This window comes from Prionailurus bengalensis, chromosome A1, assembly GCF_016509475.1.
Source record: "Prionailurus bengalensis isolate Pbe53 chromosome A1, Fcat_Pben_1.1_paternal_pri, whole genome shotgun sequence".
In the NCBI taxonomy this organism is placed as follows: Eukaryota; Metazoa; Chordata; class Mammalia; order Carnivora; family Felidae; genus Prionailurus; species Prionailurus bengalensis.
In genome coordinates, this window is record NC_057343.1 from 85,616,280 (window position 1) to 85,688,368 (window position 72,089).

The following is a 72,089-nucleotide window of genomic DNA, read 5'->3' on the forward strand; positions in this document are numbered from 1 at the left end:
CTCAAAAAAAATAATCCAGTGAAGAAATGGGCAGAAAACATGAATAGACACTTCTCTAAAGAAGACATCCAGATGGCCAACAGGCACATGAAAAGATGCTCAACATCGCTCCGTGTCAGGGAAATACAAATCAAAACCACACTGAGATACCACTTCACACCAGTCAGAGTGGCTAAAGTGAACAAATCAGGAGACTATAGATACTGGAGAGGATGTGGAGAATTGGGAACCCTCTTGCATTGTTGGTGGGAATGCAAACTGGTGCAGCCACTCTGGAAAACATTGTGTAGGTTCCTCAAAACATTAAAAATAGATCTACCCTATGACCCAACAGTAGCACTGCTAGGAATTTACCCAAGGGATACAGAAGTGCTGATGCATAGGGGTTCTTGGACCCCAATGTTTATAGCAGCATTTTCAACAATAGCCAAATTATGGAAAGAGCCTAAATGTCCATCAACTGATGAATGGATAAAGAAATTGTGGTTTATATACACAATAAAATACTACTTGGCAATGAGAAATGATGAAATATGGCCGTTTGTAGCAACGTGGATGTAACTGGATATTGTTATGCTGAGTGAAATAAGTCATACAGAGAAAGACAGATACCATATTTTTTTTTTTTTTACTCTTATGTGGATCCTGAGAAACTTAACAGAAGACGATGAGGGAGGGGAAGGAAAAAAAAAGTTAGAGAAGGGGGGAGCCAAACCATAAGAGACTCTTAAAAAGTGAGAATAAACTGACGGTGATGGGAGTGGGAGGGAGGCGAGGGTGGGTCATAGGCATTGAGGAGGGCACCTGCTGGGATGAGCACTGGATGTTGTATGGAACCGAATTTGACAATAAATTTCATTAAAAAAAGACTACCGTGAGATATCACCTTATACCTTTTAGAATGAATCAAATCAAAAAGAAAAGAAATAAGAGTTGGCAAGGCTGTGGAGGAAAAGCAGCCCTTGTGCACTATTGTGGGAATGTAAACTGGGGCAGCCACTGGTGGATTCGGTACAGAGGTTCTTCAAAAAATTCAAAATAGGAATACCATATGTTCCATTAATCCCACTTCTGTGTATTTACACAAAGAAAAGTCCTAATTCAAAAAGACAGAGTCACCCTATGTTTGTACAAGCATTATTTATAATACTCAAGAAGTAGAGGTGCTGGGTGGCATAGCTGGTTGAGCATCTGACTCTTGATTTCAGCCCAGGTCATGATCCCAGGGTTGTGGGACTGAGTCCCACATCAGGCTCTTCACTGAGCATGGAGCTTGCTTAAGATCCTCTCTCTCTCTCTCTCTCTCTCACTCTCTTTCTCTCTCTCTCCCACCTTTTCCTCTCACTAATACACACTGTCTCTATAAAATAAAAAAAAATAGTCAAGATATAGAAGCAACCCAAGTGTCGACTGATAGATAAATGATAAAGCAGATGTGTGTACATACAGTAGAATATCAGTTAGCCATAAAAAAGAATGAGAGCTTCCCATTTGAAAAACACGGATGGATCTAGTATGTATCCTACTAAGTGACTTAACTCAGAAGAGAGAGAGCAAATATCATATGATTTCATTTATATGTGAAATCTAACAAACAAAATAAATGAACAAAGAAACCAAGAAACAAAAGCCAGACTGCTAAAAATAGAGAACTGGTGGTTGCCACTGGGAAGGTGGGGGTGAGGAATGGATAAAATAGATAAAAAGGATTAAGATGTGCAAACTTCCAATCCAGAAGTACTGTACTTAACACAAGTAGGTCAGGGGGATGAAAAGTACGGCATAGGAAATGTAGTCAATGATACTGTATGAACACTGTATGGTGACAGACTATGACTACACGTATTGTGGTGAGCATTGTGTGATGTGGGAATCGTTGCATCAACGTGTTGTATTCTTGAAATTCATACAACATTGTATGTTAATTATACTTCATTTAGATTAAATAAAATAATATTAAAAGATAAAAAATAAAAAAAAATCAACCTGGGACTAATTTAGGTCGAATTGCTTAGTATCTCTCTCCCATTGTATTTCAAGGCCAGTGTGTGGACATGCTATACTTCTTGTTCTTTTTTTTTTAAGTTTATTTATTTATTTTGAGAGTGAAAGGGACAACATGAGTGGGTAAGGGCAGAGAGAGGGAGACAGAGAGACAATCCCAAGCAGGCTCCGCACTGCCAGCAGAGTCTGACACAGGGTTAGAAACCACAAAATCGTAAGATCATGACCTGAACTGAAATCAAGAGTCAGACGCTTAACTGACTGAGCCATCCAGGTGCCCCACTCCTTGTTCTTAATGCTGCTGAGAATATTTTTCTCCCACTCCATTTTGGAAACATCTTTTAAGTTTTATATTAGGGAAGTACAAACTAAATCATCCCTCACTGAGACTATTCACTTAACTACCTAGTCTCCCTTATAGATAACACCTGTGTTTTTGTTTGTTTGTTTGTTTTATATCTGAGTCTGCCATTTGGTCTCACCAATTTGACAACACATCAGGTCTTTGACTCTTTCCTGTAATGTATTTTTTTAAATCTCACTTGTCCCTAACCATATTTTGCACTTTGTTGTCATCTATAATGGAACCATATGAAATTACAAATTTGGTTAGCCATACTATTAAGTATGACATTGTATCAGTCCCTATAGCTCAAAAAGCTATGACAACAGCAATTTTTAAATTTTAACTTGTATCTCATTGTTTTCTCTTTGCCATCTGAGACTCTAATATCTGTCACTCTTTTGCCCTTATCTCCAACTACCTGGACAGATCTAACCTGCCTTTCAACATATGTGTCAGATTCCAAACTACAGGCTTAGTGATCTTAAACCAAAGACAAACAGGTAGGACAAGGTCATAATAAGTTGATCATATCCTACTCCCTAGATACTAAATCTGATGCCAAATCCACCTATGACTTTAGTCAGTTGTCAATTCCAATTTGCAAAAGGACTATGAAATGCCTTTGACATATTCTTCAAAACCTATCCTCACTTTTTATAGTAAAAAAATCTGATGGCATTATCCTGGACTTAAAAACTGAAATGTAATCAAGATAAGTTCCCATGTGAGATCTTGCACATTGTCTGGCCTCTATTTTTTAAATGCTTATCAGATTGCAATGATCCTGTCTCTTTCCCTCCTACAGTAAATGCTTTTCTTATTGAATCTTGATATGTCCAGTTTCCCTAGTTCCCTTCCATTTTAGTCTCAGACTATCAATGATACAGATTTTTGTCCACTAGTGGATGGACACTTCCCACAAGTGTTCAAAGTTACTCAGACAATAAATTTTACCATCTAACAAAAATACACATACCCCATTAACATCCCACCTTTTCTCACCTCTTCACAAATGCTTTTTTCAGGGTAATTTTGCTTTCATGCACAAATGCTCATCTTTCTTTATAAAACCATTCCCTCCACCGTCATTGTATGGTGTGCACCCTCCTCAGGCCAAAAACTCCACCCTTTCCAGGAAAACACTAACTCTGTGTTGAGAACTTTTACGAAAAATTCTCAGTCCTCACTTTCCATACACAATGCCTCTTCCTTTTGAGACCTCTCTCATCCCTTAGAAGAGTATGCTTAACTACCTTATAAATGTCCTACTTCTGTGACTGTTCTTTCTTATTCCTCCCATCTTTTTTTTGTTCCTCTCCCATAACTTAAAATTCATATTTTGAATTCCCTCTGTTCTTGCTCATTTATTTGTGTTATACTCTTTTGCTGAGAAATTTTCTTTATCCCCATATTTTCAAATACCATCTATATGTTAAAATCTTCCACATTTTTAATTTATTTTGGGGAAGAGAGAGAGAAAAAGAGAGAGGTCATGATTAGTGGAAGGAGGGAGGAAGAGGGGGAGGGAGAGAGAGATTGAGGGAGAGAGAGAGAGAGAGAGAGAGAGAATCCTAAGCAGGCTCTGCACTGTCAGGGCAGAGCCCAATGTGGGGTTTGATCCCATGAACCATGAGATCATTATCTGAACTGAAATCAAGAGTCAGCCACCCAGACTGAGACACCCAGGCACCCACAATCTTCTAAAAATTTAACTGTAGATCAAGCCACAACTTTAAGCTCCAGATACAAGTATCCAATTGTATTTGATATCATTTTTTGAAGTCTCTCATATGTGTATAAATACTCTTTTTATCTCAATATGCAGAGCCCAGGACTTTCATTACCATAGATGTGCCCAACAATTAACGCTAAAGGGAGTATTCTGGTTGAAATGAAAAGATGATAGACAGTAACTGTAGGTCATATGAAGCTATAAAGATCTCCAATAACATAGAACATAGAACACAGTATTATAATTTTGGTTTTTAACTCTATTTCTTATTTATTCTGACTTAAAGTTTAAGCACATTAAAACAATGTTAAATCTATTTTATTTTTATTTATTTTTTTTTTTCTGAAATTTATTGACAAATTGGTTTCCATACAACACCCAGTGCTCATCCCAAAAGGTGCCCTCCTCAATACCCATCACCCACCCTCTCCTCCCTCCCACCCCCCATCAACCCTCAGTTTGTTCTCATTTTTAACAGTCTCTTATGCTTTGGCTCTCTCCCATTCTAACCTCTTTTTTTTTTTTTTTCCTTCCCCTCCCCCATGGGTTCCTGTTAAGTTTCTCAGGATCCACATAAGAGTGAGACCATATGGTATCTGTCTTTCTCTGTATGGCTTATTTCACTTAGCATCACACTCTCCAGTTCCATCCACGTTGCTACAAAAGGCCATATTTCATTTTTTCTCATTGCCACGTAATATTCCATTGTGTATATAAACCACAATTTCTTTATCCATTCATCAGTTGATGGACATTTAGGCTCTTTCCATAATTTGGCTATTGTTGAGAGTGCTGCTATGAACATTGGGGTACAAGTGGCCCTATGCATCAGTGCTCCTGTATCCCTTGGATAAATTCCTAGCAGTGCTATTGCTGGGTCATAGGGTAGGTCTATTTTTAATTTTCTGAGGAACCTCCACACTGCTTTCCAGAGCGGCTGCACCAATTTGCATTCCCACCAACAGTGCAAGAGGGTTCCCGTTTCTCCACATCCTCTCCAGCATCTATAGTCTCCTGATTTGTTCATTTTGGCCACTCTGACTGGCGTGAGATGATACCTGAGTGTGGTTTTGATTTGTATTTCCCTGATAAGGAGCGACGCTGAACATCTTTTCATGTGCCTGTTGGCCATCCGGATGTCTTCTTTAGAGAAGTGTCTATTCATGTTTTCTGCCCATTTCTTCACTGGGCTATTTGTTTTTCGGGTGTGGAGTTTGGTGAGCTCTTTATAGATTTTGGATACTAGCCCTTTGTCCGATATGTCATTTGCGAATATCTTTTCCCATTCCGTTGGTTGCCTTTTAGTTTTGTTGGTTGTTTCCTTTGCTGTGCAGAAGCTTTTTATCTTCATAAGGTCCCAGTAATTCACTTTTGCTTTTAATTCCCTTGCCTTTGGGGATGTGTCGAGTAAGAGATTGCTACGGCTGAGGTCAGAGAGGTCTTTTCCTGCTTTCTCCTCTAAGGTTTTGATGGTTTCCTGTCTCACATTTAGGTCCTTTATCCATTTTGAGTTTATTTTTGTGAATGGTGTGAGAAAGTGGTCTAGTTTCAACCTTCTGCATGTTGCTGTCCAGTTCTCCCAGCACCATTTGTTAAAGAGGCTGTCTTTTTTCCATTGGATGTTCTTTCCTGCTTTGTCAAAGATGAGTTGGCCATACGTTTGTGGGTCTAGTTCTGGGGTTTCTATTCTATTCCATTGGTCTATGTGTCTGTTTTGGTGCCAATACCATGCTGTCTTGATGATGACAGCTTTGTAGTAGAGGCTAAAGTCTGGGATTGTGATGCCTCCTGCTTTGGTCTTCTTCTTCAAAATTCCTTTGGCTATTCGGGGCCTTTTGTGGTTCCATATGAATTTTAGGATTGCTTGTTCTAGTTTCGAGAAGAATGCTGGTGCAATTTTGATTGGGATTGCATTGAATGTGTAGATAGCTTTGGGTAGTATTGACATTTTGACAATATTTATTTTTCCAATCCATGAGCAGGGAATGTCTTTCCATTTCTTTAAATCTTCTTCAATTTCCTTCAGAAGCTTTCTATAGTTTTCAGCATACAGATCCTTTACATCTTTGGTTAGATTTATTCCTAGGTATTTTATGCTTCTTGGTGCAATTGTGAATGGGATCAGTTTCTTTATTTGTCTTTCTGTTGCTTCATTGTTAGTGTATAAGAATGCAACTGATTTCTGTACATTGATTTTGTATCCTGCAACTTTGCTGAATTCCTGTATCAGTTCTAGCAGACTTTTGGTGGAGTCTATCGGATTTTCCATGTATAATATCATGTCATCTGCAAAAAGCGAAAGCTTGACTTCATCTTTGCCAATTTTGATGCCTTTGATTTCCTTTTGTTGTCTGATTGCTGATGCTAGAACTTCCAGCACTATGTTAAACAGCAGCGGTGAGAGTGGGCATCCTTGTCGTGTTCCTGATCTCAGGGAAAAAGCTTTCAGTTTTTCCCCGTTGAGGATGATGTTAGCTGTGGGCTTTTCATAAATGGCTTTTATGATCTTTAAGTATGTTCCTTCTATCCCGACTTTCTCAAGGGTTTTTATTAAGAAAGGGTGCTGGATTTTGTCGAAGGCCTTTTCTGCATCGATTGACAGGATCATATGGTTCTTCTCTCTTTTTTTGTTAATGTGATGTATCACGTTGATTGATTTGCGAATGTTGAACCAGCCCTGCATCCCAGGAATGAATCCCACTTGATCATGGTGAATAATTCTTTTTATATGCCGTTGAATTCGATTTGCTAGTATCTTATTGAGAATTTTTGCATCCATATTCATCAGGGATATTGGCCTGTAGTTCTCTTTTTCTACTGGGTCTCTGTCTGGTTTAGGAATCAAAGTAATACTGGCTTCATAGAATGAGTCTGGAAGTTTTCCTTCCCTTTCTATTTCTTGGAATAGCTTGAGAAGGATAGGTATTATCTCTGCTTTAAACGTCTGGTAGAACTCCCCTGGGAAGCCATCTGGTCCTGGACTCTTATTTGTTGGGAGATTTTTGATAACCGATTCAATTTCTTCGCTGGTTATGGGTCTGTTCAAGCTTTCTATTTCCTCCTGATTGAGTTTTGGAAGCGTGTGGGTGTTCAGGAATTTGTCCATTTCTTCCAGGTTGTCCAATTTGTTGGCATATAAGTTTTCATAGTATTCCCTGATAATTGTTTGTATCTCTGAGGGATTGGTTGTAATAATTCCATTTTCATTCATGATTTTATCTATTTGGGTCATCTCCCTTTTCTTTTTGAGAAGCCTGGCTAGAGGTTTGTCAATTTTGTTTATTTTTTCAAAAAACCAACTCTTGGTTTCGTTGATCTGCTCTACAGTTTTTTTAGTTTCTATATTGTTTATTTCTGCTCTGATCTTTATTATTTCTCTTCTTCTGCTGGGCTTAGGCTGCCTTTGCTGTTCTGCTTCTAGTTCCTTTAGGTGTGCTGTTAGATTTTGTATTTGGGATTTTTCTTGTTTCTTGAGATAGGCCTGGATTGCAATGTATTTTCCTCTCAGGACTGCCTTTGCTGCGTCCCAAAGCATTTGGATTGTTGTATTTTCATTTTCGTTTGTTTCCATATATTTTTTAATTTCTTCTCTAATTGCCTGGTTGACCCACTCATTCGTTAGTAGGGTGTTCTTTAACCTCCATGCTTTTGGAGGTTTTCCAGACTTTTTCCTGTGGTTGATTTCAAGCTTCATGGCATTGTGGTCTGAAAGTAAGCATGGTATAATTTCAATTCTTGTAAACTTATGAAGGGCTGTTTTGTGACCCAGTATATGATCTATCTTGGAGAATGTTCCATGTGCACTCGAGAAGAAAGTATATTCTGTTGCTTTGGGATGCAGAGTTCTAAATATATCTGTCAAGTCCATCTCATCCAATGTCTCATTCAGGGCCCTTGTTTCTTTATTGACCGTGTGTCTAGATGATCTATCCATTTCTGTAAGTGGTGTATTAAAGTCCCCTGCAATTACCACATTCTTATCAATAAGGTTGCTTATGTTTATGAGTAATTGTTTTATATATTTGGGGGCTCCGGTATTCGGTGCATAGACATTGATAATTGTTAGCTCTTCCTGATGGATAGACCCTGTAACTATTATATAATGTCCTTCTTCATCTCTTGTTACAGCCTTTAATTTAAAGTCTAGTTTGTCTGATATAAGTATGGCTACTCCAGCTTTCTTTTGGCTTCCAGTCGCATGATAAAGTAGTTCTCCATCCCCTCACTCTCAATCTAAAGGTGTCCTCAGGTCTAAAATGAGTCTCTTGTAGACAGCAAATAGATGGGTCTTGTTTTTTTATCCATTCTGATACCCTATGTCTTTTGGTTGGCGCATTTAATCCATTTACATTCAGTGTTATTATAGAAAGATACGGGTTTAGAGTCATTGTGATGTCTGTATGTTTTATGCTTATAGTGATGTCTCTGGGACTTTGTCTCACAGGGTCCCCCTTAGGATCTCTTGTAGGGCTGGTTTAGTGGTGACAAATTCCTTCAGTTTTTGTTTGTTTGGGAAGACCTTTATCTCTCCTTCTATTCTAAATGACAGACTTGCTGGATAAAGGATTCTCGGCTGCATATTTTTTCTGTCTAGCACCCTGAAAATCTCTTGCCAATTCTTTCTGGCCTGCCAAGTTTCAAAAGAGAGATCAGTCACGAGTCTTATAGGTCTCCCTTTATATGTGAGGGCACGTTTACCCCTTGCTGCTTTCAGAATTTTCTCTTTATCCTTGTATTTTGCCAGTTTCACTATGATATGTCGTGCCGAAGATCGATTCAAGTTACGTCTGAAGGGAGTTCTCTGTGCCTCTTGGATTTCAATGCCTTTTTCCTTCCCCAGTTCAGGGAAGTTCTCAGCTATGATTTCTTCAAGTACCCCTTCAGCACCTTTCCCTCTCTCTTCCTCCTCTGGGATACCAATTATGCGTATATTATTTCTTTTTAGTGTATCACTTAATTCTCTAATTTTCCCCTCATACTCCTGGATTTTTTTATCTCTCTTTTTCTCAGCTTCCTCTTTTTCCATAACTTTATCTTCTAGTTCACCTATTCTCTCCTCTGCCTCTTCAAGCCGAGCTGTGGTGGTTTCCATTTTGTTATGCATTTCGTTTAAAGCGTTTTTCAGCTCCTCGTGACTGTTCCTTAGTCCCTTGATCTCTGTAGCAAGAGATTCTCTGCTGTCCTCTATACTGTTTTCAAGCCCAGCGATTAATTTTATGACTATTACTCTAAATTCACTTTCTGTTATGTTATTTAAGTCCTTTTTGATCAGCTCATTAGCTGTTGTTATTTCCTGGAGATTCTTCTGAGGGGAGTTCTTCCGCTTGGTCATTTTGGATAGTCCCTGGCGTGGTGAGGACCTGCAGGGCACTTCCCCTGTGCTGTGGTGTATACCTGGAGTTGGTGGGCGGGGTCGCAGTCAGACCTGATGTCTGCCCCCAGCCCACCGCTGGGGCCACAGTCAGACTGGTGTGTGCCTTCTCTTCCCCTCTCCTAGGGGCGGGATTCACTGTGGGGTGGTGTGGCTCGTCTGGGCTACTTGCACCCTGCCAGGCTTGTGATGCTGGGGATCTGGTGTATTAGCTGGGGTGGGTAGGCAAGGTGCTCGGGGGCAGGAGGGGCAGGCTTAGATCGCTTCTCCTTAGGTGATCCACTTCAGGAGGGGCCCTGTGGCAGCGGGAGGGAGTCAGATCCGCTGCCGGAGGTTTGGCTCCGCAGAAGCGCAGAGTTGGGTGTTTGTGCGGAGCGAGCAAGTTCCCTGGCAGGAACCGGTTCCCTTTGGGATTTCGGCTGGGGGATGGGCGGGGGAAATGGCGCTGGCGAGCGCCTTTGTTCCCCACCAAACTGAGCTCTGTTGTCAGGGGGCTCAGCAGCTCTCCCTCCCTTTGTCCTCCAGCCTTCCCGCTTTCCGAGCAGAGCTGTTAATTTCTGACCTCCCAGACGCTAAGTCGCGCTTGCTGTCGGAACACAGTCCGCCCGGCCCCTCCGCTTTTGCAAGCCCGACTCGGGGGCTCTGCTTGGCCGGCGAGCCGCCCCTCCGCCCCGGCTCCCTCCCACCAGTCCGTGGAGCGCGCACCGCCTCGCCGCCCTTCCTACCCTCTTCCGTGGGCCTCTCGTCTGCGTTTGGCTCCGGCGACTCTGTTCTGCTAATCCTCTGGCGGTTTTCTGGGTTATTTAGGCAGGTGTAGATGGAATCTAAGTGATCAGCAGGACGTGCGGTGAGCCCAGCGTCCTCCTAAGCCGCCATCTTGCCGCAACTCCTGTTAAATCTATTTTAAATGGAAGTCAGCATCATGGTGGCATGAGGTGTCCCTCCTTTGCAACTTCCTCTTTATTTACAATAAATAAGACATGCATACATGATCAAAAGTGACTCTGTGGAAGTGGCTGGACCCAACACCAAACTCCAAGGGAGTCACCCGCATGAACATCTGCTTACAGATGTAGGCAGACAGATGTAAATATGGGCATTGTAAAGAGCTGGATTCAGCAAACCTGCCCCACACTTTCTCAGGTGAAGTTGGGAAAAAACTAGAGTCTGCTGACTTGTACAGATACCCACGGACAAGAAAGAATTTATAGCCACACATCCTCACCAAGAGGACATGCCAAGAACCAAGAAAACTAAATGGAGAAATGTTGTCTTCAACAAACGCTGTTGGGAAAACTAGATAGCCATATATAAAGAAAAATGAATTTGTATTTCTACCTTATATCACTCACAAAAATTCATGTGACATGGATTAAAGATTAACATAAGACCTGAAACCTTAAAACTTCTACAAAAAAAAAAACTAAAAAAAATGAAAGAAGCTTCTTGACACTGATCTTGACAATGATTTTTTTTGGATATGACACACAAAAATACAAGCAACAAATGTAAAAATCAACAAGTGAGGCTACAACAAACTAAAAAGCATTTGTACAGCAAAAGAAACAACAAAATAAACACATAACCTATGGAATGGGAGAAAATGTTTGCAATCCATATGTCAGATAAGGAGTTGAGACATATAAATAATCATCCAACTGGACAACAACAAACAATCTGATCAAAAACTGAACAGGAACTGATACAGGAACTGAACAGAACTTTTTCCAAAGGAGATATCCAGATAGTCAACAGGTACTTGAAAAGATACTCAACATCACTAATTATCAGGGAAATGCAAATCAAAACCACAATGAGACATCACCTCATACCTGTTGGAATGACTACCATGAAGTAGACAAGACGTGGTCAGTGGTGAGGAGAATGTGGAGAAAATGGAACCCTTGTGTGCTATTGGTAAAATGTAAATTGGTTCACTTAGTATGGAAATCAGTTTGGAAGTTCCTAAAACAATTTAAAAAAGAAAAAAGAAAAAGAAAAAGGAAAGGAACTACCATATGATCTAATAATCCTACTTCTGGGAATATAACCAAAGAAGATAGAGTCAGTATCTCAAAGAAAATTCTGCACTCTTACATTCAGTGAGGCATTATTCACAGGAGTTAAGATGTTAATGTTTTGTCAATGAATGAATGGATAGAGAATATGTGGTGTTTATGTACAATGGGATATTATTTGGGCATGAAAAGGAAGGCATTTGGGGCATCTACTGATGTAACTCTAGGGCATTTTGCTAAGTGAGATAAGTCAGACAGAGTAAGACAAACAATGCATGGCATCACTTATATATGAAATCTAAAAAAGCCGCACTTGTAAAAACTGAGAGTGGAATAGTGGTTAACAGGGGCAGGGCAGCAGTAGGGTAGGGACATGCTAAAGGATACAAACTTGTAACGAGTAGTAAGTTTTGGAAAACTAATGCACAAGCAGCAAAAAGGTAAAAATGAAGTATTGAAACCAAGATGAATAAAAAAGAGAATGAAGAATAGAGAAGATCAAGGGAGCCGAAAGTGAAATGGGGACACTGGGGCCCAGATCTTAAGATCTCATCCTGCCCTATCGTGCACTTCCGCTAGGTGCGTCTGTGAGGATGATCCAGTGGGGGCTAGGGGACAGCACAGTCGGGACAACTCTCCTCACCAACCCCAAAGAGGCCCACAGAGTCTGAAGAGTGGTTACGTGGCTTGGGCAGTTTGACAGATGTAGCCAGAGCCTCCGTTAGGTTCCATCTTTATATTTGTCATTGCTGGGTGACAGGGAGAGCCACGCTTCTGGGATTCACTGTGCACATACTGCGGGGGTCACTACTTTTCTGCATAGAGTGTTTGCAGTAGGGCTCCACCGGGAGGCTGCTGTCCTCTACACCAGACTGTATGCGTGAATAAACAAAGCCGACCTTAAAGCAGGTTAGTAAATTCTGTTTTCCTTGTTTTCCTGAGGACCAGAGCCACAGAGCACACTTACAGAATGCTGGGAAGAACCGCTAAGACTTGTTAGCTACCGGGCATCGCAAATCCCAGATGGGTGCCCTCAAGCAGTTCTCCAAAAATTGCTCTTCACAAGGAATACTTTGTTTAGCTTGTAAAAACTAAGGTTTCCTTTTTTTTTCTTTTTTAATTTTCATATAGACACTAGAAAGACCCTTAGGTCATCGTAACACACTATGTTCCTATCACACCTTATTGTCGGAAAACACTGCTTGCACGCCTTCACCTAACTGGTTTTCTGGTTCTCCCAGGTTTTGGTGTCTCCTTACCTTACTTGAGATGGTCCGAGAAGGCTGACATCAGTCACCTACTGCAGTTTTGGTGCACAATGAGATGAGACAGAAAGTAGCAGGAAACAGACAGAGACAGGAGCACCTTTCGGGCACCATATTTGTTCCCTCCGTTTTGGTAAAGCCCAGAGGGTCGTTTGCTTGTTTGCGCTCAGTCTCACCCCACAGAACCCACAGCTGTGGGGTCTGTGTGCACATCCGCTCCTGACCATGGCTCTCAGAGGCTCCCAGGCTGTGGGTAGACAGTGACTGCGCTTGCGCACCTGCTGGCCGGACCTCAGAGGAGCAGTGTGGGCCGTATTTGCGCATGTGCAGCAGTCTAGTGCCCACAGAAGTAAGCGTGCAGGCCTTGCGTAGGTGGTGTCTGCGCATGCGTCCTTTCCATCCCCTTCAGCATGGCTCTGTCCTCTCCTTCATGGCTTGGCCGGGTTTGCGGCAGATTGATGTCCCTTTCTGAGGAGGTGGCTACTAGGATGAGGACACAGTGTTTTATGATAGCTACAGGTCACAATGGACAGGAAAATTGTAAAGGCAGCCTAGGGGGTGGGGAGGCGGAAGTTCCAGGGGGCATGCAGGTGGGCTTTTGTTCAGGAGGAGGGTGGGGACGCAGAGGACACGGCTCCCGGTGGCCGCTCCACCTCAGCTCTCAGACGTCGGTGTGGTCCTGGACTGGCGGTGCACACGTGAAGGCCCTGAGGTCAGTCCACATCTCTCTACCCAGGGGGTTCCGAGGAAAGGGGCTGTGGGGTCTCCGGAGAGGGGGCATCCCGCGCAGCATAGTGAGATTGGTACAACAGAGTGGGACCATGACCTAGACCAGGGTTAGAGCCCTGAGGAGGAACCTGACCTGGACCTTAGGAAGTGCGGGAACAGCCTCACCATAATTGGATGGAGGAGTCTGCCCTGGATGGGGCGGGAATCCCCGAGGAGGTGAGGGCAGAGGAGTGTGGGGGAGAACCTGACAGACACAGGGGAACCCTGAGCAGGACAGGGGAGGATCCAGACTGTGGTCAGGGTTGGGTTGATCCTGATCCAAAGCAAGGAGGAAGGGGACATAGGTCTACATGGAAAAGCCTTCCAAAGGGTGGAGTAAGTGAAAAACTCAGATAAAGTGGTTTTTCTTTGCTCAGATGGAAGTGATGGACACTTTTCTTGGGCGTAGTGAGTCCACAGTGAAAGTAGTGAGCTGTTTTAGGCCTGAGGTCTGTGAAAGAGTCAGGAGCCAGCAGGGACTGTGTGCACAGTTGTGTGTCATTCACTGCACAAGGTCGTGCAAGTCATTCACTGCACAAAGGCAGCTGGCTGAGGGGTGAGGGGAGGAGTCTGCAGTCTGGCCTGTGCTCTGGGCTGTGTGGACGTCCTGGTGCTGGGGATGCCTTCCTCTGGCTCTTACACAGGCACCACATGCTGACAGACTGTATGGGGCTGGGGGCTGAATCTGCCCAAAGGACTCCTCTGTCTGTATCACAACGCTACAGGATGTGTGTGCTCATGAGCTCCTTGTGTGGGGAGGTTGGCTGCAGGAAACTGTCTAAGTTTAAGGGCAAGAAGTAACCTGCCTCCCCTTGGTGTGTTAGTGACAGGCAGCCATGGACAGCGACCTGAAGTTGCTGTGTGATGGCTCCCGAAGCTTCCAGATGTTGCACATGTTCAACAAGTCTGTGGGGAAGCTGCAGGGGCTGCTGTGCAAGGGGGAGTACACCCTGCTGAAGCACTTGCTCATATTTGAGAGTGACTTTATACAGGTGAGGTGCCCCACCCCCTCCTCCTCCCTCCCTTTCATTCTTTTCTGTCTACAGCAATTTATTGAAGACCTGCTACATGCTGAGTGCACAGAGAGTCTTCAGTGACATCTCCAGCAGGTAGAGGAGACATACAGTTGTTCTGTTTTGTTTTTTTCACTTACTTATGTACACACCCAGTTTTAACAGGCGGCTGATCCCTCCCATACTTGCATCAGAGGTATTATTGTTTAGAGGAAAACAAAAACCAAACATGAATATGGTTTACTCTTCTGGACACACTTCCCTTGTTGCATTTCCATTTCTCCCCAGTTACCACTATCTCAAATTTGGTCATTATTCTCATGCAGGTTTTGTCCTTTCCTATATATTTACTTATTTTTTAAAGTTTACTTATTTATTTTGAGAGAGAAAGAGAAGGGGACAGGCAGAGAGAGAGAGAGAGAGAGAGAGAGAGAGAGAATCCAAGCAGGCTCCACACTGTTAGTGCAGAGCCTGATGTGGGGCTCAAACTCACAACCGCAAGATCATGAGGTGAAACCAAGAGGTGGAAGCTTAACCAGCTGAGCCACCCAGATGCCTCTGTCCCCTTCTATATGCTTACTAAATGTTTTATGACTCTGGGAGGCACAGTGCAGTCTTCTCATGTTGTACATATGGATGTTCGACATGATTTCACACGGGCTGTGCCATTTGCAGCTTGCTTTTTCTCGTTCAGTGTGTCGTAGGAACTTGAGGCTCCACAGTCCTTCTTATTTTTCTGATTCTCTCCAATATCCAAAGCAAAAAGCAATTTGGTGTCCATTTCCTGTGAGCCTTACAACAACCTTCCTATGCAGGCACAACAGACATCCCCATTTTGCTCAGGAGCAAACTGAGTTCCAGAGAGTAAAGTGAGTTTCTCAGACCATCAGGTGGCTGAGGCCCAGGTTTTCTGGATTTCAGCTCAAGGAATTTCTAGTCTGTACTGGTTTCTGGATGAAGGTGTGGGTCATGGCAGTACAAACCAGATGTTGGGTGTGAGCAACTACACACCTTGTGAGTGTGAGAGAGGAGGGGAAAGGAAACACATGAGGACCAGCCAGGGAGCTGCATGATTTATCATTGATTCTCAACCTCGACAAGTCCTTGGAATTACCCGCAAAGTGTAGGAAACACTACCCAGGACCTACTCCCAAGATTCCTGTGGAATGACTCAGGCTCTCTGGGCAGCAGACGCTTCTGAGCTTCCAGTTGATTGAAATGTACAGGCAGGATTAGGGATCAGTAAACACATGCAGACACAAGACACAGGATTAATCTTGCTCAACTATTTGACGGTTTGGCGTAAGTGGTTGCATTATGCCCCTTTATCCTTAAATTCTTCATGCATCTTCTCGGAACTTGGACTTTGCTTGTGCAACCATGATGCAATTTGTTGAAATTTGATATTGATAGAATGTGTGTTACATTTTCTCATTTGTCTGAATAATAGCTGTATTTCCTAATCCAGAATCATGGATTACACTTGATTGTCACACCTCTTTAATCCTTTAGTCCAGAATGATCCCTTTGCATTTCATTGTTTTTTTGCATTAGAATTTTTGAGGTGAAAAAGCTTTTTAAAAATAAAAATTAATAAAACGTTCATTTTGCACAAACTCTACACTTGATCTTAGCCAAAAGGCCGAGAAGCAATATTTTGGGGGGAAAATTCTAAATTTGTTTACTTAGACACTTACTGAGAAGTGCTTGAGTTATGTCCAGTGTCTTATTGTTGAAATTATGGTGATGAACAACTTTGTGTGTGTGCAAATAAATGTAGAATACATTTTCAGAAGTTGAATTGCTGGGTCTTAGGCTGTGCATGTTTTTGCTATTTTACTAGTGATCACATGCACTTCTAGGTAGGAAAATAACATATGCGCCTTGAGGAAGGGGGGTTTGGCTCCTATGACAGGTCAGATTGCAGAGGGAGATGTGAATCAGTTCTGTTGATACAGGGCTTGAACTACCTGTGAGGGAACGCTATCATCCCTTTGAGTTCTTGCCACAGGCCAATAACTGCGGTGGCCACTTTATTTAGGAGCAGAGCAGAGGAGTGCAGATGCAAGAGAATGTAAGATAAGGCCCTTTTCCTGTTTCTTCCAACAACAGATCAACAAAAGAGGAGAAGTGATTGATGTGCACAACAGCGTGCAAATGGTGACAGTGGGCATTGCATACACTAGCCAAAACCTAACAATACCTGATATCATGTTGCTGGCACAGCCAGCTGTGAGCTATGCAGTCAGTGCCAGAAATGACCAAGATACCCAGGGAAAGGGCTTCAAGTCCACAAAGAGCTTGGAGCTGACCAGGTGAGTCCAGGAATTTTAGTGCCTCCCTGTAAGATGTATCCAGGAGGAACATGACCATCAGGCACATGATTCCCCATAACACAGAGCCCTCCGTGGCCAGACCAGTAGTGGTGGGGTGGATTCAGAGGAGGAGAAATCAGACACAGCTATAGGATCCACAAGGATCCACAAGTGGTTGTTGATTAGGTAGGAAGGGTTATGGGAATAAGACTGGAAGAAAAGCTGGGAACAAATAGTAGGAAGCCTTGCATGGCAGAGTCAGTGAGGGGTTAATTCCTACTGTTTTGGGAGGTGGTCAGGAGACATCAAGGATTTTTTTAAATTTTTTTTAACATTTATATATTTTTGAGAGATAGTGTGTGTGAGCAAATGGGGGAGGGGCAGAGAGAGAGGGGGACACAGAATCTGAAGCAGGTTCCAGGCTCTGAGCTGTCAGCACAGAGCCCAACATGGGGCTCTAACTCATGAACCATGAGATCATCACCTGAGCCGAAGTCTGATGTTTAACCAACTGAACCACCTTGACGCCCCAGGAGCCATCAAGCTTTAGTCAGGAGTGTGATGAGTTAAATGATGTACCCTGAATTCAGACTGCACCTGTCAGTGCTAAGGAGGTGGATATGAGGGGGCTGAGATCAAGTGGACAGGACTCATGGAATGCTTCAAGAGAGGATTAAATTCTGACTAGCCCTAGAGATCCCCTTACTCCTCCTTCCCATCTACCCCAACCTAATCCCCCACTTTGCTCCCCAACAGGTTGCTTCCTTTGAAGTTTGTGAAGATATCCATCTACAATTAAAAAAAAAAGTTCCACTTGAAGCTTGTCACTGGACGCTCTTTTTACCTACAATTGTGCATCCCCCAGATGCAAAGGAAGATCTGTTTGCATGCTGGGAAGACTTAGTGTACCTGCGGAGACCACCAGTAGAGGCTTACAGTGGGACCCTGGCCCAGCCGGCGGGTGACATCATCTCCATTCCTGTGCTGGAGGGGGAGAACAAGAAGAAACCAGCAGTAAGTATCTGCAGAGACTCTTGGGAAAGGCCAGGGTGATTTGGAAGAGCTGCTAAGTCTCCTCCAGGCTTCTCTCTGAGGCTTAGCGGGAGAAGGCATTTCATTTGGAAGGATTCAGGCCAAATAAGGCACCGTGTATAGACCTTCCTACCTTGGAAAGGTTCCAAGTGCTTCTGAATATCTGTGGTCCCTTAGATGTCACCTCCTCGAATCTCATACCCAGTGTTGTAATGCCCTCAACAGCATCCCCGCTGTCCAGTGCATTCTGGAACGATGACCATGACAGCCCAGGCAATCTGATCTGCTGTGGGATACTTTCAAATAGTAGAAAGTCTTTCCTTGATTTCTGTATACATCTGTGGCCTGGCAGCATGCCCTGTGTATATGTGTACATTTTGTTCTTAAGCATAAGACTGTAAAATGGCATAGCTCTTGACCAGCAGCCTCACTTTTAGGAATCTGTTTTGCAGAAATGCTAAGACATGTATGAGATAAAAGTGTGAGGATGGTCGCTGGTGAATGGTAGTGGTTCTTTTCTGGCAGTGGAACTATGCGCAAAAAGTGGGGTGAGTGCTGTGGGGGTGCAAGAGCAGGGATTACTGCATCCGCTGGACTTGATGACCTCAAAGTCTCTCCTAATTATAATCTTGAGTGGTTTGCTTCAGGAAGGCAAGTGACAGTCTTCCAGTCTCACTTACGCTCTTCTCTGCTTCCCTGTTTTCTCTACTCGGCACAGGCCATGGAGCTCCACAGAGAAGGGGACCAAGATCGGCTCAGCATCCAGAGCCTTCCCATGGTTGCTGATGTGTCTCCAGCCACATCTGTTGCTTACACTGGTGGGGAAGGAGTCCAGCAGCATGGTTCCCACATACACTGTGTGCTGAGGAATACACAGTCTTTTCTGATCCCAGCACCCACAGGGCCTGACTGCTTGGCAGCTCCAGGGGCACTGGTGACTCTCAGGGGCAGCAGTGTGGTTTCAGGAGGGCAGACCATCAGCAGACCTGTTACAGAGACCACTGAAGGCCTGAAAGTGGAAGCCTTCATGTCAGCCCTTCAGAGGGAAGGCGATGTGAGCAGAGTCTCCCAGCTCCAGGCGGAAGCCTCAGGGCAGAGAAAGGAAAAGGAACAAGCTCCCACCCAAAGGCCTGACCATCTCAGTAGGGTTGGGGAGGACAGTTCTTCCCTATCGTCACATAGAACTACTTGGGGAGAGAAAACAGAGGAGCAGAGCACCCTGCAGGGCCAAGGACACGGCTCCCCCCTGAATATTCCAGGCTCAGCTCCACCCTGAATGGGTCCTGGTGGGTGCCCATATATCCCTCCCTTCTTGTTTTCCATTGGCTTTACCTCATTCACTCATTTTCAGATGCCTAGGACTCAGGTGTGCAAGGTGAATCAGGGTGAGGGAAAGGATAGCCTAAGTAGCTCATGGTAAAGGAGAAGGAACTGGACCCTCCTTTTCTCACTGCAGAGAATCCCAAATGCTAAAATCACAGATAGCACAGGAAATGAGCACCACAATCAGAAAACATATTGTGAGTTTGGTGTGGACTGGCTATGCCCCTCTCTGAACTGTGAGCTCTGAGAGTGAGGGGACATGCATGGAGGTCACCTCCACTGTGCAGTGAGTAGATAGCTACTAAGGAAGAAAACTAAAATTCCCCTCCTCCTCCTTCTTCTTCTTCTTCTTCTTCTTCTTCTCCCTTTCCCTCTCCATCTCCCTCTCCCTCTCCTCCTTCCCTCGTCTTCTTCCTTCTCCTTCCTCCTCCTCCTCCACTGCTTTTCTTCTTCTTCTTCTTCTTCTTCTTCTTTTTTCTTCGTCTTCTTCTCCTCCTCCTCCTTCTTCTCCTTCTTTGTCTTCTTTCATCTTCTTCCATCTTCTTTCTTCTCCTCCTCCTCCTCCTTCTTCTCCTTCTTCTCCTTCTTTGTCTTCTTTCATCTTTGTGGGGGGCCGGGCCCCGGTGCCAGGCTGAGACCGGGTTGAGCAACATTCCCTGTTGACTTAGCCAACCCGGTGGTTCCCCCTCCCATTACCCCACTTTCAAGGGCATACGAAAGCCTTGTCAAGGCTGAGAAAGTTAATTCCTGAAGCCTGTGGTCTGCAGGTGTTGGCAGTAATGCTACCTCCCTTTTTCTACCCCGAGTCAGATAGAAACAAACATGGGAATTGTGTTTTGCTAGCAAGCTTATCAACAAGGTCTTGTTGTGACCCGTTTAGAAAATTCACCAGGAACACAGAACTAAATGTTTTGGTTGGCAGCGATTATGTGAAACCTGTTTATTCTTAGAATGGCCTGACCCATAAGAGTCTGGATATAAAAGATTGTGTACAGCAACAATAAAGCCGTCACTTGGGCCATCAGCCCAGGGGACCCTCCTGTTCCCAAACTTTCTTCTCTCTCTTTTTTCTTGCATTCCCCTACCTTCAGGACCCTGACCTCGGTGTTTGTCATGCCGGTCGTGACACATCTTCTTCCATCTTCTTTCTTCTTCTTCTTCTTCTTCTTCTTCTTCTTCTTCTTCTTCTTTCTTCCTTCTTCTTTCTTCTTTCTTCTTTCTTCTTTCTTCTTTCTTCTTTCTTCTTTCTTCTTTCTGTGTTTGTTTATTTTTCAGAGAGAGCAAATGGGTGCAAGTGGGGCAGGGACAGAGAGAGAGAATCCCAAGCAGGCTCTGCAGCATCAGTGCAGAACTCAACACGAGGCTCAAACTTATGAACCATGAGATCATGACCTGAACGAAAACCAAGAGTCGGGCACTTAACTGACTGAGCCACCCAGGTGCCCCATTTTCTGCTTGCATTAATTGGGATCCACTGTTAGGATCTCTTTTTTGTTTCTATTCAACTGTTTATTTATGATGTGTCTGTATATTCTATGGGTTATAATTATTTTATTTTTTTGCTACTCTAAGACCAATAAAAACTCCTTCACATTGTATCCTGTTTATTTTATTTATTTATTTTTTTTTTCTCTTTTTCTAGTTTTTTTTTTTCAACGTTTATTTATTTTTGGGACAGAGACAGAGCATGAACGCGGGAGGGGCAGAGAGAGAGGGAGACACAGAATCGGAAACAGGCTCCAGACTCTGAGCCATCAGCCCAGAGCCCGACGCGGGGCTCGAACTCACGGACCGAGATCGTGACCTGGCTGAAGTCGGACGCTTAGCCGACTGCGCCACCCAGGTGCCCCTATCCTGTTTATTTAACAAGCCCCACCTTTTCTTTTTAGAACTTCCTGGCACTTCCAGATATCCCAGCTCATATTTTCCTACAGCATCCTTGCAATCAACTGCTTCTCCAAGGAGTCTCACCCCTTTTTCTTTTTTTAATGCGTATTCATTTTTGAGAGAGACAGAGTACGAGCAGGGGAGGGGCAGAGAGAGAGAGGGAGACACAGAATGCAAAGCAGGCTCCAGGCTCCAAGCTGTCAGCACAGAGCCCGACGTGGGGCTCAAAATCACTGAACTGCGAGATCACAACCTGAGCTGAAGTCAGATGCTTAGCTGACTGAGTTACGTAGGCACCTCTTGCTCTGGCTCTTTACTATTGAAAAATGGTGTTTATGTATCAAGATCTTGTCACTACGTTGTACTTGTTTTGACTAGGTTTGTTCTGTTTTGTCTTTCAGGTTATCTCAGAAACTGAGGAGTAGCTGGTCTAAAACCATGTCAGGTAGGGGACCATCATCAGAGGTTGGGTCTTTATCCCTGCAACTCTTGTGCATCTCTTCCTGGTCTCGAGGGAACACACGTTAGCCATTCATGAAAGTCAGAGATATCAACTAGCATGGATATCGCATGCCATCACAAGTCACCCACACATTTCGAAGATGGGGAAACATAATTTTTCTGAAGTGGGTCAATTTATTCATTTCTTGAAGCACTGAAATGTCTCCTACATGCCTTGCCCTGTGACAATAGCTGGTATATATAAAAAAGCAAGGCAGAGTGGGGAGTGCATCCACATATAGATATTTACATGTATCTATGTATCTAGAGCTTACACAGTCTCAAAGTGTGGAGCCAGCTGGGTGAGTTTAGGAAGCTCACAGCTCAGTGTCCTTGGAGCAGCAGGGGATACATGGGGGAAAATGTGCCCAGGCAGTTGGAGTGCTGGATCTACAGAGACATGTGGGGCACAGAAGTGATTTGACCACACCTGTACTTTTAATGGTCCCTGCATACATGAGCTCAGGAAAGATGGAATCTGAGAAGCCATTAGGACTGTGGCCATGCAGGGAGAGATGGTAAAAGGCCCAAACAGCAGGCACCTGGAGCAGTTGTGGTCATGGACCCTATAAAACATATGAATGATTAGGCAAGGGAGTGAGGGCTGAACGAGGATGTGAAATGACACACAGGTTTTCCACATGATGAGTGGATGGTAGTGCTGCTCATAGAGGTGGGAAGAATCAAGGGGATGAGCAAATGCACTGTTAGTGAACTAATCTGGACAGATCTGACTTGGTCTTGGTATATCAAAGTGTTCCAGTTTAATAGGACCAGATCATTACTCTTTAGGTACAACACTGGCTTTGTGCGTGTTGTGTGTCAGTCTTTGCTCTGAACAAGATAGGGTGAGGTGTGCAGCCTAGTGAGTAAAGCCTGTAAGGGGTTCACAGTCTCTGTAGGGAGATAAGCTGTATTGAGGGTATAAAACTGAAGCATGAGTCAGAATTGGAACAATGCTTCCCCAGTACCACATGCTAAAGGGAAAGAGGAAACATGTTCAGGAGACACTCACTGGTCAAGTGTGGCTCAAGTTCAGTGAAGGAGCAGTTGCCAACGAGATGTTTAAAATGAGTGGGTCCAGATTGCCACAGGCTTCAAATACCATGTGCACAAGTTTGTATTTGATTGTGGGTTTTTTTTTTTAATTAAAAAAATTTTTTTTTCAACGTTTTTTATTTATTTTTGGGACAGAGAGAGACAGAGCATGAACGGAGGAGGGGCAGAGAGAGAGGGAGACACAGAATCGGAAACAGGCTCCAGGCTCTGAGCCATCAGCCCAGAGCCTGATGCGGGGCTCGAACTCACGGACCGCGAGATCGTGACCTGGCTGAAGTCGGACGCTCAACCGACTGAGCCGCCCAGGTGCCCCGTGGGCTTTTTTTTTTTATTTTTAATTTTTAATATTTTATTTCTTTTAAGTTTATTTATTTATTTTGAGAGAGACAGAGAAAGAAAATGCAGGAGGGGCAGAGAGAGAGAGAAAGAATCCTAAGGAGGCTCTGCACTGTCAGCACAGAACCCAATGTGGGGCTCAAACTCACGGCGAGATGATGACCTTTAGCCAAACCAAGAGTCAGTTGCTTAACTGACTGAGCCACCCAGGTACCCTGATTGTGGGCTTTTTGTTAACACAAGGAATGATAATGTTCAATGGTAGAATCCATGAGTGAATTAAGTGAGGGTCACAATAAAAATAACTTCCTTTCCTCATTGTCAGTGGGGTTACCTTCACTGTTTCTCATCCTGACTCACTTTCAGTTCTTCAGAGCCCTCCCAATAGTTGTTTCTTCAGAGCTTCAGAGCTCTTCCTAATGCACAGACAGCATAAACCAGTTCCTGATAGCAAGAGCTTCAGTGAGACAAGCTCTTTACTAAGAAACAATAATATTGGTGAGGTAGGGACAGTGTGGAGGGGAAGAGCATGGAGGCAGTCAGGCAGTCAGCAGGGTGTGGTGAGGGCTTGCCATCTGTGACCATGGAGGTGGTAACCATGTAAGTCCATCATAAGGGTCATGAGAGCAAGCTATTTCCAGATAGCTTCCTTTGTGCATTGCATAATTAAGACTTGCCTTTTCACCATAAAACACTATTGTCTTTTTAAATTTACATGTTCCACAGCATAGTAATGACCTCAAAAGATTTTGTGACATCCCCTAAGCTGGCGCCTGAGACCCCAGTTCCCTGCCTGGCACAGTCCCACTCACACTCTACTCTACTCCCACAGTCCCACTCTACTGTGAGTAGAGCTGCTCCTCGTCCTCACCACTGTCTGTCTTTGGGTCCTCAGGCTGTCCTCAAGGTCACATCCTGTCAGCCAAGGAGCACCTCCTTCTCCCTCCTCATTCTTTTTCCTCTGAAGGTCGACTGACAGAGATATTACATCTGTTGGATTAATAAAGAAAGGATACTCATGGTGGAGCAGAAAGAGTAGAGACCCATATTTCAGTAGAGTAAGAAAAGCCATCATCTAGAGTTAAGCAATTCCACATCTAGGTCAGTACCCGCAGGAAACTCACACACGTGTTCCAGAAGAAAACCATGAGAATTGTGGAGCAAAGCACAGAAAATCTCTCCCATGTTTATCAACTGGAGAATTGATGAATTGTGGTTATGTATGTGCCTTGGGATAGTACACAACACTGGCAGCTGTGCACATCAGCATGGGTGAGTCTCACTGCTGAATGACAGAAGCAGGTCAAACATAGAACCCCATTTCTAGAATGGTTTGAAAATGAGACCAAACAAGACATGGTTACATATTTGGTAGTTTCTCTTGAGGAAAGTATGCCTGTGGTGGAAAAGAGATGTCATGTTGAAAATATGCACAAAAGGTTCAACAATGTTGGAAATTTTCCTATTTCATAAATAAGGTTTTGGATATACAAGTATGAAATTTTCACATTTTAACATTTCTGAAGGCAGAATGATCCCTAAGTGACATTGTTGTCATTGTCACAGAAATAACCAATTTATTTTAGCAACTTTTCATATATTTGCAAGAGTGACATGTGTCAAAAATTAGCCTGAAGTATTAATGACTTAATGAGTATTGAATACAGATTTGTAGGGACAAGTCATTGTGTCCATTTAGTTGGCATTGGCTTTCTCTCTTGAACCACTGGCCTTGTAGTTCAAGTGAAATACGGATTTTTTATTTAATCCATACATGTATGACACATGGAGTGTCTCACATATGTGATGTATTTTGTGATAAATAATCTATGGTCTTCATATCTCCATCTGTATACAGATACAAAGATCTGTAATTTAGGACTCCTCAACAGGTGCATGGGAGGGATTGTGGCACAGACTTCTAGTTGACTACTTCATGTCCATTCTTCCTTTCCTTACTAAAGACCTTAATCTAATTGGGAAGAGTTCCCGCCCCCACCCCTCATAGCACTGATTTCTTACTGCCTGAGGACAATTAGAGAAGAAAATGGGGCTTATTAACATTGTTAGTAAGTGCCCCGCTTGTTGAAATGAACCTTTTAATATTTCATAACTTTTTAAAAATATATTTTCATGGAGCACCTACGTGGCTCAATTGGTTGGGCGTCTGACTCTCTGTCTTGTATCAGGTCATAATTTCATGGGTTTGTGAGTTTGAATCCCACATCAGGCTACACACTGTCAGTGTGGAGCCCTCTCTCTGTCCCTCCCTTGCTTGTGTGCTCTATCAGAATAAATAAATGAACTTCAAAACAAACTTAAAATATATACGTATATTGAATACACACACACACACACACATACACACATATATATATGTATGTATATGTATGCTAACTTTTCTTATTAGAGATGTTAAGATTTTACATTTTATTTGCCAGACAGTGTGGCATTGTATTGTGGTCAACTGAATTCTATGGGACTCAAGTGTTTGAACACATCCTATGGAGAATGATGGTCTTTGAGTTTGCATCTCACCTGGCTAGGTTCAGCCATAGGTCCTACTGTCACCTGTGGTTTTTGCTTTCTACATCGGTATTTCCAGTGTGATTGCTATCTGTCCCCATTCAGTGTGCATGGTTTGGAGTCTATGGAAGTCTACCACATACTTTTGTTTTCAAAGATTTGGATATGCTCTTTACTTTTAGATTCAGGCTTCTACAGTCTGGATACAAGTCTAGTTTATACACAGATTCATAGGATTGCTTATTATCTCAGCTACCTCCCTACCATTTTCGTATTCCTAGGGGTCTTTTCCTGGTCTTCTTACTAGAAACTGGAACTTTTGTTACGTTGTTCTGATGTGCACTTTCCATGACTGTGTCTGTTTCCCTCCCAGGCAATGAGAGGATGTGGAACAAAAGACCAACAGGAATGCTTGCTTTCCATACTCGTAGGATTACAGATCCCGTAGTCAGAGAGGAGTGTTCTGCTTCCATCCTATTATATATGCCCATCTGGTCACTGTGGGTACTGGTGCTACAGGATTATAGAGCTCTTTCTGTGAGCTATCAATATGAAGTTCTAGGTTTCAGGTTTCCTTTGACTACAGGCTAAGAGAAACCAGAAGAATAATTTTGTAAAAATTAAAAAGGACATTTTTTTTTGTTAGGTAGTACTTCAGTATATATTTTCCTCAAGTATTTCATTATGTATCTATAAAATCTAGGGGCGCCTGGGTGGCTCAGTCGGTTGAGCATCTGACTTCAGCTCAGGTCATGATCTTGCAGTCTGTGAATTCAAGCCCCACGTCGGGCTCTGTGAAGACAGCTCAGAGCCTGGAGCCTCCTTCGGATTCTGTGTCTTCCTCTCTCTCTGCCCCTCCCCAGCTCATGCTCTCTCTCTGTGTCAAAAATAAATAAACGTTAAAAAATTTTAAAAAATAAAATAAAATCTATAGATTTATATTTCCACTACCATAATATTGTTGCCAATAAAGTTAACAATCATGGCTTAATAATTCAGTAACTATTTAAATTTCCTTAATAATCTCATGATATTTTCAGTAGGTTCATGCTAAATAAGACTCAGACTAGATCCATGCCTTGTGTTTGGCTCATATGTCATTTAATTTTATGGCAAAAAATTGTGGTCTATGTTTGTAAATAATCTATGAAGAATTGAAAAAAAATATGTATTCAGCCATTGCCTTGTGGAGTGTTTAATGAGTGTCACAGTTTTGTGTAAGTCTAAGGTATCCTCACTGATGTTCATCTTTTTAGTTCTATCAATTACTAAGAGATTTAAATATCTGACTATAATCCTAGATATGTTGGCTTTGCCTTCCAGGTCTACCAGGTTTTTTTGTTTTTCCCATATATTTTGAAGCATATCTATTTGGTGAATAAACATTTAAGATTTGTTTTTGATACATTGGCTCTTTTATCATCTTGAAATGGCCATCTTTATTCCTGATGATATTATACATTCTGAAATCTGATTTTCCAGATATTAATAAAGAGCCACTCCACCTATTTGGATATTATTATTAGCATAGTGCTTTTCCCTCCTTTTATTTTTAATGTTTGTTTCTATATAGTGAGTTTTTTATAGTGTTTCTTTTTTTAATATTTTAATGTTTATTTATTTTTGAGAGAGAGAGAGAGAGAGAGAGAACAGGAGGGGGAGGGGCAGAGAGAGATGGAGACACAGAATCTGAAGCAGGCTTCAAGCTCCGAGCTGTTAGCACAGAGCCCAACGCCGGGCTTGAACTCACAAACTGTGAAATCATGACCTGGGCCAAAGTTGGACGCCCAACCTACTGAGCCACCCAGGTGCCCTATAGTGAGTTTCTTATACACAGAACATAGTCGAGTCATGTTTATATGTGTCTAATTTGACAAATTTTGTGTTTTTTTTTAATTTTTTTTCAACGTTTATTTATTTTTGGGACAGAGAGAGACAGAGCATGAACGGGCGAGGGGCAGAGAGAGAGGGAGACACAGAATCGGAAACAGGCTCCAGGCTCTGAGCCATCAGCCCAGAGCTCCAGGCTCTGAGCCATCAGCCCAGACATGGGGCTCAAACTCACGGACCGCGAGATCGTGACCTGGCTGAAGTTGGATGCTTAACCGACTGCGCCACCCAGGTGTCCCTAACCAGCTGTAATTTAAATAAAAACTAAAATTAAAATTTCATTACCATATTCAATGTGATCTAGGATTTTCCCTATGTTATCTACTGGGAGTTTAATAGTTTTCCACTTTCTATTTAGGTCTGTGACCCATTTTAAGCAAATTGTTTTTAAGGATGTAAAGTCTGTGTCTGGAATCTTTTTTTTTTTTTCCCTCTATTGCATGTGGATGTCTAGTTGTTACAGCACCATTTGTCAAAAAGGTTATCTTTGCTCCATTGTATTTCTTTTGTTTCTTTGTCAAAGATCAGTTGATTATATTTATGATGGCCTATTTTCTGATCTCTCTTTAGTTTCTTCCACAGATCTATTTATCTCTTCCATTCAAATACCATGCTGTTTTGATTAATACAACTTTATAGTAAGTCTTGAAGTCAGGTAGTGCTAGTCCTCCAGCTTTGTTCCTTTGACAATTTTTTACTCACGTGATTTTGTTTTTTTGTTTGTTTGTTTTAGTTATTGAGTTGTAGGACTTCTTTATATTTTCTGGATATTATCCGCTTATCAAATATATGTTGTTCAAATATCTTATACCTTTCCATAGTTTGCCTTTTCACTCTGGGAGTTTTCTTCACTGTGAAGAAAAATTCTAGTCTAATGTGTCTTTGTTGTCTATTTGTGTTTTTTTTCCTTGTCCTTTTTGGTGTCATACCCAAGAAATTTTGATAAATCCAATGTCATGAAGCTTTCATCCTGTTTATTTCTATCTTTATATTGATGGTCTTAAATTTAGGTCTTTAGCTCATTTTGAGTTAATTTTTGTGTGTGTTGTAAGAAAAGTTTCCAACCAATTTCTTATATTTTTCATTCTATCCAGTTTTAACAATGCTGTTTATTGAAGAGACCATTTTCCCATTGAGTAGCCTTGATATGCTTGCTGAAGATCATATGATCATATACATCAGGGTTCATTTCTGGGCTCTTTTTTTTAATCCTGTAGGTCTGTGTGCCTTTATGCAACTTGTTTGTTTGCAAACTGTTTGTTTGTTTGTTTGTTTTTGCTGTAGCTTTGAATGTTGTGAAATAAGGAAAGGAGCTTCCTCTTAGTTCTTATTTGACTCATTTTTATCACTTGTTTGCCTCTGAAATATTGGGGATAGCAGTTTGCCCTGTGTCCTCCCATCTCTTACAGATATAAGAAAAACTTTTTTGCTTCTGTTTTTGTTTGTTTTGGGGAGGTTTTTTCCTTTTGTCTGTTCAGCTATTTACTTGTTATTAGAATGCAATGACAACTTCTAAATTCCTTACATGCATAACCAGAAACTAGAAATCCGTGGGTTATTTTAAAATTAGGATGGATTCAAGATACTTTCCAAAACTATCAGAACAAGGTAAAGTAAACTTGAAAATATCCAAAGATGAATAAAAATATTTAATAAAATTTTCCACTTTTCATGATATGATTTATAGCAAACCATAAATAGAAGTGGATTTTCAAATTTAATACAGTAAGGTGACCCCCAAAGCCTTCAGGAAACTCTATGCTTGATTGTAAATCTTTGAAAGTTTTTTTTTTTATACTAGCTATTATCTCTATTTCTCTTCTGTATTGTATTTAGGCTTTCATTTAGTACTGCATTCTCTTTAGCATTTGTTATTGTGACTTATATTAAGAAATGTATATTTGAGGGCACCTGGGTGGCTTAGTCATTTAAATGGCTGACTCTTGATTTTGGCTGAAGTCATGATCTCATGGTTCCTGAGTTCAAGTCTCGCATCGGGTTCTGCACTGTGCAGAGCCTGCTTGTGATTCTCTCTCTGTCTCTCTCTGCCCCATCCATGCATTCTCTCAAAATAAATAAATCAACTTAAAAAATAATGAAATGAATATTTGATTTTATCTTAGTTCCTGGAACAGAACTTCTAAAAACCTTGAAATTTCCCAAGTGATAACAGTGATAAAGATGATAGAGCATTTTTTTGTTTTTCATAACAAATCCCTCTGAAGTACAGTTGAATTTATGTTAATGAAGTGATATTTGGAAAGCTCCTAGTTAATCACAGGATAGGGGCTGGTTGCTAGAAGAACCAAAAATTGCCTAAAGGGTTGAAACTTTGAGTCCTACGCTGACCTCCCTGGAGAAGAGAAGGGATGGAGGCTGGAATAATTATGGCCAGTGGCTTAATGAACCATGCCTAGGTATTGAAGCCATCATAAAAATACCTGAAGTGTGAGATTTAGAGAACTTTTAGGCTAGTGAACAAGAACATAGCCATGTGTTGGGAGAGTGACACACCCCAAACTCCATGGGGATAGAAGCTATTGTGCTTGGGACCCATTCAGACCTGGTCCTATATATCTCTTCAGCTGGCAGTTGATTTGTATCTTTCAAAATATACTTGTAATAAGACAGTAGTAGTAAATTCCTGAGTTCTGTGAGCCTTTCTGGTAAATTATCAAACCTGATGTTTAAATTGTAGTTACTCCCAATTTGTAGCCAAATCAGACAGAAATTAGAAATCTGAGATGGACTAGTTATGATTGGCCTCTGAGATAAGGTGGGGTAGTCTGTGAAGCTGAGCCTTTAACCCTTGTGATCTGAAGCTAACTCCAATTAGTGTCAGAAGTGAATTGTTAATCTATTCAGTGACTACAACTTTACTTGTCTTGTATATGTAATGACTCTCATCCTTCTACTTTGACATAAATTCCAAATTTATATATTTCCCTGCATAAATCAAATTCAGATTTGCTGCACCCTAGGCACCCAAAACTCAGCATCCACAGAATAGATCTAGGTTTCTGTAATTTTCTTAACTGAATTTGTTATCCATTTGTCCATTCATCCACTCACAATATAATTATTGATCTGATACTGCAAGTCAGAAAATGGGCTTAGTATTTGAGATGCAACATAAGGAACACAAACATGGTCCCTGATATTATAATATGGTTCAATTAGCTGAATAAAAGCATAATACAAATAATAATAAGTGTTATAAGCATTGTAAAACAAAATGCAATGGTTCCATATACAGGGTGGTCTACATAGCTGAGAAACTGGTAATGTGTTCATATAAAAATGATTAAACAAATTACAAGAATGCCCAGATTTTGAATTGGGGAAGGTGGAAGGATGCAGTAAGAATATTCCAGGAAGTGAAAATATTAGTTGTGCTAACCATAACTTAAAAAATAGTCTGAAAATATGAAAAAATTTAAAAAGTTCAAAAAAGTTGTAATATTGACATTAAGGGAAAGGAGAGAAAATGCAAACAGGAAATGGGAAAAAAGGGGGGTTAGGAAAAGTATCACGCGGATTAGTAAAATTTGGTTCTTTATTCTAAAGGCAAAAACAGGTGGGGTGCCTGGGTGGCTCAATTGGTTAAACTTCTGACTTCAGCTCAGGTCATGATCTCATGGTTCGTGGATCTGAGCCCCGCATCAGGCTATGTGCTGACAGCTTAGAGCCTGGAGCCTATCTTTGGATTCTGTGTCTCCCCCTCTCTCTCTGCCCCTGCCATGCTTGCACTGTCTCTCTCTCTTTCTCTAAAATAAATAAAACATTAAAAAAATTTAAAGGCAAAAACAGGCTATTTGAGAATATTAAGTATCAAATGTCCAATGCAAGGAAAAAGATGTCTTCTGGAATTTATTTGAATATGGTGATGCCTGCCTGAATGATGATGTCTGCTGATTGGATTATTCATATATGAAGTTTCTGTTTTAATAAGCAATTTGTTGCTCGTTTGTAAACCAAACATTTTTTTAATTGGTATTTTCTCTCAAAAGTATCATCCCAATTGTTTTTATGTCCAAATTATATCTTTAAATACTATATAAAAGTATGCAACTTTATTTATCATGTATCTCTTTTTCATCCTTGAGTAACTTCTATGCCTCTGATGGCATGGATTAGATGTATTTCTTCGGTGAATCTAAATATGTATCAATCAATAAGTGTTTGTAATGTTTTTTCTTTTTAAATACTGTATATTAGGTAAATCCATATTTTATAGTTTTCTGACAGTTTTTAATTTATTAACTATGTAAAATAGTTACCACAATTCAGTTTGATAATCAATAATCAGTTTGATGTCAAAAATAAAACAATCTATCTCATATGGTTTTTGTAAAGTTAAAAAGATTCAATTTTTAGAAAAATACTAATACATAGTATTAAATGTAGATGGTGATGGGGTGGCTGGGTGGCTCAGTTGGTTAAGCATCTGACTTTTGATTTCAACTCAGGTGATGATCTCATAGCTTGTGCGATCCAGCCTCACGTCAGGCTCTGCACTGACAGCGAGGAGCTTGCTTGGAATTCTCTGTCTTCCTCTCTCCCTGCTCCTCCCTTGCTCATTCTTTCTCTCTCAAAATAAATAAATAAAAATTTTAAAGTGTAGATGGTGATGGTCATAATGTGGATGAGGATGGTGGTGATGATGATAACAAAAATGAATGTACACCTCATTATTTAATGATTATAAATGACATTATACTGCGATAAACAGATTGATTCTAGGCAAAAGCATTTGTGATGAGTATGTGGTTTTGTTTTCATTTTTGTTTTTAAGGCTTAAACCATTTCTTTTTTTTTAATATATGAAATTTATTGTCAAATTGGTTTCCATACAACACCCAGTGCTCATCCCAACAGGTGCCCTCCTCATATACTCATCACCCACCCTCTCCTCCCTCCCACCCCCCATCAGCCCTCAGTTTGTTCTCAGTTTTTAAGAGTCTCTTATGCTTTGGCTCTCTCCCACTCTAACCTATTTTTTTTCCTTCCCCTCCCCCATGGCTTCCTGTTAAGTTTCTCAGGATCCACATAAGAGCAAAAACATATGACATCTGTCTTTCTCTGTATGGCTTATTTAACTTAGCATAACACTGTCCAGTTCCATCCACGTTGCTACAAAGGGCCATATTTCATTCTTTCTCATTGCCACGTAGTACTCCATTGTGTATATAAACCACAATTTCTTAATCCATTCATCAGTTGATGGACATTTAGGCTCTTTCCATAATTTGGCTATTGTTGAGAGTGCTGCTATAAACATTGGGGTACAAGTGTCCCTATGCATCAGTACTCTTGTATCCCTTGGGTAAGAACCTCCACACTGTTTTCCAGAGCGGCTGCACCAGTTTGCATTCCCACCAACAGTGCAAGAGGGTTCCTGTTTCTCCACATTCTCTCCAGCATCTATAGTCTCCTGATTTGTTCATTTTGGCCATTCTGACTGGCGTGAGGTGATATCTGAGTGTGGTTTTGATTAGGCTTAAACTATTTCTTACAAAAGTTGTTTTCACAAGTTCTTTTCTAATTTGGGAAACTTTTATTTTAATTAGAATTGTCATAAATTATTCTCTAGAGACTATTGTTTCAGTAGAAACCTTGCCCTTAGGGAACCAGCAGTAATGAACTCAGGCTTCCCTCCTGTTTCTGAGTTCCAATAATCTGCAGATGTGATCAGTGGCACTCCATAGTTTTGAATCATTCATTCTTACACAGAGTCCTTATAAAGTCTTCTATAGTCATGGCTATATACTCCCCTCCATTGTTTCTTTACATTCTGAGACTTTCAGCCTGAATGATATCCAAATCAAGAAGTTATAAAGGAGTAATATTCTGAAACCATGCACTTGTACATTCATAAAAATTCTGAGGTACACCTTCAGCAGGTAAGTAAAGAATTGACAATGTTCTACTCTTTCAATTCATGGTCTTTATTTGGAATTTTTTTTCTCTCTTTTATTTTCCCCATCACTGATTTTCTTCTTTTTCCTCCAATTTTCACTCATTGACAACCTAATGCAAAATTTTGGAATTAACTGAAAGGATTGTTATTTTCCCAAGTTGAGAGTTTAGTGTTTGCCTTACATTGCTAGTGCCTCAAGGCATCCGTAGCAGAACACAGGAAAGTCTCTTTCAAATAATACACATTCCTCCACAATTATTTTTTTTCCTTTTCCTCCAAATTCATCAATATTTATTTTCTATGATTTTAGGAAGCTAGACTGAGCCCTTCATACTGTGTCACTGAATTAATGAATTTAGTCTCTATTAACTAAAATACTCAATTTGTGTTATTGTATTCAGAATAATCAATATAAACAATCATGATGAAAACTCCCAACTTTGATCCAAATTTGTTTTACTCTTTTATAAAGTGAATGATATGCCTATAAGTGAGAAATTTATCTGTGTTCTCACTTGTTTCCCTATTGTTAAGTAAATATAAAAGAGTAAGTCAGTGAAAATATAAATAAGTATTTTGGTCAAAAAATGAGCAAAACCTAAATTAAAACACACAAGGTCTTATTTCTAACATTGATCCTTCTATGATATAAATTTTAGCTAACCATTACAGCATTCACCCATCACATCTACTGAAAAGTAACAATGGAAATTCCCACTTATCTAAAATTAGCCATTCCAACACCTACCAATATCAAATTTGTGTTTCTTATAACCTGAAATTTGAAATCGCTCTCTAATCCAAAACTTTCTTTAAAAAAACTCCTCTCCAAGAATGTTCCTGTTTCTTTTTTTTCACTTTCTATTCTTCATTTATAATACGAACTGTACTTACACTTTTGCTTCTTCTCTTGGTAAAATTCAGAAGTTCAGTTTCTCTACCCTTCTCCCCAAATGTTTGCTCTGTTTGAATTAATTCCAAGATAAATATAATCGGCATTGATAAAGTCATATGTTTGATTCTTTTTCTTATTTTAAAAAGACCTGTGAGCATCTTATGCACTATGAGAAGTGATTTTAAAGTTTATTTATTTACTTTTAGAGTGAGAGAGTGAGCAAGTGAGCATGCATGGGAGAAGGAAAGAGAGAGAGAGGGACAAGGAGAGAGTCCCAGGCAGTCTCCAAGCTGTCAACACAGAGTCCAATGCAGGACTTGAACCCACAAACCATGAAATCATGACCTGAGCCAAGACCAAGATTTGGACACTTAACAAACAGGCCCTCAACTCCCCTGAGATATGATTCTATATGATGATTATATGAGGCTGACTTTACATTAATGATCAATTTAAAGGTAATAGAGGTTGGTACCTATAACTAAAGAGTCATGAACCTATTATCGATCATGTCTAGTTGGGGTTTTTTAGCTTTTTTTTCTCACTGATAATAAAATATCTTTTCAAAGTTATTTTTGTATATGCATATTAATATAGAATTAGACTTGATTGCAAGTCTGTCCGCCAGCATTCTTTTACATCTGAATGGATTAAAATCACTGTGATGTGTCTATCCCAAAGGGCACTACTCATATGTTCACATGCAGCTAACTTCACTGTTAGAGTCCATACACTGAGCACAGACTCACAGGTCTTTCAAAAGAACAATTGTGCCAATCTTAATGTAGAAGTGTATTCCACAGTTCATCTCAGGACTTATTTTATTTTGTTTTTATTATCATCTTTCCACAAAGAAAAAGATAATTTCTATAGTAAGGGCACTTCCAAAGTTAAGTTGCAAAGACCAACCATGAACTTATATTTTGTTTATTATGTCAGGTGGAAGTGTCAACATTATGGATCACAGAAACAAGACCAGAGTCATGGAGTTTATTCTTCTGGGGTTTCAGAATGAAAAGGAAGTAGAAATTCTTCTTTTTTCTGCATTCTTGCTCATGTACATGACGTCTCTGATTGGCAACACCATGATCATCCTTTTGGTGTGTGGTGACTACCGTCTGCATTCACCCATGTATTTCTTTGTAGCCAATCTTTCCTTCCTTGAAGTTGCCATCACCTCCACAGTGGTGCCTAAGATGCTGGCAAACATATTTTCCCTCACCAAGGCAATATCCTTCATAGGATGTCTCACACAGTCTTTCTTCTACTTCTTCTTGGGATCCACGGAATCCTTCATCCTGGTCGTCATGTCATTTGATCGATACATTGCCATCTGCAACCCATTGAGGTATGCCATCATCATGAACAAACAGACATGCATATTGTTGCTTCTGGGATCCTATTTAGGTGCATTTTTGTCAATTTTAGCACCATCAATCTTAACTGCTCCTCTGCCCTTTTGTGGACCAAATATTATCAATCACTTCTTTTGTGACAGTGGCCCTGTGCTAAAGCTGGTCTGTGCAGATATCGCTCTGGCTGAGCTGGCTGACTTTGTCTCCTCTGCTATGTTGCTCTTGGGCTCCTTGCTCTTCACAGGAGTGTCTTACATGTACATTATTATTACTATCCTTAGAATTCCTTCTGTCCAGGGACGGCAGAAAGCTTTCTCCACTTGTGTTTCACACATCACCGTTGTGACACTTTATTATGGAAGCTCCATCTTTATTTACGTCCGCCCAAAAAAGGGTGATGTGATGGATCTTAACAAATTTGCCACAGTCCTGAACACCATTGTAACACCGATGTTGAACCCTTTCATCTATAGTCTTCGAAATGAGAAAGTCAAAGAATCCCTGAGAGATGCTTTCAATAAATATGTAGGCATGTTAACAAATTCAAGATCTTTAAAACCACAAAAATAATATCTACAACAAAGATATCTTCATGTCTGGCAATAAAATGATTTTGTAATATAACTGAAAGTTAATATGCTTGCATAAGGAAAACATTTAGGAGAACATATATCACTTCCTGATTTTTGTCCAGGTTTACTTAACAGTAAGTCACATAGATCTAAAATTATGTACATGCATTCATAATACATACAAACATACTGATAGATAGATAGACTTAACAGTAAGTCACATAGATCTAAAATTATGTACATGCATTCATAATACATACAAACATACTGATAGATAGATATAAATACATCATTTTTATTCCCATTTCATTCCCATTTTTTCTGTGCCTCCAGTGTTTTAAAAATCAAAATTTTGTACAGTCTAGGGATTTTTAATTCAAACAAAGCCAGTATTAGGTGTTTCTTCTGTAAGTATTTTCTTAATTTACCACAGTTTTCAAATATTAACATATTTCACATTTGATTCATATGGATTGTTTTTAGAAGAAAATATTAAACATGATCTGACTTCAACTTTGAAATGTTGCGTATATTGTCCCTTTGTTACTTAAATTTGGATTTTAATTGTGGACTGATCTACTCATGACTCCATGTCCTTAACATTTGTACTCAAATTCTATGCCATAGAATATAAGGATATATCTACCTGTGGCAAAGGAATTTATCAGAACTTACAGGCCTCTGCTAATTATGCAGACAACTGATAGGTAAGTAGCAGAAATTTATCACAATGGCCTATTTACAATATTTTTTTTCAGAACAGTAGGAAATTACTTCAGATACTGAACTTTGAACATAAAAATTTTTATAATAAGGGGTTTTATTAAAAACTAATACTAATAATGACCTTGGAATTGCAACATAACTTAGATTGTATCGCTTTTTCACTATTTGAAAGGACAGTAAAAATATCTTAATTAGGTATAAGTGAGAAAATAACTCTAAAGTAAGTACTTAGACTAACATGATCTATGACCCATCATTGTTACTGTGAATTATATATTTCACAAAAACTGAGCTCTCTCCATAACGAGCACGTCATTTCAATCCACAGATCACAGAGGTACTCTTCTCATATACAACAAAATTTTCTGACCATTAAATACTCTGTAAATGTTTCAAGCATGGCTTTAGCCTTGCTTACAGTAAACTGATATAAAAAACTACAATTTGATTTGTCAATTATTCCCAGATTCCTTCCTATCTGTCTTTTCTGATTCCTAGCTGTTAACTTCTTATACTCTCCACCTCTCTGACTTTAAAATTCTTACTCTTTTAGAAAAGAAAAAAAAACTATTAATAATTGTGCTCATCTATTCTCAGTTAGTACCTCCATGTCCTAGCAAGACTTCTATGGCGTGCCTGGATGGAGACCATTCATGGTGTTGAAATCACTATGTGCAAACAGAAAGAAAATTAGAATTTTCACTCATAGAATGCCTTTGAAGTTATTATTATTTTACTTTACTGTATTGTCATCAATAAAACCTAGAAATATAATTAGTGACTGTATGAAAGGGAGCATAACATTTCTAAAGAAAAAATATAAAATCAGCTGGGTAATCACAAGGGGTGACAATAAGATTCCTAGCAACAGATCACTTTTTCCATCATAAGCCTCAGATAAGGAGACTGCTTCACATTCCCTGGATATTACAACTCCTAGGACCTCCTACACTAAATGATATTGAACATGGATCACCCTCCCTCTTGCAATTGGATGGCGAATTTTATTTCCTAAAAGACTGAGTTTTCAGAATAAGACATTAATGGTGACTGTTTTATTCATTTGTGTTCCATCCCTGGCTAAATAAGTTTCAATTAAGTGTGTTTCAGTAAGTTACAACTGAAGCACTATACTTTTATAATAAGTCATGTTCATTTGAATCTGTAAATATATCTTCTAATTATATACTTTTGCATTACTCATATTGTATGTGACAATGCTCTGGGAGGAATTTACAAATTTCCAGAAGTTAATAAAAGTTGATTCATATGTTTCTATTTCCCCCAATAAACTAAAACATGAGAAAGTAAAATCATTCATAGAACTCCTTCAAGTTTTAAGATGAGTTCAACCATTTGTCAACAAAATAACAATTTTTGTGTCTAATATCTTACAAGTATTAGAAATTTTGTATTCAAACCACTAATGCAAAGATGATGAAAATGAAGCAAAGGAAGTTATGTATTATTGACCATCACAAAACAGTAAGAGCAAGAGTTTAATGGAATTCAGAATTTTAGTCATTGTTTCATTTAATATGTATTTCTAGTTCTGTTATATGCAAAGATAATTCATAGATACCAATGAATCACAGTAAAGAAAGAAATCTAGGTAAATGTTCAAAATGGCAAAAGGGATAGTGATGAATAAACAATTAATGACAATAGAATTTCATAAATGATCTCTTTTTTTGACCAATATAATTACAACATACTATTTACATGTATATTCATTTAGAAATGTTTCTATAAATATTTACACATATATTTTAATGTAAATATGGATTATACATGCTACTTTTATTCATGGTAAAATACACATAAAACTTTTTTTTTCTTCTTGAGTGCACAATTCGGTGGCATTAAGCACATTCACACCACTGTGCAACCATAATCACTGTCCATCTCCAGAGCTTAGTCATCCTAAACTCTACTCGTTAAAAATAAGAGCACAAAAGTTAGTACGTAGGTTTGGGCTTGCTACATGATATGTGATCAATAAAGATTAAAAATTTTTTCTGATGTAACTCAAATGCTAAAGAAATACTATTATCCATTCTCATTCTACCTGTATCCTGTACCAGTCATCAAGTGAAATTATTAGTACTTTTCACACTTCAGAATGTCAAGTGTTGATGCCACTACCCTACCTACAGGGATAGGATATTGGTTGCCACCTGGGTGGTGAGTAATCCAATTTCAAAATGTTATTTTATGGGTATGATTTCCAATAACACTTTTTAGAAAGGGGAGATACATCCAGGAGAGGACTCTTGGAATCACTAGAAAACATGTATTCCAGGTTACCTCATCAGTGACAGAAGGTATTTGGTATACCAACTCCTATCAGTCATTGATGAAGAATTGGACACAAAATATATTAGATCTTTGGCACATCTAGTCTGCTACACAACAGGGTTTAATAGGCCAGTAACAGCACTCTGGATTGAAATACAAACATTTCAGTGAAAGTGAACTGATAAAGAATTCCTAGAAACTCACACATTATAAACACTGAAACATGAAGAAATATAAAACTTGACAGACCCAACACCAGACAAGAAATTGAATCAGTAATCAGAAATCTCCCAACAAATAGGACTCCTGGCCCAGATGGCTTCTCAGGAAATTCTACCAAACATTTAAAGAAGAGTTAATACCTATTCTATTCAAACTGTTACAAAAAATAGAAATAGAAGTAAAACTTGAAAACTCACTCTAAGAAGCCAGCATTACATTTATTTCAAAACCAGCCAAACACCCCCACTGAAGAGGGTAATTACAGTACAATATCCTGAATGATCATGGATGCAAAACTTAACAAGACACTAGCAAATAGAATTCAAAAGTACATTAAAATAATTATTCACCATGATCAAGTGAGAATTATTTCTGTGCCACAGGGCTCAGATCAACATCATACACCACATTAAATAAAGTAAGGATAACAACAATACAATCTTCTCAACAGGCAAAAAAAAAAGGCATTTGACAAAATGCAGCATAGGGGAACATACTTCAACATCATACACACCATATGTGAAAGACCCAAATCTAATACCATCCTCAGTGGGGAAAAATTGAGAATCATTCACCTATGGTTAGTAACAAGACAAGTATGCCCACTATTTAACATAGTATTGGAAGTCTTAGCCTCAGAAATAATAAAACAAAAGAAATAAAAAGCATCTAAATCGGCAAAGAAGAAATCAAACTCCCTATTTGCAGATGACATGGTACTCTATGTAGAAAATCCAAAAGATTCCACAAATATTTGTAGAAGTAATAAATGAAATCAGCAAAATCAACAGATATTAAATCAATGTGCAAAATCTCTTGCATTTCTATACACCAATAACAGAACAGCAGACAAATCAAGGAATCACAGTGGTTAAAAGAACTTTGAGTATTCATTTGTTCACAATTTCTCACTTTTGGAAAAGTATGAAATAGCAAAATGTTTCTAGCCTTAAAACTATGACATTTACAAAGTTTCTGAAAAAAAATAAGCAAGAATGCACATAGTTTTGGGAATTGGAGCTAATGAATTAGTGTGTGCATCCTTCTCGAGTAGGATGGTATACATGTGACACAGATTTGTTTGTGAGATTTGTTTGCTTCCATTGACAGTCATATAACTCTGTAATTTAAAGCATTTTGGACACAGCACAGAATTATTTTCATTGGTGTTTTCAGGGTACCATTTGTCTATTTAAATAATTATAATAGCTTTTAGAGTTCGGCTAAATTTTCAAGCAATGAGATGGGAATGTGTCAGTGGTGACAACTATCAAAGTGATTTCAATGTCATTAAAAAAGAAAAATAATAATTTATGACATTCAGTTTAAGAAATATAACTTTTTTCTTATTATCTATTAATTTTTAAGCAATTTTTAACATAAAATATATGCCAGCTAGATGACTGGCAAGTAGTGAAAAAGTAAAAGTAATTTATAAAAGTCAAACAGAAATCTTCAATTCTAATGGGAAAATAAACCTCAAAATAAAAGATAGTATTATTTGACATAGATTTAAAATAACTATGGATAAAATGTTTAAGAAGTTAGAGGACAAATTTGGGATACTGAAAAAAATGAAAATTATACAATGGGAAAGAAAGTAAAATACAGAAGTCAATAATGAAATAATTGAATTAAAAACCCAATGGATAAGATTTACTTCAATCTCAACCAAATTCAAGCATGATTTTTGGGGAAATTAACAAGCTAATTATGAAATATGTATTTAAAAAAGTAAGAAAAATGGAAAGAATTGTGGAAAAAATTAAGTGAAATCTGTCAGATTTAGAAATCTTGAGTCAGATACGTAACTGACTCATCTACCCAGGAAACACTTGAAAATAATTTAAAAAGTTGATTTTAAATTTTATTGCTTAAAAAACAATTATTTGAGGTAATGAAAGTGTCAGCTAACATTGCGGTAATCACTTCTCAATGTATAAGTTTATCATATCCTCATGTAATGCACATTAAAGTTACATACGTTATATCAATAATATTTCTGGAAAGCTGGGGAAACTTATGAAAGATACAGGAAAAAATATATCACCTGGGCAAAAATGTATAAACAAGTAAATGAAGAGCACTTCATTCCGTCCTCATTACATATAGAACAACTAAGTTCACACGGATCATATGACTAAATATAAAAAGTAAAATTATAAAGATTATAGAAGGCATAGGCAAAGATATATTAGAGGTGAAACAACCATTACACAAAAACTGGACTTCCTCAAAAAATGGTATATTGGTAGCTTAAAATATATTTGGCATCATTAGTAATCAAATGCAAATTCAAACCATAGAGATATAAATCTTTCATAGTCTCAAATGACTTTTAATGACTGTTTTAAAAATATGCACAAAACAAAGCATTGAAAAGTATGCGATATAACAGAATTTTTATCACTAGTGGAAGTTTAATGTTATAAAAGCTGAAAATACTCCTTGATGTTTCTTATAAGATGTAACATGTGCCTATCCTTTGAAACAGCATTAGACTTTTAAACATTAGTAATTTTTATTAGAAAGTGGACCTATAAAAAGTTGGCACATGTTCATACTAGTTTTTTTTTTCTATAATAATCACACATCAGACCCAATCAAAATAATCACGAGGAAACAAGGGAGAAACAGAGTATGATAAGCTCTATATAGCAAAATGTCACTCAGCAATAAAAAAAAAACCAAATATTGATATTCACAACCATGTGTGTGGTCCATGGCTACTGCAGTGTCCAGGTTTCTTCCTCTTTCTCCTCTGCTCCTGAGCTCCCCACTGCAGGCCAGGTTCTGACACCTGTGGTATGAAGGGTGGCCACTGAAACAGCAGCAACAGAACCTGGAATATAGCAGCCTAAGAGACCAGGAGAGAGTCAATGCCCAGGAGAAGGTTCTGGCTGGAAAACCATCTGAGAAGCTGTGTGTGGGGGGCAGAGTTCCTATTGATGGCGCCTTGAGGGCATTTCCAATGGTCTACACCTTGCGCCAGGCCCAGCAAGCAGGGCAGTAGACACTGAGGTCCTGACCCAGGAAGAAGGACTACAAATAGGGAGGCAACAGGTGGCTCAGGAAAGGCAGGAAAGTGTGTTAGAGGTGTGGCCAGCAACAACACCAAGCCCAGTTTTAGGAAGGTCAGACATGAAGCTCCCATGCCATCAGGGCCACGTGGTATACAGTGGGGCCAACAGGGAGTGCCCACCACACTCCGTGCCTGTACCACCTGAATGGAGAGCCTACTGGCCTCCACAGGGTCACCCCCAGCCCATCCAGGTTCCTCAGCGCCACAGGCACACAGAGGGAGAAGGGGAGGTTCCAACCTGCGGGGAAGGGAGGAGGCCATGACATGGGAAGGATGCTAAGGGACAGAGCACAGCGACAGTCCACCTCCTGGGGTACACCCTGCACAGTCCCACTTACACCCAAGAAGGTCTTCTACCATCATAGGCAACTTTGCACAGGTCCCAGTGAGGGCAGCCCATGAGCCTGTGCTGAGGATAACTACTGACAAGTACAGCACCACCAGACAGCCCAGAACAAGTACTGCCACTCAGCCCAGGGTGAGCCCTCAGGCACAGGGCAGAGGTCACAGCCCACTCCTCTTCCCACCTGCATCCACAGAAGATGCTCTGGCACCTCTAAGAACTTCAGGTTTCTGACTGGGAGTCCAGAGCTTGAGTGAGAAGCAGAACTGCCTGAGCCCAGTCTGTAAGTGAGGGAGGGGGGGCCCTAGTGTGCTCAGCCTGGAGGGGCATCCCTGGCACTGCACCTTCACTGAGACAAGGGGCTCCTGGCTTCCAGACCCAGAGGCCAGCCTCCCTCCAGGTTCCCAGGGCCCCATCACCTGGCTCAGCCCTGGCAAGGAACAGGTGCACAGGGTAACAAGGCTGTGCTGTGGGGTAGGGGGTGGGGTGTCTCCTACTCACAAGATTAGACTCAGGGAAGCCACAGTCCTGTGGGCTTCCATCAAGGAGCACCACAACCTTGTATTTGTTTTAACTTTGGACTTTATTATTTAGTCAAATTGTAGACAATAGAGGGGAAACATAGATTATGCACAAAAAATGGTCCCTACATCTGTTCTCAAAGGTACAAATTTGTGGACAGAAAAAGACTTAGGTCCATGCTAGCATCTGGGAGCAGTTCTCGAAGGGCTTACTTAGTTTTATTTTCTTGGATTTTAAGAATTCCTAACATCCTTTTTCATCCTGGATCTTGGGAGACAAATAGTGCTTTAAATGTCCCATATCAGCAATTTTATTCTCCAAGATAAGTGGTATCTGCCAACATAGTTCCTGTGACCGTAGGAGAGAAGGGAGTGATTTTATAAAAGTACTTCAGGAACTTTTGTGCAAAAGTTAGGTGAATTGGCTGAATCATCTCTATGGTAACAACTTTCTCTTCTTTATTGTCATTACTCCTTGCTGACAACTTAATGTTTCCATTTCCAATTTCTCCACTTGCATAACATCTTAGTCAATCTTTTGCAAAGGACACCATAACAGCACCTGCAATGTGAGTGTAGTCTTGTCATCATGTGCAAATTCTCCAGAAGGCATCTGACCCCACAAACTGTACAAGAATGTTCAGTTACCTCAAGTTCAGTCCATGAAAATGTGTCATGTACAAGTCTTCTCAGCCCTGATACTAACCTTGCCAGTCATGTGACCCAGCCTCAGCCATGAGCTGACTGTATGAGTGCCCCCACGGGGAAGTGACTCTGGACCCAGTGGACTCCTTATCCTACAGGCTGGATAAGGTGCCACTGTTTTAGTGTACTGAAATTCCATTTGTAATTGGGCTAAAGTTATTCAGTAAGTTTCCCTTATAATCCATAGAGTATACAGTGATAGTTTAATTTTCATTCTTTTCTTAAAGTTTGTTTATTTTGAGAGAGTCAGAGACAGCATGAGTAGGGAAAAGGCAGAGAGAGAGGGAGAGAGAGAGAGAGAGAACCCCAAGCAGTCTCTGCGCTGTCAACATGGAGCCCTATTCAGGGTTCAAAACTGCAAAACCATGAGATCATGATCTGAGCCAAAATCAAGATTCATACATTTAAACTACTGAGCCACCCAGGCACCCCTAATTTCTTTCTTAATATTGATATTTTGTGAGTTCTCTCTTTTTTTACTCAGTAGGGTCTTACGTATTTTATTATTTTTTTTTTCTAAGAGCCAATATTTATTTGGCTTGAATTCCTGCATTCTGTATATATTTTCTACTTCATTTTGACTTGGGTTTATTCGTATTATTATTTTCTGTTACCTACTTTCAGTAAAGTATGCTTTTTCTGGTTGTGTTATGTGGAAATTTGCATAACATATTTTCAACCTGTTATTCTGATTAAGGTGTTTAAAGTTGTAATTTCACCATGAAGCCCTGCATTAGGAAGAAACCACAAATTTTGTGTTGTGCTTTTATTGTCAATATTAAAATACTTTCAAGGTATTTTCTATTTTGTTTTTTTTTATTTTTTCTTATTCCCAGGGTTTACATAGAAATGGTTACTTAATTCTCAATTCTTTGAGAATTTTTATAAACATTATATTTTATTGAATTCTAATTTAACTCCATTATTAGAATATATGCTTCATATGATTTCCTTCCTTTGAACTATGTGGAGAATGATTTATGCACCAGCCTATGGTCTGTCTTGATGAACTTTCCATATTCACTTCCTGAGAGTTTGAAGGCATTCAGAGACTGTCACTCCAAAATATGCCACTTTGGCATGTGGATTGTTTTTAGTTATAGGCTCTAGCAATAGCAGGTGCATAAGGACACTTGGACCCTCCTTTTTATTCTGAAAGCAGGAGATAAAACTCCCTGTGAAATGTGCCCTCCTATATAAGTAGGGAGACATTCTTATCACCAGAGACAGGGAATTTAGGATTGACAAGGCTGTAAAAACAAACCCTGTTAATTCTTCACTATTTCTACGTGTAGCCCAAACCCCTCTGTTTTGCAAATTGTTCAGAAATTCATTGTTTCCTCTTTTGAAAGATATAACATTTTCCTGCTCTGGTCACAACTTCAGGTCTTCATTGCTTTGTAAAGGCTCCCATGTATGTGTAAAATCACAATGAAACTTGGACACTTTTCTCCTGTTAATCTGGTTTATGTCAATTTAATCCATAGGCCCTGCCAGAGACTCTAAGAAGGCAGAAGAGAATTTTTCCTTCTCTACACATAGAATGTGTGTTCTGAAGATAGTGTGTTGTTTTAATGTTTAACTGGATCAAATTGTTTGACAGTATTTGGAAATTCTATATACTTACTGATATTTTTACTGATAATTACTTAGTATTTATCAATTATGGGGAGAGAAGATATTAAAATCTCTGACTATGATACAGACTCAGCAAGTTTTCCTTGCACTTCCATAAATATTTGGCTTTATGGGGTTGGATGTTCTGTTGCATTGTTACATAATTTGATAATTTGAAATATTATCCCTTTCTTTAAACCATATCATTTTTCCAGTATGTAATACTCTTGATTATATCTCTGAATAGTCTTCACCTTGAAATTTATTTGGTAAATGTCATTGGTCACCATTTTCCCTCTGCTTAATATGCCCATAGGATATCTTCTGTATTCTATCCTTTTCTTTTTATGCATATCTCTCTTTAGAATGCATCTTTTATAGACAGTGTAAATCAAGTTCTTCTTTACCCAGTCTGAGACTTTCTGTCATTACTTGGTGTTTTGTGTTTTAAGTCTATTCCTATTTAATTAAATTTCTCATTCCAATTTTAATTCTACCTGATTACTTATTGTCCCTTCATCCTGATTGCTACTGCTGTTGTTCCTCAGTTTGTCCTTTCCTGTCTTCCTTCCTTCCTTCCTTCCTTCCTTTCCTTCTTTCTTCTCTTTCATTCCTCTTTCTTTCTTTCTTCTTTTTTCTTTCTTTCTCTTTCTTTTTGTTAATGACACATTATTTTACTGTTCCCTTTCCTTTCTTCCACTATACTGTCACTATACATCCATACTTCCTACTTGCCTCTTCTTCCCCTTGAATCCACCGTGAGATTTTTTTCAAGGATAGAATACACTTTATTAGTATAAATGACATATAACCCTTATAAAGTGGCAACACAAGTAGAAATTTGATAAATTTTTCTATAATTTATAGAAATTATAATTTTTTTCTATGCATTTTTCCTCCTGTATGACCAGAATCAACAATAATTCTTTTATTTTATTTTTACTATTTTACTTTTTGTCCTCATTGTTTTAAATTTAATTCCCAGTTAGTTAACATATAGTGTAATAATGATTTCAGGAGTAGTATTTTGTGACTCATCACTTACATATAACTCCCAGTGATCATCCCAACAAGTGTCCTCCTTAATGCCCATCACCCATTTAGCCCATCCCCTGTCACCACCCTGTAGCAACCCTCAGGTTATTCTCTGTGTTTAAGACACCCTTATGGTTTGTCTTCCTCTCTGTTTTTAATCTTATTTTTTCTTCCCTTCCCCTATGTTCATCCGTTTTGTCTTATTCCAAATATGAGTGAAATCATGTGATATTTGTCTTTTTCTGACAAATTTTTCTGACTCATTTCAGTTAGGATTGTACACTCTAGTTCTATCCACACTGTTACAAATGACAAGATATCATTATTTTTTATCACTGAGTAATATTCCATAGTTTATATGTATACCACATCTGCTGTATCCATTTATCAGTCAGTGGACATTGGATTCTTTCCATACTTTGGCTATTGTTGATAGTGCTACTATAGACACTGGGATGCATGTGAACCTTCAAATCACAATTTTTGTATACTTTGGATAAATACCCAGTAGTGCAATTGCCAGATCATAGGGTAGTTCTATTTTGAATTTTTTGAGGAGCCTCCATATTGTTCTCCAGAGAGGCTGCACCATTTTTCATTCTCACCAGTAGTGTAAAAAGGTTCCTCTTTCTCTGCATCCTCTGAAACCACCTTGAGATTTCTAGTGTCCACTTCCTGCACCTGCATACACTTCCTCTTCCTATGCCTTATTTCTCAAATATAATAATCATTAGTCAACTTTTATTACATATATATGTATACATATGTGTGTGTATATATATATATATATATATATAAACTCTGTTATTGCACATTAGATACTTTTATGGTGTTTATATATATATACTTACTATCTTGTTAATTTTGTGTGTGTGTGTGTGTGTGTGTGCGCGTGTGTGTGTGTGTTTAGTAAGAGAGAGAGAGAGAGAGAGAGAGCCAGTTGGGGAGAGGCATAGAGAGGGAGACATACAATCCAAAGCAGGCTCCAGGCTCTGAGTTGTCAGCACAGAGCCCGACACCAGGCTTGAACTCACAAACTGTGAGACCATGACCTGAGCTAAAGTCGGATGCTTAACTGACAGCTACCCAGATACCCCACTCTCTTGTCTTTTAGATGACATGATAAAAATAAAGTAAAATTGCTCATATTTGCTAACTTGTTAACCATTTGGTGACTTTTGCTCAAATAAATTAATACAAGTTTCCATTTGGAGTAATTTTCCATCAGCCTGAAGATATCTTTTAACATTTTCTGTCATCTACACGGGCTGGTGACACATTATTTCTGCTTTGTTTTATTTTAATAAGGAAGGTCCTTACTTTATTATCATTTTTAAGGATATGGATGTTTGAATTCCAGAGGTTTTTTTATTATTATTTGTTTTTATTTTTTTAGCCCCTCAACATGTCTTTCTGTTGTCAATTGCTTACCAATTTTTCATGAAAACTCAGAGATGACTTTTAGCCATTTCTCTACATATTAAATGTGACTTTATTTCCTGTGGTTACTTGCAAATTTTATCTTTAGTGCAGGTTTACAGCAGTTTGACTAGTGTGTGCCTAGATGTTGTTAACTTGATAATGATTTTGGTGAGATTTGCTACCCTTATTTTTCTTTTCGTGGAAATCTGTCAGTTTAAATATCTGAATTGGGAATTAAATCAATCACTATTTTTTTCATATTTTTTCCTCACAAATCACCTGTTTCCACTGTGGGAATATAAATATACATAGATTAAAGAATGTCATATTGTGACGAGGCTCCCTTTGATGCTATTCATCTTTTTGTCATTGTTTTCCCTCTATTCCTCAGTTTAGATAATTCATATGAATTGCCTTCATGTTCAATTTCCCATTTTTCTGCTATCTCTAGCCAGCAGTTGAGAAGTATGGAAAACTTCCTGTATCTTGTATAACCACCATTTTTCCTAAAGAAGAATTTCTAATATTACCATTCACCAAATTATTACTTCCTAGCTTGTGCAAAAATGGTATCTTAATTGTCCTTAACAAATCCATATTGCTAAATTTCTCCTTCTGTATTTTTGCTCTTTAATTATCCTATATTGTTATAGTGCCTCTGTCACTTTAAATGTATTAGATTTTCATGTGTATCAGTAGTACTAAATTGCAAAACACATGTACTTGAAGAAACTGTGGGAAAAAAATATATATCTTTGGAAGGTTTTCATATAAATAGTAATGTCATAAATAAAATTGAACTAAAATGAAGTATAAAGCAAATTAATAATGCATATGTTATTCCAAAGTATGATAGAGTTTATGCCCCTACTAAAACATTTCAAATTCTATTCCAAGGTGTAATTCTTGTGTGTGTGTGTGTGTGTGTGTGTTTGAGTTCAACTTGTTGGATTGTAGACAAAGTTTTTAGAGCAGTCTCATACCTAATGCAAACATACACACACACACACACATATTAATTACAATTTAATTTATTATGATGATTTAAAATAATATATACATTTCCAACCAAGTGATATCTGAAACTGAGTTTTTAGTAAATACTATACTATTACTTCTATTACTAAACACATCATCATCTATTAGCACTTATAAATGAAAATATTAATTATTGTAACAAAATCTTCAAAATCTAACATACACATGAAACCTGTATATTTGGTTATCAAGTTAAAATACTTTCATAGCACACATTATTTGTTAATTTACGTACATCATGGGGCTTTTCTGGAATCATGGATGAAGCTGAGGATCCCAGAATTAAACTGACTCTCATGGATCATGTCACTCGGACCTCATCCCCTTGAGGAAGTTCCAGCCCTTGGCCAAGCTGTCCTTCAGAGCATCTTTCATGGTTTCATTCCATAGACCGAAGATGAAGGGATTCAGGAGGGGTTTGAGAACACTAGAGAGGATAAAGAGGATCTTGTTGAGATGTAAGCTGCTCTTCTGGGAGAGGTGGACATATACAAAAATGGAGATCCCATAGCCCATGGAGACCACAATGAAGTGAGAGGCACACGTAGCAAAGGCTTTGCGTTGACCTTGACCTGAGGGTATCTTCAGAATGGTGATGACATAAACATAGGAGACCACAGTGAGTGAGAGGGAGCTGATGAGCAGGACAAGGGAGCTGAGGAAGTCTAACAGCTCAATGATGTGGATGTCAGCACAGGCCAAGTGGAGGAGGGGGGCACTGTCACAGAAAAAGTGATCAATCACATTGGGGCCACAGTATGGCAGCCCCACCTTAAGGACAGTGGACAGGAGAATGAGGAGAAAACCAGCCACCCAAGAGAGGATAACAAGACGCACACACAGTGAGCTTGTCATAATTGTTGGGTACTGAAGGGGGCTGCAAATGGCCACATAACGATCATAGGACATGACTGCAAAAAGGATAAACTCAGTACATCCAGAGAGGAAGTAGAAATAAGACTGGGTGAAGCATCCACCAAAGGATATGCTCTTTCTGTCTGACAGGAAGCCTGCCAGCATCTTGGGAACAGCACAGGTTGTGGTTAATACTTCACTGAAAGAGAGATTGCTGAGGAAGAAATACATGGGTGAGTGAAGCCTATAATCCATGAGAATCAGCATAATGATTAGGCTCTTTCCAAGGACTGTCACCAAGTAAGCCAATGAAAAAATAAAGAACAGGAGACCCCCAAGAGCTCTGGTGGTTGGTATCCCCACAAGAATAATCTCAGTCACCAATGTCCAATTCCTTCTTTCCATATTTATGTCTCTTTTTTACTGTACAGAAAGTTATAGCATAGGAAAAAGAATGGTGAATCATTCATCAAATTAAGAAATCAAGGAGAAATTTAAAATAAAATTTTAGCTACTTTTTCTAGCAAAATTGAGAAAGACAATTGATATTATGATTGGGTACACCATATCCTACAAAAATACAGCTGAAGAGCTATGAAAATCAATTTTGATAACTCCATCTTTCCTTTCTATATTCTGTAACACTTTGGTGGGGTGTGCTAAATATATAATTACAACTATATATTTTATCAATAAGAACTTTGTCCAGTAAGTGTTCTGATAAAATACACAAATGAAAGATTAGTTGGTACCTGTAAATATAGAAGCAATTTACTTCTAGTGTTTGTCTCATGAAGACTGGGCTGTCCCGATGTTACAAGGGCACATAGAGAGTACAGACTCCAGCTTCAAGCCAATGGTGCATCTAGGGTTCAAGAGCCACGTGGATAGTGGGCACATCTTGCAGGCACATTTTCTCACCTGAGATTCTAGTGCTCCAATGGCCAGTAAAGGCAGAAAAATAAAAATTAATTAGCTTATCCTCCTTTGTATATTTAAAATTACTTTTTAAAGGTTTTATTTAAATCCCAGTTATCTCTATAGATTTCAACTTGTCCTTCTTTTCTAACATTTATTTTTCATTGCATTGTATTGTATTCCATTGAAGTTAACCTCTTCTTGAAATTTTTACAGTGTAAAATATTACACAAATAATGTGTTAATATTTGCAAAAGTGTTGATAATTTTTCTATTATGTTTTTGGAATGTCATATTTGATGGGACAGGGTGATGATTAAAAGTTTGTTTCTGAATAATTTTACAGAAAAGAGGGTTACAATGACTTGGCAGAAGAAGTACAAAAGAATCCTCTAGTTTGACAAATAATCATATACAAAATAACCACGATAAAATAACTATAGGGAGATTATATAACTTTGGCAGAAATCAAAGGCATCAATAGTGATTTTCTCCACAAAAATAAAAAAAATGGGGATAGAGATAAACATAATCTACTTTTGCAATAACAAACAAAAAACAATAAAATCCATTTTGAAAATAATAATCATAAATCTGCAGCAATAAGAATTGTACCAATAAACAATATATTAAGTGGTACAGTTATACATATAGGACTGGAATGAAAAACTAATGCAATTTTCCAGAAATACACACAACATAAAATGACTCAATACGTAAAAAATATAAGCATTGGTATAAATATTTTAGAAAATACATGTGAAAAATTGAAATGTGAGTTGTAATATTCATGGTATAAAAACTGTTATCAATGCAAGGAATGCAAAATTAGACGAAAATCAGATCAAAATTTCATGAAACTATATGACATGAGAGATTACATCAAATTTATGGTAGGCAACTTTTAGAAACACAAGCAAAAATAAAAATAACATGGTAGTAAGAAAAATTGACATAATATTTTTATGTTTCAGAAAAATTAAATAATGAATGGTATATGGGGATTATTAAAATAAGGTATTTAGACATAAATGATAAGAAATATCCATAATATTATGAATGGAATGACAAGTCAAATCCACTAACTGGAATTAATATTCAAAATTATTTATACGTAATATTCAGTTATAACCAAAATATAGGATTGGGTTTATTTCAAAAATGGCCAGAGAGCGCCTGGGTGGCTCAGTCGGTTAAGCCTCCGTCTTCGGCTCAGATCCTGATCTGGCGGTTTGTGAGTCCGAGTCCCATGTCAGGCTCTGCTCAGAGTGTGGAGCCTGCTTCCCATTCTGTGTCTCCCTCTCTCTCTGCCCCTCCCCTGCTCATGCTCTGTCTCCCTCTGTCTCAAAAATAATTTAAACATTTTAAAAAATGGCTAATATATTTAAAATATAATCTCTAATTTTTATAGACTCTATTTTTAAGCAATTCAATAAATGATTTCACAGTATTAGGTACTATGCCATTATTTAGATAAGGCTAAACAATTCAAGGCAAATATCCCAAATATAGTTTGAAGAACTAACTGTAAACATAGTTACATAGTTTAGTTCCCCAAAATAGTTTGAAGAACTATTTGATGAAATGTGCCTTGAAGCAAACCTGGACATTGAATGTTTGGATTGAAGTTAAGATAAGAAAAGGGGAAAAGTAGATATTACAGAAGTGGAGAAATTTTTGACATCCCAAAGAAAGATGTGTGAGAGCATGGAAGTTTATTTCTCATTAAAATGAAGCAATTCTGACTTTCTGAAAGCAAATGTCAGGTTTAGTTCTAATCATATAATATTCTAACTTCCCTAGCATCTCACTTTCACACAAATGTAAAACATTCGATGCAGTTGCGTTTGATCTTCTTACTAGAAATGTTTTTACACAGGGAATACCTTTGTTAAGTCCCTCATCTTCTTTCCAAACACAGTAAACCTCTTCCTCTATTACCCCATAGTCTTGTCTCACAAGAAGTGCCCCCTGTCCAATAAAAATGACTTTGATGAAGAAAAAGCAGAAGAAATTCCTATCTTTGTACCACTGGCTTTCCTTTTGAAACTGAATTCTTGGGCCCAGGAAACACTGATTCCCATAAAAACTGTTCAGTCCCAACTCCTTGTGATGACAAAATATCACAGGACAATTCCACAGCACCATGCATTCCAGATGCATAGTTTTGGAGGTTAACATAGTTTTAAAAGCAGCTCCTCAGCCTATGTGCCCACAGAGAGCTTGACTGGGTGGGGAGGAGTCATGTTTTCATTCTCTCTATGTTTGTGAAACTTTTTAATGAGTCTATTATTCTGAGACTCCCATGTACAAAGAGAACTTTGTGTTCCCAGGAGAAGTTTTAAGACTAAAAGGATGATGTACTTCAAGTAAAACTAATTATTTTCTGTGAAAACTTGGCTAAAATGTTTTAGGTAATTCTTTTTTTAATCTATAAGTATTCTGTCCTATGATATCAGGAGCATATGTACTCCATTATTTGTTTTTATTACTTTTCAGTTGATGACTCTGATTAAAGTGCAAACATGATTTCACCATAATGTGCCTGTCTAATAAGTATGAAAGATTTATTCACCAAACATAATCTAATTACTTGACCTGAAGCCTACAAGCGGGATGGTAAATATTGATGAAGAAGTTGTTCACTAAAAAAGGATCCCTGGGTAGGGGCAAGATCTATTGGACGTGCAAAGTAAGTTTGTGTGGATGATGATAAGGGTCTCAATTTTTCTGATCATTTTATTATCATTTTTCCCCAAAGAACAAACATTTTTCATTTGTTTATGTTCCTGTATGTACTTGTGGTAGTACTACATGTGTGTATATTTAAAAAAATTTTATTTATAATTATTGCTGAATATATATTGTTTTCCTGTCCTGGCAGGAATTATTTTATGTGAGCTAAAAATAATATTCTCTTCTACACTGTTGGATTCACAAATGTAATTTCTTCTCCCATAAATGAGTGTCTGCACCTTTCTCATTTAGATATAATGAGATATAATGAAATTGATGTTTTAATGCCTAATATGGATGTCCAGCTAGCTGTGTTCCCTCTGAAAGCATTATAATTACTTTTCTTTCCTCCTAGGGTCCTCTGAATATTATATATATTAATATACACACACTGTGTAGTAACTACACAGTGTAGAAATATACTACATTCTAAGTATATTTATGCGTTTCTCAAACTTTTAGTGAAATTATTCAGAATAAATATTTCATTCACCTTGGATATTTTAATACTTAATATAGTGGCATATAGGAACTGGTTGAAAGTATTTTATGAGTGTTTGAATGAATGAATGAATGAATGAATGACTATGGGAAATTGACAGTATTGTCTGTTATTCATGAAGAGTGGCAAAATCTGTAAGATTTCATTATGTTTCAAAAAAAGGATTGTAAATGCAACCTTCACACTATGGACTGAAGTCTAATGAAGGTCTTATCCAAAAAGAATAGAGAATTTGGAGGCTAGGAACTTATTGAAGGTAAAAAGAAAGTAGCTTCATATAATTTATGCTAAAATTATACCACGAACAGATATTATGGCCTTACAATTTATCAATGAACAATATCTGACAGAATAAATCACATAATATACAGGAAGCCTTGAATTATACATAAGCAAAACTACTATGAGAAAACGTTGTATTTTATAGCTTCTTTTGAGGCAGAAGAGAATAGTTGTGCCTTTCTCTATTTCAATTCCTTTCCTCTGTGAAAACCAAAATGTTTTTCATTTTTAGAAGTTATATTTCAAAGTTGTGAATTATGACGTTTCTCCTAGTTTAGGGCTCCATAGGACCAAACAGACCTTCCTGACTTTTTTCCATATCTTCCTCTTCTTCAAGGTGTAACTTAATATGATCTCCTTGAAAGGGATTTTGGTGCTACTCCACTGCCCACCAACCCATTTCACCTCCACAGCTGTGATTTCAGAAACCCACCATGTGACCATTAAGCTGGGCTGTCATACAAGTTTTAGGTTTTTTGTGTGCTACTTTTATCTGTCTAGAGCATTATGCATTTAAGGAAAGGAACCATACCCAGAATTCACTACTGTTATGTTCAATATCTAGCATGGTGATCAATAATTACTATAATGATTTCTATTATGAATTCTCACACTATTTCCATAGACCTCATAAGATCAGAAAGTAATGAATCTCCTCAAATAGTTAATTTAAAAAAAGAGTTATGAAATATAAATTTGGAGAAAGATAATTTATCCATAACTTGAAAATACAAATACATATTATGATAATTTTAATCAACATTTTATATATGTAACATAATTTTACAATAATAATCATATACACTTTTATTATCTGCTTTTCTCCATGACACTACTTTATAAACTATACCCTATATGTCTATTCCATATTTTAAATTTATTTATTTGTCTATAGGTAGCTTACACAGATGGTATTATCTATCACGGTTGCCAATATGTTTTACATGTAAGGAAAAAATAATATAAACATAAAGGAGGCTCTTTGAAAGAACAATGGGGCAGTAGACATGAAAGGGAATAAAATGATTTTTGAGATAAAAATGTTATGGTAGAACAATGTCACAGCATTTTAAGAACATGATGACAAGTATGAGCATTTAACATGTGAAGATATTAAAAGAATAAATTCAGGAAGAAGAAAAGATAATAATAAGGCACATGTGGTGAAAATATATTGAGAACACCAGACAGCTTATAATGTAATTTGGCTTGATGTAAAAAAATATATATATATAAAAGCTTAACTAACATTTATTTATTATGTAACAAAATAAAAAAAATTAACGGAAACACAATTTTATATGAATAAATTCTGTTCAATTATTTTGTATGTGACCAAAATCAGAAATAGTCATAAAATATATTTGTGTATCATCATCTTATTATAAAGTACATTACACTTATATATAAGATATTGTAACTTCATTTGTCAGACTCAGAAATTCTTGGGTTCTGCCTGTTGTCCCAGCAAATTATTAATATTATTTGACATCACCATCACTGTGTCCCACTTTAGACAATAAAGTATATGGTTATTCTACCAATAGGACAACACATTTGGTAATTAATTTCTTAAACTGATTTGCTTCTGCCTTCCCTTCTTTTGCTGATGTTTAGCAACATGAAAAATTCAAGAGCAAGAGAGCAGAATAGAAAATATCAGCTTTTATCACCCTCCCAACACACAAAAACAAAATTAGATTATAATAATAAATAAAAATAAAAGAAACAAACTAAAGTAGCCCTTGCAGGGCTTGAAAGTAAAATTAAGAGTCTACAGTAACAGAGTGGAGCACAATATGGAGAATCACCACACAGAGAGGACCACTCAGGAGACTAACAGAGTGAAGACATCTGGCAATGTGTGGAGAGGCTACACAGACACAGGGGGAGGCTACTAGTATCTGTCATGCAGCAGGTGCCATTGCCATGTTGAGTGGCTTCTTCTGCTGAAGACCCTAACAGTCTGGGCTGTTGTGGACTCCACCAGCCTCACAACAGCTACAGACTCCCCACAACTGTCACAGCATGGGGACCCTGCAGTGTTCATCACAGACCCGAGTTGACTGCTGTTGCAGAAGACACTGAAAGCTCTCACCACTGAGGTAAAGAGCGGCCATTGCTGGGAGATGCAGCTCTGCTCCATCATCCCAGAAGGAATTGCTGTTGTTTTACCACAGGACTAAGGTTGTAAATATCCCTACCTGCCCTGTGGATCCCCTGAACCCTAGAGTCATAACTCATCCATGTATGCTTGAGCGCCAAACTATAGCTCTGTACACCTGCCCATGTACCCATCCTCCAGACTCCAGCTCCAAAGCTATTCCTTATATGCCCATGTTCCAGGCAGTAAGACCAATGCCACTGCAAGCTAGCCAGTGCCCCAGACTCCAGAACTGTTGTCACACTGTGAGAACCTATGCAACAGTCCCAGCTCTGTGGCTGCTCCACTGGCAGCCACCCATCAGACACTAGTGCAACCACCACTGAGAGAGGTCTCAAATAAACCACCTAATTTATGACTCAAGAAAATAGAAAATGAGCATATTAAACCCAAGTTACTACAAGGAAGGAAATAACTGAGAGCAGTAATCAAGTAAATGGAGACTAGAAAAACACTAGAAAAACTAAATTGACAAAAGTTTAGGTACACTAAAGAAAGTGAGAATATGCAAATAAACAATATCAGAAATGAAAGAGGAGACATTAAAACCAATACTGCAGATATACAAAGTATGGATAGTTATATGACAAGAAATTTGATAACCTATAAGAGTAAGATAAATTCGTAGAAATATAACCCACCAAGATGGAATCATGAGAACTCGGAAAGCTGAGCAAATAACTAGTAAAAGAGATTGAATCAGTAATCAAAAATCTCCTAACAACAAAAGCCCAAGAACAGATAGATTAACTAGTGAATTCTACCAAACAAGTCAAGAATAATTAACATCAATCCTTCTCCAACTCATCCAAGGTATTGAAAAGTAAGGAATACTTCAAAATTCATTCTTTTGGAGCATCATTATCTCTGTAAATAAGCAGCTCAGACTTTTGTTAAAGGTCAATCAACCAAAGACCACCTAGTTGCCTATTCAAGTTGTACTTTTCAGAACTTGGGAAATAGCCCCAGGATGGTTTCAGAGACCCAATGAACTCACTGTGAGATAGCCATAAGCTAAAACTCAATTGAATATCTGACCTCCATAAACCCCTACTCTGACTGATGAACCACAGTGATATGTTAATTTTCTTGGAATTAATGTCAATATCCATTAACTCCTACAAAATCTGATTGTTCCCCTTTCCTCAATGCACATTTACACTGATAAGTGGCATGGGTTCTTTTGGAGACAGTTGAGAGGGACATTTAACATTATAGTATGTTTTTACTGTAGTGGGATCTTGCCTCAAGGGAACATGAATTCTCCTTCATTCAAAGTGTCCTGGATTTCACATCTGGGTTAAGTCTGGGATTTGACTGATGATTATGATTTTCTGTTTTGGGATTTCAAGTTAGACTTCTGTTCACTTGACCCACATTGCTTTGACTTATTCAAACCAAATAAGGATTTAGTTACTGCCCATCTAACACTTCTCATGAGTACACCATGATGAGCTAGTTAATGCCCTACATCTCAGTAAATCAGACTATTGTGATTGTTGTTTTGACTCCAGTATGCATTATGATAATCACACACATATTGACTGTAATTGATTATTACATACCTCCCAGCACCTGATCCCATTGTCCCCTTTGTGTTTAGGGGTACCAGTACAGTGGTAGCAGTTTCCGCTGTAATTTCTGACCTGCAGAAAAAAGGACTCAAGAATTTTCCAAAGATACTGGGGCTCTCCTCTCAAAGTAATTACTCACAGTCATGGTGAAAAGTGTATCTACTAGACCTTCCTGCATCAGATGAGTTGGCCTCACATGACAAAGTCCATTCTAATATATTTATCTCCTTAATCCTTTAGATTGTTACTCTAACAATTTTGCATTCCCACCAGCAATGAATGAGAATGGTGTCTGTTGTTCAACATTCTTACTAGCAATAAGTATTTATAGGTTTGGTATTTATTTATTTATTTATTTAATACAGTTCTGGCATTTCAACATCATGTAATGTAGCACATCCTTGGGCCCTTGTTTCAGCCAACTAACCAAATCATCAGAATCCTTACAGGTTGCGTTAAGAATTTACTAAACACGTGGTGGCTTAAAACAACAGAAAATTATTCTTCACAGGCTGGAGATCAGAAGTCTGAAATCAAGGTGTCAGCAGGTTTAACTCATTATGGAGGCTCTGGGGAGAATCTGTTCCATGCCTCTCTCCTATCTTCTGGTTGATATTAGTAATGCTAGGCATTCCGTGGTTTATAGATTATCACTCCAGTCTCTACATCTATATACAAAATTCACATGCAACTTTTTTTATAAACAAAAGTTTTCTAATCAGTTGAATAAATAACAAGGGACATTATTGTCAGATAATATATGTTTAAGTTTAGCTTTGTTAGAAACTGTCAGATAACCCATCTTCAAAAGAGGGTTTACAGGGGTGACTGGGTGGCTCAGTTGGTTAAGTGTTGGGCTTCAGCTCAGGTCATGATCTCAGGGTTTGTGGGTTTGAGCCCTGCCTTGGGTTCTGTGCTGATAGCTCAGAGCCCGGAGACTGCTTCGAATTCTGTGCCTCCCTCTCTCTCTGTTCCTCCCCCACTCACACTCTCTCTTTCTCAGAAATAAACATTAAAAACAATTTTTAAAAAAAGAGACTATACTACTTTGCATTCCCACCAGCAATGAATGAGAATGGTGTATGTTGCTCAACATTCTTACCAGCAATAGGTATTTCTAGGGTTAGTATTTATTTATTTTTTTTTCATTTATTATCTTACTTATTCTAAAAGGGCTATAGGGAAATTGGTTTTAATGTCCATTTCCAGAATGACCATAGATGTGAAGCATCTTTTCTTAGGTTAATTTTCCACCTCGACATATTCTTTTCCAAGAGGTACATTCAAATATTTTCCACATTTTCAAAACTGAGTTGTTTGTTTATTGGTGAATTTTAAGCTTCCTTTGTACATTTGTATATAAGCTCCTTATCTGATACATAATTTGTAAATATTTTCTCCCAGTCATTGTCTTGGGTTTTCACTCACTTAATAATACCTTTAGCAGGGCAAAGTTTTAATTTTAATAAAGTTCAACTTTCAATTTTTTCTTTCTTGTATCATGCTTTGAATGTTGTACCTAAAAAGTCATCGTTCCAACAAATGTCATTATAGATAATCTATGTTTTATCTCTAAAGTTTTATAATGTTGAATTTTATCTATCATCTATCTATTTTGCTCTTTGTAAAAGATGTAAGGTGAGTGTCTAGAATTTTTTTGTATATTGATATTGAATTATTACAGCACAATTTGTTGAAGACACTGCCTTTCCTCCATTGCGTTCCCTTTAAGCCATTGTTGATAATTAGCTAACTGTAATATATAGGTGTGTATTTCTGGGCTTCCTGTCCTGTTTTATTGATCTGTTTGATTTTTCTTTTACCAATACCATACAGTCATGATTACTGCAGATTTACAATAAGTCTTGAAATCAGTTTGTTTAAATCTTCCTAGTTTGTTTTCATTTTCTAGCATTATCTTGGCTATTCTATGCACTTTGTGTCTTAGATAAATTTTAGGATACATCTGTTAATACCTATGAAATTATGCCTTGGGATTTTCGCTTGGATTGTGTTGAATATGTAGATCAATTTGGGAAGAACTGACATCTTGACAATATTGAATTTACCAACATGTAACCATAGAAAATATCCATGTGTATTTAGATTTTTTAAATTTCTTCCATCAGTATTTTTGTAGTTTTTCACATATAGAACCTGTAAATATATTGTTGGATTTGTGTAGAAATATTTCATTTCGTTTGGTACCATTGTATATATACCTATATATTTTTAAATTCTAGCTGTCCATAGCTGGCGTATAGGACAGCAAATGAAGCTTGTGTACTGCTCTTGTACAACACAACCTTGATAATCTCTTAATAGCATCGGAGTTCTGAGCTGATCTAAGAGTCAATAGATATAAAGTTGGTCAATTAAGGCCGTGAACAAAAGTGAAAGTAATAAGCAAAAACTTTATTCACTTAATTAGGCAAGAGGCAAGAAAGAAGGTACCAGCTGCCCCAGTGTTCCCTTTTTTCCCCATGGAATGACACTGGGTTAATGTCATATGGATCAGAGTACAAGGAGGAATCATGTCACTGCTGAGATACCCCCATGTTGGGGATCATGATCAAAAAGACATGACTGCCAATTGACCTGTAAGTTAGACCCAAGCACTTGGAGGCTCTCTGATCTCTGTCCTGCCCCTGGAATGTGGGTTCTGCTTAATTTTCTGGTTCCCAGAAGCTGTTCCAAGGACATAGCCTTGAGATGTAATACGATATTGAAAACACCTACATGATATATATGTGACTGCATCTAGTTAGGGCTTCTTTATAAGCTTTTAAAATTTGGAGAGTGGGAACAAGGATCCATTCATCTTGCTGACATCCAAGACAAGCCTCATATGTAAGTTCCTTCTGCTCTTATTGAAACTGTCAACTACCAAACTGTAGTGGCCTGCCTCTTCCTTTGATTACACCAGGGAAGATTCCAAGACAGTTGTGAACCTACTCAAAACCCCACCCCTTCAACAAAAGGCCCTTCTTAAAATGATTCTAGGGGCAGGGGAGGGGAGTTTGAAGGGTTAGTAGCTGTAAAGGACTGAATAATGAATCACAGTGGAGAAAGGAATCTTTGAGAGCTCCTGATGAGTAGGTGTCTCAGAGGTACCTGAAGTGTTTGGCCAAGTATCTCTGATTATGAGACCTCTGAATAAAGATACTTGTGCTAGGAACGTATTTATAAGAGCATGCTGGCTGGAGGGCCAGAGTCCTTAACTGTAACTTCCCACTAAGTCTGCAGTGTGCCAGCTGTGCACCAAGTCTGGAGTAGTGAGGCCAGCTTTTCCTTCTGGGACCTGTCAGGTAAAGCACTTGTAATAGCCTGTGGTTGGACCTATAAGATCATGCATGGTGTTTTGGCTGGGAGCCAAACTCTTCAACTTTATCTCCTTAGTTTCTTGAGCTCAAATGTGAAATAGACTAACTCAACATTGAACCAGATAGGTTTGGCTTTGAATAGCTGTGCCAAAAAACTGAGTAGCCTGAGGCCATAGGGAGAGGAAAGTCACAATCAAGATCATTCCAAGAAGTATTACCAGGGCTACCTGGAGGATAGAACTTAGCCATAAGCTCCAATCATCCAGGAAAAGATATCCCAAAATAAATCTTTCTTCAGAGAACCTGAAGTCTTCTTTTATAAGCTGTACAATGGACTGTATTTTGCCATTCCATTGATCCAGTTGCAACACAAAGTGTTAGCAATTGCACAGACTTGTCTTGGCTGGCCATCAGGAAGTTGAGGACTGTGGTCATTCAAAAATCCTGGGGCCAAAGAATTGGGTCTCATTCACTGTGCCTCCAAAGTTTAAGGTATTATTAATCACCTCAGAAAAGATCAAGGACAAGTTTTATACAACCTTTTCTTTTTTTTAATATGAAATTTATTGTCAAATTGGTTTCTATACAACACCCAGTGCTCATCCCAACAGGTGCCTTCCTCAGTGCCCATCACCCACTTTCCCTTCCCTCCCACCCCCATCAACCCTCAGTTTATTCTCAGTTTTTAAAAGTCTCTTATGGTTTGGCTCTATACAACCTTTTCTAACTGGAGGACCCTGATAGTGGGAATAATTCCCTGGTTCATTTATTTTAGCAGAGTTAGTAATATCACCTGGCATTTCCTTCACTAATCAGCATCTACCTGGTTTTGGAGTTACTGCCTTACTTGTCTTTGTGTGATATTGTTAATTAGAGGGACTATTTTGATTATTTTGAAGTTTCTTATTGCTGACCCATATGAGCATGTTACATTGCTAGGGAAAAGACAAGTAAAAGTCTGGCCTTTAAAAAAAGAAATAGGGGCCCCTGGATGGCTCAGTCAGTTAAGCATCTGACTTTGGCTCAGGTCATATCTCATACCTTGTGAGTTTGAGCCCCATGTCAGGCTCTGTGCTGATAGCTCAGAGCTGACAGCTGACAGCTGACAACTCTGTCTCTCTCTCTCTCTCTCTCTCTCTCTCTCTCTCTCTCCCCCCCCCCCTCCCTTACTCTTGCTCTCTCTCTCTCTCTCTCTCTCTCTCCCCTCCCTCTTTCTCAAAAATAAATAAACATTAAAAATTAGAAAAAAATATCCCAAGGTGGCCCTCACAGTGCTAAGAGTGTATAATAATACTACATGGAGATCAATTCATCACAAATCCCTGCCAAAGGGAAGATCCGTTAAGTGGAACTGAACAGTCTATATAAGGCAGGAGCAAGAATGGGATAGGAGAAGGCTGCCACTATCAAGGCCAAAACAACCCTAAAGTTTTTCATCCTTTTCCCATACATTCTGATTGTCCCCATCTTTGAAAGGGATGAACTAACATCTTGGGAGGTGTTTTATTCCTACAGTATAAGAGTTCAGCTGTGGAACTCTGGGTCTAGATTAATAAAGTTGGGGTATATTAGGTAGCAGAGTGTTCCATTTTTAGAAAAATGTCCATTCATAGTACAAAGTGGCACAGCAGCCATGTTTGTCGGTGGGATTGGACAATGAGTGACATATTCGTTAGTCAAGTTCTGTGCAGTGGCAACAGCCTGGGACATATATATCAATAAATTTGGTGAGGTGGGAGTCACACAGTCTACTCTTTAGGAGAGAGAGAAGAGGTATTAGATCCGCATGCCTCTCTCAAGCTTATCCAGGCTCACTGATCTGAAAATGATGATGTTCTATCATTTGGGGGACTTTTCCCCATCAACTGAGACAGGGACAGTCTTTTCTGTACGATGAGTAAACATAGTATCTTTCATGAATCCTCCAGTGGGGAAAACACAAATATTCACATATGGATCTCCTCTTGTGGTTCAATAGCATTTTCTATTCTAGACATTGGTACCCATCACAAGGGGCTATCCAAAAAAAAGCAGGAGGACCGCCTTAGGAAACTAGAGCCTTAAATTAATGGTCATCAATTTCAAAGTCTTTGTAGGCAAAACTTCAGAATGGTTCTAATCTCCTTATCTGTTTAAATTTTCAGCAAGTGGTCTAAGAACATGGGAGATTTTAAGAGGGAAAAACAACTTTGTTTTAGTTTACACTATTACTACTCTCAGTACTTTTGGCCAAAAAATGTATGGGCCTTTCTCACATCAAACAATTCTCCAAATTTCTGTGGACACCAATTGGGTGTCCTACAATTCAATTTCATTCTCACACTACCTAAAGATAGATCCCACAGATTAAAGTCTCCATACTTCAAGACTACTCCATCTCTCACACATGCACACTTCAGTTACAGATCCATAGTCATCTGTACTTCTGAATGCTGTCTCTATACAGAGATTCCCATGATTCTTTTCTTGAGTTTGATAATTTGCTACAGTGGGTCACAGAACTCAGAAAATCATTTTACCTTCTAGATCATTGGCTTGTTATAAAAGGACATAACTCAGGAATAATAAGATGCAAGAGGTGCATAGGGAAAGTTATATAGAAAGGGACATGGAGCTTCCAAGCCCTCTTCAAGAGCATTACACTCCTAGCACCTCCAAATTTTCCTAGAAGCTCTCTGAACTCCATACGTTAGGGATTTTTTATAGAAACTTTAATACATAGGTGGGCATGATTGATTCAATCATTGACCATTAATGACTAAATCAACCTCCTACTTTTCTCCCCTTCCCAGTGGTCAGGGTTGGAAATGAATGCTCCAATATTGTAATCACATCATTCATTCCCCTGGCAACAAGTTCCATCCATAAGGGTTTTCCAAAATATAAACTCAAGTGTGGTTGAAAGGGACTTGTTATAAATAGCAAGACATTCCTTCACTCTTATCACTTAAGAAATTACAAGGGTATTAGGAGCCCTGTGCCAGAAATTGGGACAAAGACCAAAGATATAATTTTATTATTAATCACATTATCAAAAGGTATCTTTATTGAGGTGTCTGAGTGGCTCAATTGGTTAAGCATTGACTCTTGATTTCAGCGCAGGTCATGATCTTATAATTCATGGGTTTGAGGCCAGAATCGGACTCTACTGATAGCCTGGAGCCTGCTTGGGATTCTCTGTCTCCTTCTCACTCTCTGCCCCTCTCCCACTGTGCATTCACTCTCTCCTCCTCTCTCTTTCTCTCCCTGTCTCTCAAAAGAAATAAATAAACATTTTTTAAACGGCCCTTTTTGTGTCCACCACAGAAACTGATGTATCAGTAACCATTAAAGAAGAATTGGAGGAAGTAGGTGGATAACCTGATTAAACAGAAAGCACAAATAATAAATGCCCCTTCAAAAAATGCTGTATTATGATGACAGGTTTCTCACTTGAGATGTGTAGTTTGGACTGGGGTTATTTTCTCTTCTCTTCTAATCCACCACTTAAGCATGCCCTTCAATTTTTATTAACATTTCATCTTCTCTGAGGCTTGGTGGAAATATGGAACATAAATAATTCATTGAATACCCTTGATTGGGGCCACTGATGTGTAGCTTCAGCCTCAAATATCGGGCTGTTGTCATATGCAATGTGCTCAGGACATCCAAACAGGAAATAAATGTGTTCTTGTAGGGCTTGGCTAACATGATCCAAGTGGAACACATGAAGTGTCTATGACAAACCAATAAGAAATTTCAATTGCGGTCAGAACCCAGTGGGATTTTTGGGATGGGATGAGAGTTCCAATATGATCTAGTGGAAGGAGTGTCCTGGCCCATTGGATCAAGAATAAGTCCCTGGGCAAAGTCTTGGCCTTGGTCAGAGTCCGGCAAATAGGGAAGATTTTCCATGTTGTTTTTACATCTTCTGAATATATTGGTTGTCCAAACTTTGTTTCTATATTTATTAAATCATCATCAGTTAATATAGATCTTCATGAAAGTATGATAGCTTCCATGGAAAGCCATGACCTATAAATCATTTTAATACATTTATTTGAGACTTCTTGCCTTCCTTCATTCACTCTCTTCATTTTATGGGGAAGAAGATTAATGATATTTGTATTTCCACATATTATTTTTGCATTCACTCAAGTTACATTTGCTTTTGTTGATGTTTGTTTTTTAAAAATTTGTTTATAGTGGACACATAAAATCACATTACTTTCAGATGTACAACATAGTGATTCAGCTTTTAAATTTTTATTTTGAATGTTATAGCAACTTACTGAAGGAGAAAGATCACAATATTAGAAGTGTAAGGGTGCATTTCCCCCCAGTTAAGAGACTTTTAAGCATACAGTAATTCATTCCCACAGCTGATAATCTAATAGCACTCACAGAAGGCATTTCATTGGGACCTCCTAAGTCAACTTAATGGTGAACATCAACAGAATGCATTTTTAAAAAGACCCTAAAAAAAAAGGATCCTGTCATATATTTTCTAGATGAAAGTCACTTCAAATATAAAAACATTGGTAGATTAAAATTAAAATGATGAAAAAATATATGCCATGGAAACATTAATTTTAGCAAAAAACGAGGAGTGAATAAAATAAAACAAATAAAATCATTAGAGAAAAAATGAGATATGGTGTATGAATAAAAATATCAATTCACCAAGAAGATATAAGAATTTTAAATGTATATGCACCAAACAATAGAGTTTCAAAATGCATTAAGAAAAACAAGTAGAGCTAAAAGAACAAAAAACAAATACACACTTGTAATTAGATAATTCAGTCTTCCTTCTCAGCAACTAGCAGAATTACTAGACAGAAAATCAACAAGAATATAGAAGAACTAAAAGAATGAAATTCACTAATAGGAACTACATGGATATACATGTAGAACATTATATTCTGACCTGAATTAGACAGTATTCTCCTGAGATTCTATCAGTCTATCTATCTACACACACACACACACACACACACACACACACACACAATCTAGATTTTCCCAGATTAGATAGATAGACAGATAGATAGATAGACATATCTATATATAGAGAGAGACAGAGAAAGATGGAGAGAGAGAGAGACAGAGATGGACAGAGACAGACACAGACACAAAAACACAGTGATAGAAGCAGAGAGGCAGAGGTAGAAAGAGAAGCAGTATAAGGAATATTTTTATACAATAAGGTAGGCTGAGAAGTCCCCCATCTGCTGTTGTCAAGCTGGAGATCAGGAGAGTTGATGGCATAGTTGCAGTCTGAGTCCAAAGGCCTGGAAAGAAGAGACAGTGGTGGATATTCCAGTATAAGGGCAAGAGAAAACTAATATTTCTGCTCAGCATTCAACCAGGAGATGCTTCCTTCTTAGACTTTTTTGTTCTATCCAGGTATTCAACTGATTGAGGTCCACTCACAAAAGAGAGAGCGATTTGTTTTATTCAGTCTCCCAATTCAAACATTAATCTCATTAAGAAGCAACTTCACAGGCACACTAAGAAAAATATTTGTCCATATTTTTGGGTACATCCTACCCAATCAAGTTGACACATGAAATTAACCATCATACTTCTAATAAGAATGAGGGTCTGGTTTATTATGGGAGAAATTCTCTTGAGGATCGGGTCAGTAGAACACTGAGAAAATTTTGATGATTAATGCAGGCAAAGGGTAGGTATTTGAACTTTATAATGAGGAATCAGAGCACTGTTACAACACTGGCAAGCTTCCCATGAGATATGGAACTGAGGATACTGGGACAATACAGAGAAACTTCTGACAGAAATGCAGGCAATGTTTACTATTGGGCAATTTAAACATTTTATGATCATTAATATTGGAATGAAGAATAGAACACTAATATCTTACCAAAAATATCAAGGGGCACCTGGGTGGTTGAGTCAGTTGAGCACCCAACTTTGGCCCAGGTCATGATCTCACAATTTGTGAGTTCAAGCCCCACTTCGGACTCTGTGCTGACAGCTCAGAGCCTAGAGCCTGCTTTGGATTCTGTGTGTCTCTCTCTCTTTGACCCTCCCCTGTTCACACTCTGTCTCTCTCTGTCCCTCAAAAATAAATTAAAATGTTATTTAAAAAATATATCAAAATTAGGACAAAAAAGTAGAAGAAGCCCCATCATACCTTGTTCTCCCACAGAGACACAAATGTAACATTATACAATCCAAAAAAATCTTTATGAAAATGCCAGAAATCAATTCAGAAGGTGCAATACCCCAAGAAGGCGAAGTTAAGAACAGCACGATGAAATGTGTAAGAAGAGCTGTTGTATTCAGTCTACGAAATCCCTTCCCCAAGCAAGCAAATATTGACACAATTTGGACAAAAGATCCAAGTTGAAGTTTTTCCTTTGGGAGAAGAATAGAAGAGTGGAAATGACTTCCAGTGTTTCAGGGACTTTCCTGAGGGACTGGTTTTTGTCTTGCATAACTTGTGGAGTGATGATGGGAACTAACAAATATTGGACACCATGGGGTTGCTGAAAACAAAGAGAGGAGAAGGGTCTGTGACACTACCAGGGAATTTGCATTACCATGGGCAAACATCAATGGGAGCATGTTTTCTGAAAAAGACACTGGCAAAAATATTTAATTGGGAAATTGCATGCACAAGACTAAAGGAGATTTGTCCAGAAAAGTTTTCAGAAGTTCCCAGAAACTCTACCCAGGCTGATTGGTGAAAGGATTTCCCTGTACAAAGGCAATGGCAGAATATACATTCTTCCCAAGTGCATAAGTATATCATGTGGTAGCCCACAAAATAATTATTTTTCCCCATAACTTTTAATTATTTCCTCTTATAAACAGAAGTGACAAGTATTCCTTTTGGAAGAAATTTTCTTTGAAGTACAGGTGTCTTCTTTGCTTTGCTTTATTATTTTGGTTAACATACAGTGCTATCGTGGGTTTAGGTGTACAATTTAGCGATTCAACACTTATGTACAACACCCTGTATCATCACAAGTGTACTCCTTTGTCCCCATCACCTATTTAACCCCTTCTTCCACCTATCTCCCCCCCTGGTAGCCATCAGTTTGCTCTCTATAGTTAAAAATCTGTTTCTTTGTACTTAAGTTTATTTATTGATTTTGGGAGAGAGAGAGAGAGTGCAAGCAGGGGAAGGGCAGAGAGAGAGAGAGAAAATCCCAAGCAGGCTCTGTACTGTCAGCATTGGGCTCAATCCCATTAACTGTGAGATCATGACCTGAATCTAAATCAAGAGTTAAATGCTTCAACACCTGAGCCGTGCAGGTGCCCCAAGAACCTGTTTCATGATTTGTGTCTCTCACTTTTTTTTGCTTTGCTCATTTGTATTCTTTCTTAAATTCCACATATGAATGAAATCATAGGGTATTTCTCTTTGGCAGACTTATTTCACTTAGCATTATACTCTCTAGCTCCATCCATGTCATTGCAAATGGCAAGATTCAATTATTTTTTATGGATGAGTAATATTCTATTATATATGTATATATACATATACATACCTCATGTGTGTGTGTGTGTGTGTGTGTGTTATCTGTCTTCTTTATCCACTCATCAACCAATGAACATGTGGCCTGCCTCAATATCTTGGGCATTTTAAATAATGCTGCAATAATCGTATGGCTCATGTATCCCCTTAGATTACTGTTTTTGTATTCTTTGAGTAAATACCTATCAGTATGACTGCTGGATCATAAGGTAATTTAATCTTTTTAACTTTTTGAGGACCCTATATACTGTTTTCCACAGTAGTGTCTGAAAACTTTTTCTTCAGTGCATAGCTACATATGTATTCATTTTTATGCCAGTACCATACTGTCTTGATTATTACAACTTTGTAATGTAACTTGAAGTCCAGAATCGTGATGCTTTCAGCACTGCTTTCCTTTTTCAAGATTGCTTTGGTTATTCAGGGTCTTTGAGGTTGCACACAAATTTTAAAATCGTTTGTTCGAGTTCTGTGAAGAATTCTGGTGGCATTTTGATAAGGAATGAATTAAATGTGTAGATTACACTAGATAGTGGAGAAAATTTAACATTTGTTCTTCCAGTCCATGAGCATGTAATGCCTTTCCATTTCTTTGTGTCCTCTTCAGTTCTTTAATCAGTGTTTTATAGTTTACAGAGTACAGATCGTTTGCCTCTTTGCCTGGGTTTATTCCGAGGTATTTTGTTTATGGTATAATTGTAAAATGGATTGTTTTCTTAATCTCTCTTTCTGCTGCTTCATTGTTGGTGTAACAGAAACACAACAGATTTTTGTACATTGATTTTCTGTATTCTGCAACTTTACTGAACTCAGTTATCAGTTCTAACATTTTGTTGGTGGAGTCTTTCAGGTTTTCAATATATAGTATCATGTAATCTGCAAATAGTGAAATTATTACTGTTTACAAATTGGATGCTTTTATTTCTTTTTGTTGTCTTATTGCTGTGGTTTGGACTTCCAGTACTATGTTTAATAAAAGTGTTAAGAGTGGACATCCTTATCTTGCTCCTGATGTTAGGGGAAAAGCTATGTTTATTCCCCTTTTTGGATAATGTTAGCTGAGAGTTTTTCATAGATGGCATTAATATGTTTAGGTATGTTCCCTCTAAACCTCCTTTGTTTATGGCTTTTTATCATGAATGGATGTTGTACTTTATCATATGCCTTTCTGCATCTATTGAAATGATCCTATGTTTTTTTATTATTTTTCTTGTACATGGGATGTATCACAATGATTGATTTGTGAATATTGACACGTCTGGATCTCCATAATAAATCCAATTTTATTGTAGTAATGACTTTTCAATGCACTTAATTTTTTTAAATATTTATTTATTTCTGAGCGAGACAGAGAGAGAGAGAGAGAGAGAGAGGCGGGGGGGGGGGGGGACACAATACAAAGCAGGCTTCAGGCTCTGAGCTGTCAGCACAGAGCCTGATGTGGGACTCAAACTCGTGAACTGCAAGATCATGACCTGAGCTAAAGTTGGGCGCTTAACTGACTGAGCCACCCAGGTGCCCCTCAATGCATTTTTGAAGATGGTTTGATAGTATTTTGTTGAGGACTTTTGCATCTGTGTTTGTCAGGGGTATTTGTCTGTGTAGTTCTATTTTTTAGTGGCGTCTTTTCTGGTTTTGGCATCAATGCAATACTGGCTTCATAGAATAAATTTGAAATATTTGTTTCCTTTTATATTTTTTGGACTAGTCTGAGAAAAAATAGGTATTTACTCTTCTTTAAGTGGTTGGTAGAATTCACCTGTGAAAAAATCAATTCCTTAAATTTTGTTGTTGGGATTTTTTTTTTCATATCATTTTAAATTATTTGCTGGTTATTAATCTGTTCAAATTTTCTATTTCTTCCACTTTCAGTTGTGGTAGTTCATATGCTTTTAGGAATTTATCCCTTTCTTTTAGGTTGTCCAATTTGTTGGCATATAATTTTCGATAATATTCACTTAAAATTGTTTGAATTCCTGTGGTGTTGGTTTTTCTCTTCTCTCATTTATGATTTTATTCACTTGAATCTTCTCTCTCTTTTTTTTCTTAATAATATTGGCTAGAGGTTTATTGATTTTATTGACCTTTCCAAAGAACCAGATCCTGCTTCATCGATCTGTTCTTTAATTTTTTTAAGTTTATTTGTTTATTTTGAGAGACAGAGGAGGGGTAGAGAGAGAGGGAGAATCTCAAGCATGCTCCACGCTGCCAGTACAGAGCCCAATATGGGGCTCTGATATGGGGCTCAAACCCACAAAACTGCGAGATCATTACCTGAGCTGAAATCAAGAGTCAGATGCTCAAACAACTGAACCATCCAGATGCCACTTCATTGATCTATTCTACTGTTTCTTTAGTTTTTATGTCATTGGCAGATGACATGATATTCTACAAAGAAAACCCTGGGTCATCTGGTGGCTCATTTGCTTAAGCATCCAGCTTTGGCTCAGGTCATGACCTCATATCCTGTGGGTTCAAGCCCCACGTTGGGCTCTGTGCTGACAGCTCAGAGCCTGGAGTCTGTTTTGGATTCTGTGTCTCCCTCTTTCTCTGCCCCTCTCCCAGTCATGCTCTGTTTCTCTATATCTTACACAAAACTAAAAATAAATAAATAAATAAATAACCCAAAATACTATGCACACATAAATTGCTAGAACTGATATGCGAATTCAGTAAGGTCATAGGATAAAAAATGTTCCATTTTTAGACCTATGGAACAGATTTGTAGAAATATATTGCATTTCTATATACCAACAATGAAGCAACAAGAATAATAAATCAAGGAATCAAAGTCATTTACAACTGCACCAAAACCAATGAGATACCTAGGAATAAACCTAACCAAAGAGGGAAACATCTGTATTCTGAAAACTATAAAATAATGATAAAAGAAATTGAAGATGACACAAAGAAACGGTAAAACATTCCATGCTCATGGATCAGAACAAATATTATTAAAATGTCATACTACTGAAAGCAATCAATACAGTTAGCACAATCCCTATCAAAATGCCAACAGCATTTTTCACAGAGCTAGAACAAGCATTAAATTTGTATGGAGCAACAAAAGACCCCAAATAGCCAAAGAAATCCTGAAAAAGAAAAGGAG

At 38.5% G+C, this 72,089-nt stretch overlaps 1 protein-coding gene and 2 pseudogenes across 1 annotated transcript; 2 read left to right on the plus strand and 1 right to left on the minus strand.

Moving 5' to 3' along the window:
• The first annotated feature begins 14,334 nt into the window (after positions 1-14,334).
• Positions 14,335-18,123, plus strand: LOC122479014 (annotated as a pseudogene).
• Positions 16,077-16,171, minus strand: LOC122496916 (annotated as a pseudogene).
• Positions 18,124-35,157: 17,034 nt separating the features above from the next.
• Positions 35,158-36,126, plus strand: LOC122479019 (olfactory receptor 6M1-like). Its single transcript, XM_043572922.1, has one exon. The coding sequence runs from the start codon at positions 35,158-35,160 to the stop codon at positions 36,124-36,126; it is 969 nt and encodes a 322-aa protein (XP_043428857.1).
• The last annotated feature ends 35,963 nt before the right edge of the window (positions 36,127-72,089 follow it).

Excerpts from the sequence above, each read along its gene's own strand:
- LOC122479019 (XM_043572922.1), top strand. The coding sequence starts at position 35,158 with ATGGATCACAGAAACAAGACCAGAGTCATGGAGTTTATTCTTCTGGGG.